This window comes from Lactuca virosa, chromosome 8 (genome assembly GCF_052849685.1).
Source record: "Lactuca virosa cultivar CGN04683 chromosome 8, Lactuca_virosa_CGN04683_v6, whole genome shotgun sequence".
Classification (NCBI taxonomy): Eukaryota; Viridiplantae; Streptophyta; class Magnoliopsida; order Asterales; family Asteraceae; genus Lactuca; species Lactuca virosa.
The window spans coordinates 96,485,030-96,545,977 of record NC_136433.1 but is presented as its reverse complement, the minus strand read 5'-3'; the positions used below and the strand labels follow the sequence as shown (position 1 = coordinate 96,545,977).

The following is a 60,948-nucleotide window of genomic DNA, read 5'->3' as shown; positions in this document are numbered from 1 at the left end:
TGAAGGGCCTCGCTAAAGTAGTCGGGAACTAGGGAGTATTAGTGTATATTGTAGATATACCTTTACCTTTGTATTTGGCATTTGGCCTTGTAGGGTTCGGCCCATTCTATTGTACTGTATCCTATATATATTGTTCAATATATTCCATATCGTTTCAAGGGAAATACTCGACTAATATGGTATCACATCCAATAGTCAATATCTAAGCTTTTTCTTCTTGATTCTTTCCTTCTCGATCCTATCTTCTTCCTTCCTTTTCTTTTCTTTTCTCACCTATGGCCGACCCTACCTTCCCTCCATGGCTGGAGACGAAGTCAATACGGATGCTAATGATAAACCTTTCGGTATCACAAACATCTAGACTTATGTTCCCATCACCCTCGACCTTGAAGAACTCGATTATGACACCTGGTGTGAGCTATTTACTGCCTGTTGCATCAGTTTTGGTGTCAAACACCACATCTCCAAACCTGCACCACAAGCTACAACCTCCAAATGGGAGCAAATTGACAATCTTGTCAAGCTTTGGATTTTCGGCACTATTCACAAATCCTTACTCTAAATGGTTTTGAAACCCGGAATGACAACATATGATTTGTGGAAAGGTCTTGAAAATCTCTTCCGAGACAACAAAGACTCTCGTGCAATGCAACTCGACCAAGACCTCCGGTCAATCGAGATCGGAGACATGTCCATTCACTACTACTGCCACAAAATCAAAGTATTGTCCGCCCTTCTTGCCAATATTGATCAGCCTATGCCCGAGAAGAATCTAGTCATTTACATGATTAATGGCTTTGGAGATAAGTTTGACAATCTCTCAAGCATCATTCTCCATCAACGACCCATTCTGTCTTTCCTACAAGCTCGTTCCATGCTGATGGTTGAAGAAACACGCCTCCAGCGTCCCCGTTCATCTACAACAGCTCATCGTGTTCATAACTCTTCTCCGGCTACTCTTCTTGCCGGAATTGATGCTCAACATCTGTCACATCAGCCTCGCCCTGGAGACCGAGACCGGCGGCAAAACGACGGTGGTGACCGGCGACAACACTTCGAACGCCGACAACAAAATATGCGTGGCAGCGACAGGTGACAGCAAGATCGTCGCTCCAACTCAGGTGGGAATTCTGCGTGGGGCTCCTGGAACGCGTATTATCCCCCCTCCTTGGGCTGCCCTAAATTGGCAGCAGATGTGGGCCTTGACCCTTGGGTCAACAAGCATATCGACAACCCTATCCACCATGGGCCGCTGGCTCTTCTTCTGGACCAAGTCTTCAACAACAACAGCAGGCCTAACAACCTGTTAGTGATTTTTATATCACTAGTGTTATTTAAGTGTAATGGGGTTAATTTGTTGATCAATGTCACTTTGACAATTATTGAACAAATCGGTATGGTGAGGAGTGCACATTTGTTTAATATTGTCTTTGTTGAAAGTACACTGTTATTTAGGGGCGAAGCCCCTGAACCGACGGGAGTCCGGGGGCAGCGCCCCTGGGAGCGGGGTCCAAGGGGCAGAGCCCGTGGCTGGGGTCGAGAGCGGAAATTTTTTATATATGTTATGTTACTATATTAAAAAATGCTTCAAAAATCTGGATTTTTGGTAAATGTACCTGGTTTTGTGATCCATATTCTAGACCCGAATTTAAGTTAGTTTATGACGTTTTGACAATTTTAGGACATAAAACTGTCATGTGGCAGTTTTAAGACTGGAAGTTTTTCTGGTTATATGATCATATCTGAAATTTGTTGTTGGTACACTTCTTCTTCATAATATCTTGAACATTATCTCTTCTTTTTTTTTCTCAATTATGAGTCTTATCCGATTAAAGATTGGGAGTACCATCCTGTTGGGTTTTGAGCATTCTAACACTCCTAAGGTGTTCATGCAACCCTAGAAACCTTGGATCTATGTTTGACTAAAATACATGCAAAATAATTTTCCAAGGTTCATAACCTATCTAGCATGGCATGGGGTACTTTTAAACATAAAAGATACTAGAAGAATTACATACCTTTAGTAGTGAGTTGATTCCTTAGGAGTTTGAGAGTCTAGCACCAATAGTGTGAATGCCTCAAATGGAAATCACAAAACACCACAAACTTGGAAAACTTTATGACAGAGTATATTAGCTTCTAGAAATTGGCCACTCTTATGCACACACACATAGTGTCATTTCAAGCACCACAAACCTCTTTATATAGTGTAGATGATTAGGGTTATGAACCATGTAAACCCTAATAACCCATGTCTTTTCCTTTTCCAATGATCCATGGGTTAAATGCTCCATGGATCATCCATGGACTCCCATGCAAGCTTAGCCCATTTCCTAATGAGTATTAGCCCACACTATATAAATATAATAGCTCATATTTAATTAGTCACCTTTTGATCACTAAATTAATTCATAATTAATTTAAGATCAATACTAATTAAATAATATGATTTCATATTAATATATTATAACTTATAATATATTAATAAGTCATAAACATACTATTCTCATAATATTATCCATATAAATAGTTCGGGTGAAGTGCAACCCAAATGGACCATGTCGGGTCGGGTCAAGTATATACCAAATAAGTTATGGACTTAGACACCTTATCCAACACTTCCAAATACTTTAATCTGAAAGTGAAAACCACAATTCTCAGAATTTCCAAGCCTTTTCTATACCCCAAATCTTACACAACCTACTGCCTTTCTACCTGGCCCGCAAATAACTTTCCAGATCAGCCTACCATCCTCCCACAAGCTTTTCAGGCAATGAATTTACAAGATCCGTCCAACTCATAGTGGTTTATGGATACCGGCGCTACCAACCATCTCTCTTCGAATACAGGTAACTTACGTACTATCATTAATTCGCGTCTTTTTTCATCAATTCTTGTTGGTGACGGGTCTCCAATACCCGTCACCAACATAGGTCATGGCATTTTATCTACACTTTCTCGCACCCTACACCTAAATCATGTCCTTGTCACACCAAATATTATTAAAAACCTTATTTATGTACGAAAGTTTACTCGCGATAATAATTGTTCTATTGAGTTCGACAAAAATGGTGAATCTACGAAGGATCCTTTGACCAACCAAATCCTCATCCGTTGTGATAGCACTGGCGAGCTCTACCCTTTCCATCACCTCAAGAATTTTCCTCAAGTTTTTTTGTCACCAAGTCCGTATACGTGGCACCAAAGGCTTGGGCACCCCGACAATGAAGTGCTTCGTTTTATGATTTTTAGCCGTTTAATTTCTTGTAATAAGACTATGTCTCATTCTCTTTGCAATGCTTGTCAATCAGGAAAACACGTTTGTCTTCCCTTTTTTAGCTCTAATAAAATTGTTGGTGCTCCTTTCGATATTATCCACTATGATATTTGGACATCTCCCATTGTTAGTCTTAGTGGTCTAAAATATTACATCATTTTTCTTGACCATTTTTCTCATTATGTTTGGGTTTATCCTTTGAGACAGAAAAGTGATGCTATTTCCAAATTCTTACGCTTTCATGCTCATGTCCAAACTCAATTCAACACTGAAATTAGAGCTTTTCAATGTGATCACGGGGGGGGGGGGGGATTTGACAACAATACCATTCAAAATCTCTTCGACCAAAACGGTATACAATTCTGTTTCTCGTGTCCAAAAACGTCCCAACAAAACGGTAAATTGGAGCGCATACTCTGCACTATTAACAATCTCATCCGCTCCTTAATGTTTCAAGCTCACCTTCCACCCATATTTTGGGTTAAGGCGCTTCATATGGCATCTCATCTTCTCAATCGAATCCCCTCAGAATCCATCAACAACTCAACACCCTACTTCAAAATATATAACAAACAACCCTCATTTGCTCACCTTCGTGTTTTCGACTGCCTATGCTACCCCCACCTTCATGCTTCTCACAAGCTTGCTCCTCGATCCTTGCCTTGCATTTTCCTTGGCTCTCCCGAAAATCACCGAGGATTTTGTGACAACCCGTAATTCCAAATCTTGTAAAAGTCAATATTGGAAGCAATGGTGGGCCCTTGGGCTACCAAGAGGAAAGAAATCAAGGTTGAACAAGTTCAATCCATATGATTTTGAGTTTGTCACTAACCTTGTCTTGTGATTAAGGTTTTGACAAATTCACATGGATAGGAACACATACACCATAAAATCTAAGTGTCATAAGGTTAATTTTCGATTCATGAAAATGATGGTGAGGAAACGCTTTCACTAAGTAGATTTTAAGTAGATAGCAATTGTGATATTTGCATTCTCAAAAGTCGTTAGTGGAGCGTGTGTGGTTAACCGACACACTAACATAGACTTGTGAGAAATGGCAAACAGATCTAAACATTATGATTACGGCATCCCTCTTCATAATTGTTTAGACACACATGTGAGCTATCTAAAGAAAGATGTATGACTCTGAGAAGCTTAGATAAAGTTTTGTCGAAGCATCTCGTATCAGAAGTCTGAACTTTGGTGATGATAGTCAATAAAGTATTGATTTCTAGAAGTCGATTTTTGAGTACATGTCAGAGCTAGTGGGAGCATAATTGTTGTGCTAAATAATTATTATGCTAGTGGGAGCATAATCAATTATGATGAGTATTGTTAATTATAGAAAACAAGAATTTCACTTGGAAAAAGTTGTTTTGCTATAATTAAGGGAGAGGAGATTATACTTCATTTCAATCCTAAAAGTTTAGATTGAGATTTCAATCATCTTTAGTCAAGGATATATATATATATATATATATATATATATATATATATATATATATATGAATTTTATGTTGTAATGGTTCAACATAAGGAAATTCTATATATATTGCGTTCTCAAATTCGATTATGATTACGACATCCCTCTTCATAGTCGATTTTTTGAAAACATGGCAAATAAAAAATATTGTAGCAAAAGACTGATCTAGTATCAGGTCTTTATGTGAGACATCATGAATCGTGTCCCATATGCTTCGGGTATAGGATCGGTCACATGTGCTATAATATTCATCCTTTCTAAATTTTCCAAATGCTCAGAGCATTAAGAGGGGAAAAGTCTAGAATTGGATAAGACTAAAATGATTAAGCAATTGTCGAGGACAATCTAAGGTTCACCAAAGATTGGTTGCTCAGGGACAATTGGAAGTATAGTGTTAAATTTTGGAAGGACCATATGGATATATTCTGAAAAGAGGTAGCTCTTGTTCAGATATGATAATCAAAATGGGAATATGGAAATTTTCCATATTGGGAGTTGGATATTAAGAATCTATGAGAAAGTTAGAAACTTTTATGCAAGAAGGATGTTCAAAGCAATGTACTTTGAATATGAGACTTCGTTTCCATGGAATTGATCTCCTTTGGAATACTCTGTAATGACTGTTGACAAGTTTTTGTGATTTTTGTGCATACTCATTGCAAGAGGAACAATGCATATGAGTTTAATATCTAACAGATTACAGTAAATGACAAGAATTTGATATTCTTACATTTACGGTAAGGATTTGGGATTGTGAAATGAGCATCATTGGAATCGTGTTCAATTGATCTACTTCACAAAGTATGGATCATAGACAAACGTAGTTTGCATACTTGAAGTATGGCATGACTACTGTTTAGAAAACATAGTGTACATGCTTGGAGCATGGGACAACTATTGTTTTAATTCAAGTGTTAAGTTGATAAATCGAAACAAAATAATGTGGAATCAATATGGTGATGAATAAAAGGGTGTTTTATTTATATTCATAAGTGCTGAGACCATATTGGATTCAATTATTCTTGTGTTTCACTTTGCATGTTTTGACTTCCATAATAACTAGGTTATTGTTTCCGAATGATTAAGTTATTCAAACTTCCACAGTCGATCATACGTCGGAAGTAGGTATGAATTAAGACTGTCATGAATTGGGCTTGTAGATGACTAAAGCTGTTTAGCCATAGAAATGGTTGCTACAACATTCATGAGTGCTCAGAAGTTCTGAGTATTGGAATAAACTCACGCTCACTTGTATCACTTCATGGAATTTATATCGAGTGATCGTGAGACGGTAATATCATATAAGTCTTCAAACCTAGAGATATGAGTTGTTACCTATGAGTTGGTTGTACATTGATTGCACGAAAACACATCAATAACTTGATGTTATAAAACGTGCCTTTGTGTATAATTCAACAAGTAGTAGAAACAAGTATATGAGTCGAAGTTTATCTGTTCCTTCTAGTCCTTGGAGGATTAGAAGCGATATCTGGGCCCCTCGATGATTTTGTTTTGACCTATGTATCGGGCCCGGTCAGAACTAAATTGATGTGTTCGATTAAGTTCTTTGTCAAACAAATCGGAAATCGGGAAACAAACTGCTGGGCAATAAGTAAGACATTGTTCCATGTATTTGTCCGGCTGATATCATGAGAGCAGAGGATTATATGATCACTTATCTAAAATGGCGCTTCATAGTTCAACAGAGTTTTGAGAGCTACGATTGCCGGTTGGTTCCTGAAGTCATATCTGCAAATATGTTATTAGACTTATCCAAGTGGGAGACTGTTGGATAAGGTGTCTAAGTCCATAACATTATTTGAGATGCACTTGACCCAACCCGGCATGGTCCATTTGGGTTGCACTTCACCCGAACAATTTGTATGGATAATTTTTTGAGAATAGTATGTTCATGATTTATTAATATATTATAAGTTATAATATATTAATATGAAATCATATTATTTAATTAGTATTGATCATAAATTAATTTAGAATTAATTTGGTGATCAAAAAGGTGACTAATTAAATATGGGCTCTTGTATTTTATGTAGTGTGGGCTAATACTCATTTGGAATGGGCTTGGCATGCATGGAAATCCATGGATAGTCCATGGAGCTTTTAACCCATGGATCCTTGGAAAGGAAGAGTTATGGGTATTAGGGTTTACATGGATGTAACCCTAATCCTCCACACTATATAAAGGAGCTTATGCTGCTTGAAATGGCACTAGTTGTGTGTGAAACAAGAGTGGTGGCCAATTTCAAGAGTGTGCATTATTCTCTCAAGAGTTTTCCAAAGTTTGTGGTGATTTGTGATTCCACTTGAGGCATTTACACTATTGGTGCTAGGCTCTCAAACTCCAAGCAATCAATCACTATCAAAAGGTATGTCATTCTTCTAGTATATTATGATTCTAGTTTTGCATGCTATGCTAGTTAGGATGTAAACCTTGGAAATTCTTATTTGCATGTATTTTAGAGAAAACATAGATCCAAGGTTATTAGGGTTGCATGTACATGTTAAGAGTGTTAGAATGCTCAAAACCCAACAATATTCACTAATTTCATGCCAATATATCGCGTGAAATGCATTTTAGGACTTGTTTTGTCTCGGGATCTAACTTGGGAAACAATCATCCTATATCGAACATCCAAACGACTCACTCACTTAAGGTGAGTTCATACCCCTACAATTTACCTTTTTAAATGCTTTTAGGGGGGAGGGGGAATACAAGTAGAACACAATTTATTTGTGTTAAACATTTACATGTGAAAACAAACAAAGGATTTCTTATGCTTTTATAAGTTGTCAAAATCATTTCAAAAACTCTTTTAAACTATTTTAGATTGTTGTTTATTATCAAAATCGTATTCATTTATATATTTATGTATAAGTATGCTTTAACGGACTTAGGACTATTGCTAAACACCTTGACTCCTGTTCCTTCTTTGGTTGTGGGCTTAGGGTAGGATCACTAGTCCAACTGTCGGCTAAATCATAGTTATACTTGCTAAATATATACATGAATATTAAACCCCATTTTCAAAGTACATACTTAACTCAGTTGCATACATTGGGCAAATGAGTCTTTTCTCCAAATCATTTACACTTCAAACAAATATACTAGTAAACTATAATAGGTATAGTTTAGAGGATCAATGCATGAATCAATACACACATACTGTTACTATTCATTACAAAGTATACTATTCATTTACAAGAACAAAAAGGAACTTACATATTATACGTAAACAAGATAACTAAATGTGAGATACTATTTCATGGCATAGCAATATTCTTGTTATGTCACGTTTTGTGACCAGAGTCTCTTGGAGGGAGAGCGTGAGTTTGTGTATAGATCTATACGGGATTGACGATCCCGCACCTTGCTGCTAGCTACAGTGGGATCTGCAAGTCCACGGGTGACAAATGTCATACCTTTTTCGACGCCCGAAGAACGTTGTGTTTTATACTAGTCAATCAAGCATGTTTATAACCTAATCACATTTAACCTAAATTAATCGGTTTGGTTACAAGGTAGTTAATGCATCAGTAGTTTATTTTACACAATTCTACTATAAACCTTCATTTTCCATTACATTCTTACAGTGATATTCTCACATGAGAAATGCATACTATTTTTATAGTAAAGATGGTTCTACAAATATGGAAAACATACATTTTATACTATTTCAAGTACAAACATACATTTTACACAATTACAAGAGTTCAAACACACAAAACAGTCGGGTCTTGGGTAAAAGACTACTTTTCATTTTAGAAGAACATATAGGATTTTCTGGGAAGTATACAAACATTTTACTAAACAAACACAAACATTTTCATGAAACAAATACAAACACTTGACATTAAATACTTATGAACTCACCAACTTAAATGTTGATACTCTATTTCAAAATAACTTTTATTCTCAGGAAACCAGTAGACAGGTACACTGGATCAGGTTTTGAGAAGACGGAGCATGTTCAAGACTCGTCTTTTATTTTTATATATATATATTTTTGGTGTCTTATAACTATACAAAGAACACACATGTATTAACTATTCTATTAATGCAATGGATGTTATTGCTTGTTTTACTATTGTGCATTGTTATGATACTGTACATGACGTCCTCCGCCCCCGAATGTTTCCGCCATCTCGGTTTGGGGGTGTGACAGATTTCGATGTTTTGACCTTCACACCAAAAAGGTTATTTTCTCCCGTCATGTTACCTTTGATGAGCAAACATTCCCTTATGCTTCCGTCACACCACATAACCCTCATTCATACCTTTTCCTTGATTCCAACATCGAACCAAATACCATTGCCACTCGTCTCCTGACCTCTATCAACCCTCAACAACCTACTACTGCGGGCACTGCCTCTTCAGCAACGCCAACTCCCTCTCCCATCTCCTCTGCCGCTTTTTGACACCTCCCCCCCATCGTCATCAGTAACTCAGCCTACGCCAACCACCACCACTACACTGCCCTCGACAACTCCTCCTCTCCTCCATCCAATGCGAACTCGTTATCAATCGGGTATCATTAAACCTATTCATCATTTAAACCTTCACACTGACACTCTCTCACCTATTCCAAAAAATCACATCCATGCCCTTCAAGACTCGCATTGGAAAAATGCCATGTATGATGAATATAGTGCGCTTATTAAAAATAATACGTGGTCCTTTGTTCCTCGACTACCGGGGGTTAACATTGTTCGTTCTATGTGGCTATATAAACACAAATTCAATGCAGATGGCACTCTTAGCCGGTACAAAGCTCGTCTCATGGCAAATGGTAAAAGCCAAGAACCGGGTATTGATTGTGATGAAACTTTTAGTCCGGTTGTTAAACCTGCCACCATCCATACTATTATCAGCATTGCAATTTCCAGACAGTGGCATGTTCACCAGTTAGATGTGAAATACGCATTTCTACACGGTCACCTCACATAAACAATTTACATGTTTCAACCACCTGGATTCACCAAACCCAATGCTCTTCATCATGTATGTCGCCTTCATCGATCCTTATATGGTCTCAAGCAGGCTCCCAGAGCATGGTTTCAACGTTTTGCCCAACATGCCACCACTCTCGGTTTTCAACTGAGTAAAACTGAATCTTCTTTATTCATACTTAGACGGGGACATGATGTTGCTTATCTTCTCTTATATGTTGATGATATTGTGCTCACTGCCTCCACTACGACTCTACTCCAAAGCATCATCACCAAACTTGGACTATAGTTTTCCATGACTGATCTTGGACCACTAAATTACTTTCTCGGGATCTCTGTCACTCGCTCTTCAAAGGGTATGTTTCTTTCGTAGAAGCAGTATGCAACCAACCTTATGAAGCATGCCAATATGTCTGATTGTAATCCATCACGCACACCAGTTGACTCCACCGCCAAAATTGGTGCCACCGGATCGCCAGTTACTGACCCCACCATGTATCGTAGCCTTGCAGGGGCATTACAATACTTAATCTTTACGAGACCAGATATCTCCTTTGCCATTCAACAAATATGTTTGTATATGCACGACCCTCGAGATCAGCATCTTCAGGCTCTCAAGCACATTCTCCGTTACTTACGTGGGACTCTCGACTATGGTGTTCAGCTCTATTCCTCCCCTGTCTTTTCCATGACTGCTTACTCTGATGTTGATTGGGGGGATGTCCTGTCGCGCGACAGTCCACATCTGGCTACTATGTCTTTCTCGGGGATAATCTTATTTCTTGGTCATCTAAACGACAACACACAGTCTCTCGGTCAAGTGTTGAACCCGAGTATCGTGGCATTGCAAACGCTGTAGCTGAGACATCTTGGCTTCGCAACCTTCTTTTAGAGCTTCACTATCCCTTACGGTCTGCGACCCTCGTATATTGTGACAATATTAGCGCCATATACATGTCTTCCAATCCGGTTCAACATCAACGAACAAAACACATCGAGCTTGATCTGCATTTTGTCCGGGACAAAGTTGCTATTGGCCATATCCGCTTACTTCATGTTCCATCTCGCTACCAATACGCTGATATTTTCACTAAGGGTCTGACCTATCCTTTATTCTCTGACTTCATATCCAGTTTGAGTATTCGCTAACATCCCCCTCAAACTGCAGGGGCATATTAGTGTATATTGTAGATATACCTTTACCTTTGTATTTAGCCTTTGGCCTTGTAGGGTTCGGCCCATTCTATTGTATTGTATCCTATATATATTGTTCAATATATTCCATATCGCTCAAGGGAATACTCGACTAATAGGGAGTAGGGCACGAAAGAGTTCTAGAGGTTTCTGGGGTTGAAAGGTGTGAGAAATAAGTTGAGAACAAAGTCTATTTATTGCAAAATTTCGGAGGCGCGCCGTGTACATGGCCAGTGCACGCCGCACACCTGGTCAAGCGTGATGACGTGGCATCATCTGGGTGGTGAAACGTGGCGAAATGTTGGTGGAGCGTCAGGGTGTGCCGCGCCTGCTGTCTGTGTGCGCGGTTGCGTGCGAAAAATCCTATTTTCTTAAAAAATTCATATCTTTTTCATACGAGCTCCGTTTTCGATGCATTTTATATCCACATGTAGCTATCGACGAGATCTATAACTTTTATTTAGACTCTGTCGGCTAGTTCTCACTTTATTTTAAAGCTATAATTTTAACATGCTTAAACTGTAAAAGTTCGTATAAAAATCATAACTTGTCCATACGAATTTTGTTCTTGACTGTCTTTATATTGACAGACTCCTATTAACGAGATCTTCAACTCTCGTTTAGATTGTTTTTCTTAACAATCGACCAATTTTGATTTTGGTTTTTGTGTCACACACTACTACGCTGAAACTTTTAAAAATCATAACTTCCTCATATAAAGTTGGATTCGGTATTCTGTATATTTACGAAAATTATATTGATGTTTCCTACATGATTATGACGATTACTTTGGCTAAAAAGTAATATATCTCTACTTCAAATTTTATAAACAACAGTTTATATCAAATTCTATTGGAATGCGAAAATGAGGTGTTACACAAGGAGGCTAGGGTATTGAAGTTTAGGGTTTATGGGGATGGAGGTTGAGCAAATATGGAAACCCTAGGAGCTAGTGCCTTTAAATCGGGCTCAATGCTTGAGATTAGGGTGTGTGATGATTGCAGCCACATGTCGCGAGCCAGACATGGTCGCGTCGCGACTTATGATATGGCACATGCGACATGTCGCATGCTTCCATTAAACACGTCGCGAACTAAGGCTTTTCCAAAAACCTTCTTAATCATTTTCCTTTGAATTACCAAATAAACACATCTGAAAACATGCTTACTATATTATGAAATAATACAATAAATATGAGATATATTATTCATTATTATTATTATTATTTATTTATTTTTTATTCAGAAACTTATAAGTATGTAGTCTTCTAAATTATACGACATTTTTTACGAGGGCATTTTATTTAGCATTGTCCCACAAATGGTGATCCTAATTTAAATATGAAGAGAATGAAACCACCACATGAATATTCCAAAACCAAACCAATAATAACATTGTACTTATCTTTTTAACCATAAATACCAATGTTTTTTTAAACCAATAATAACATCATACTTATCCTTTTAACTATAAAGTTTTGTAACCCTAATCATGTTAATGGTTTTTAGCATTGTACTTTCATTTGATTATTTTAAATATCAATGTAATTTCATTTGGTTGTGAGAAGCCATATTTATGTCTTTTAAACATGTAATTTAATGTAGATCTTAAGTTGAGTATTGTATACCCACATTAATTCCGTTCAATATTGTGTATCCACATCAATTCCATTACTTTGTCAATTCCATGACTTAAAAGGGTAACATATTATTCGATTTGTACACATTTGGTCATTGAGTTTTTTTTTCGTGCACATTTACCCCTTAAACTTGTTAAATTGTACACATTCAGTCCTTATGACCTGTTACTCCAGGTTAGCCGGGAAAAATGACTTGATACGGTAATATATTTTTCATTTTGTACACATTTAGTCCTTAATATTTTTGTACATATTTAGTCCTTAACATTTTTTTTGTTTCAAAATAAGTCCTTTTTTTGTACTCATTCAGTACTTATGAATGATTTCTTTAGGTTTTTTTCCACGTCATCTTACGTGAGACAATCATTGATGAGGTGCTTGGGGTTGTTGATGCTTATGTCCAATGCGATCTCGACTGCTTGGTTGCGTAAGTCTTGTGGTTTGGCTTAGGTCTTGTATTTTAAACATCGTAACATCTTCATACGATATCAAATTTTAAGGATCTTTATCCACGTGTTCATTTTTTGAGTCTACTACAACTTTCATTAAGATTACTCTCGTTAAAATGTAATATATTTTTACTAACGATTTTATAAAAAAAACATACATACATGCATTCATAAAAAAACGTATGGACAGGGGAAGACGCAGTAATACATAGTAGGTGTTGCCGAGATGAAATAGGTGTTGCCGATACATGGAAAATAGGTATAAACGTAAAAAATAAAGCGAAAATTTTTCCAATGCGAACAGAAAAAACAGGTGTTGTCGGTGCAACACCGGGACCATACTAAATCCGCCACCGCGTATGGATATAAAAATCGTAAGTAAACATATATTATTTTTTAATGGGAGTAATCTAAATGAAAGTTGTAGTAGACTAAAATACGAACGCATGAATATAAAAATCGCTAAAATCTGAGATCATATGAAGAAGTTATGACGTTCGGAACACATGACCTAAGCAACCAAGTAGTCGATATCGTGATAGATATAAGCATCAAAAACCACATACACCTCATTAATGAATGTCCCACGTAAGATTTCGTGAGAAAAAATTAAAAAATCTTTGATAAGTACTGAATGAGTACAAAAAAATGACTTATTTTGCAAAAAAAAGGACTAAATGTGTACAAAAATATTAAGGACTAAATGTGTACAAAGTGAGAAATATATTACCCTATTAAGTCATTTTTACCGGGTAACCTGGAGTAGCCGGTCATAAGGACTGAATGTATACAGTTTAGGGAAAATGACTTATATGGGTAATTATGTTTCAAAATCATTCAAAAAATACCATTCAAGTTTGGTGTGTACAAAAAACACCATCCAAGTAAAGCATTTGTATAAAAAAACACCAACGAAGTACATTCTTTGTTCAAATTTAACCTTTAGTAACCGGCAATTACCGGTAAAAAATAAGTAAAGGAAAAAAAAACAATAGGAAATGACTCAAAGAGGTAACTACGTTTCAAAATCGTTCAAAAAACACCATCCAAGTTTGGTATGTTCAAAAAACACCATCCAAGTAAACTTTTTGTACAAAAAACACCAACAAATTATATGTTTTCTTCAAATATTACCCACCGGTAAGTGGTTCTTACAGGTTAAATGATAACTTGGCTTAACTATTATGTTATGACATGACATGATAATGATTGACAAAACAATAAATGATATATTCCTCCTTTAAAAACCGATTTAGGGTTTCTTCATGAACGAATGACTTCTTCTTCTCCTATGATTGCTCTTCTTATTCTAAAGTGATGATCTCGAACTCAAGTCCAAAACCCTAACTCTTAACTTAAGGCAAAAAGGGCTCCTTTACCCCTGCCTCAATGAACCTCCCTCCCCCTAAGGCCCAAATCCATAAAAAGCCCAAAAAGGCATCCAAGCCCAACTACAAGGCATCTAAGGCCTAATATGGCCCAAGAACCCCCAACATGGCCTTAAGCCCAAAAAATGACCTGCTACAATCAGGTGGGCCCGATGCCTAACTTAAACAAGTCCATTCATACGCCCAACTGCAAGGCATCGCAGAGGCTTCTGATTGTAGCAGGTCATTTTTTGGGCTTAAGGCCATGTTGGGGGTTCTTGGGCCATATTAGGCCTTAGATGCCTTGTAGTTGGGCTTGGATGCCTTTTTGGGCTTTTTATGGATTTGGGCCTTAGGGGGAGGGAGGCCCATTGAGGCAGGGGTAAAGGAGCCCTTTTTGCCTTAAGTTAAGAGTTAGGGTTTTGGACTTGAGTTCGAGATCATCACTTTAGAAGAAGAAGAGCAATCATAGGAGAAGAAGAAGTCATTCGTTCATGAAGAAACCCTAAATCGGTTTTTAAAGGAGGAATATATCATTTATTGTTTTGTCAATCATTATCATGTCATGTCATAACATAATAGTTAAGCCAAGTTATCATTTAACCTGTAAGAACCACTTACCGGTGGGTAATATTTGAAGAAAACATATAATTTGTTGGTGTTTTTTGTACAAAAATTTTACTTGGATGATGTTTTTTGAACGATTTTGAAACGTAGTTACCTCTTTGAGTCATTTCCTATTGTTTTTTTTTCCTTTACTTATTTTTTACCGGTAATTGCCGGTTACCAAAGGTTAAATTTGAACAAAGAATGTACTTCGTTGGTGTTTTTTATACAAATGTTTTACTTGGATGATGTTTTTTGGACACACCAAACTTGAATGGTATTTTTTGAACGATTTTGAAACATAATTACCCATATAAGTCATTTTTCCCTATGTTTAACAAGTTGAAGGGGTAAATGTGGACGAAAAAAACTCAGTGACCAAATATGTACAAATCGAAAAATATATTACTCTTTTAAGTCATTATCCCCTTTATATATTTTATTCCCTTGTCATTCCATTACGCTCTTTTAAGTCATTATCCCCTTTATATATTCTATTCCCTTGTCATTCCATTACGCTATAAACAGACCCTAAGGAAAACAAATAAAATAAAATAAGATGTTATGTAAAAATAAAATTTGTCAAATTATTTTTATATCCATCAACAGGTTAAACCGGTTGTTTCATATACGTGGCATGTAAAATAGATAGCTATTCGAAGCGGTTTTAGGAACGCCTAAACCCCGTTTCCAGTTTTCATTGCAACTCGTAAGCAAAAAATGGAAGAAAATTCTGTTCGACTCACAATCACCATACTAGACGCAATTCCATCAGCTGAAGAATTTACTTCCCTAATTGAACCTAAAAATGTCCCTGCTGTAATATTCCAATCTACGAATAACCAGTTTAGTTACTCATATTTCCTACCCGATCTTTGTCACTCAAGTTAACTCTTCTCTTTTATTGAATTTGTCTGGCTCACTAAAGGTCTTTCATGGATGCGTCAACGATTGGAAGGCTTCCAGTAAGTGGAATCCATCCACTGGGGGTCTTGATTACTTACAGGTCTGTCTTCAACACTCGTTTCGTATTTCAGCTTCATAATTTGTTGTATAGTGAACCAACGGCCATATTAGGGGTTTGGATTGAATTGATGAAGCGACAAATACGTGTGTATTGCATACTGTAACATCTAAGTATCTCATTGTTTGATAACAGCTTCGTTTAGGAGTTTATTCTCAATTCATCGACTGGTATGGTTACCTCTCCAGAGTGGGATGAATACATTTCTACATATGTCTTCCAATAACAACAATTATGCATCTATTATACATGGTTTTATGAAGTATGTTAGCATAAACTTGAATATAGATTCAGAATTTACCATTGCTTATATATATAGGGACTAGCAGGGCCATCAACCGTGGAAGTAATGCTGTCTAAATCTGCACCAGTCTTTTATGGTGACATTAGAAATCATGAGAGGGTATTTTTCTTAAGAAGTTATACATGATTTTGTTAAATATAGAGGTTATGATTCAGATGCCGCTTAATTACTGCAGTTGTTTTGTTCCTTCTGTAGGTGCAGTTGCCTTTATCTACCTTTATCGAATACTGCAAGGATGTTTCAAATCCGGCTACCATTGAAACAGTGCAAGATCAGATTTATTTGGCACAGGTTGCTATTTGCTTACACTGAGTGATAAGTATATTCTGTACTTTTTTTAAGAACTTGCACTTTTTCTCTTATTAGTTAACTTGGGGGCATTTATGTATATACATATGATGCAAAGTATGTGTATACTGATATAGGTACCAATTATGAATACCGAAAAAGAAGAGAGGGTGCAGTTAGGAAGTCTTATAGAAGACATTCAGACAGTAATCTACACCATCATCCATCATCTCTGATTTCCATAACAATCTTTCCACCTAAGAATCCTCATATCTTGACACCTGTTCCAATTATACAGCCTCGATTTTTGGAGACGAAGACCTTGGCTTCTATCAATCTATGGATGAATGGTGCTCAAACAAGATCAAGCACTCACTATGATCCACATCATAACCTTCTGTGTGTGGTCTCCGGTACCAAACAAGGTTTTATTTTTTTCAACACCTATTAAGGTTATGTTGTTTTGGATGCTTTTCTAACATCTTTTTTTGGTCAAACTTTAGTTGACCTATGGCCCCCTTCATCAACTCCTTTCTTGTATCCAATGCCTTTGTATGGGGAGGCTTCAAATCACAGGTATTACTTTATTTACATGTTAAAAAAGATGATATTTTTGTTTCTATTGAGTATTGGTGTTCATTATATAGTTTTATGTGTTGTACCAGTGGTGTCCCCATGGATGAACCTGATCTTTCTCTTCATCCAAGAGCAGAACACTTGAAAAAGTATTCACAGAGAGTGATTCTGAATTCAGGCGATGCACTTTTTATTCCTGAAGGGTGGTAAGATTTGGAATTTCATGCATTCTCATATTTTCATTCCTTGTTTCTAATCTTTTCTCTCTTTTATTGATCAGGTTTCACCAAGTTGACAGTGAAAGTTTAACAATTGCAGTTAACTTTTGGTGGAGGTCTGAAATGATGTCTGGCATGTCAGAACACATGGATTCGTATTATCTGCGCAGGATATTGAAAAGGTTTTTTTTTACATGTTTAATTAGAATATGATACAGAAACTTATGTTTATCTTTCATTCCATGTTTCATGTGTTGGTAATCTTGAAGACTGACTGATAAAGAAATGGTATAAGTAATTAAGTATAACCCTTTTCAAATATTATGTATTGTGCATTAATTTTACTTCAACATTGTATCTTCTTTTATGATTTTGGACAGAATCGAATGCTATGCAAGACTATCCCTTGTGGGAGCGATAAGCCTTCTTATGAAAAATCAGGTTAGTTATTATTTTCTTTTTTACCTATTTATATCAAATCATTAACAAAACTAATCAATTGATTTAATTACCAGATAAGAACATGAAGGTTTCTGGTGGGAATACGCTACATGATCTGGAGCCTTGTGCTCTCAAATCTCTTCATGAACTTGTTTCTTTAGTACATGATCGTGTGAGTGCTGCTGATTTGAGTAATGCAGTTGATTCAAGCTCAACATCTGATATTGAGAAAACAAAGCCCAAAAAAATTGAAATCTCAGAATTGTATTACTTGGAGGAAGATCCAGTTGCTAATATTTTATGGGGTCTTGAACCACTTAATCTTCAGAAAATGTTTCTTGCCATGATGGTGAGTCCACACTCTTATTCCACATTGTCAACATTTCTTTGAGTTTGTCATTTTTGGCAGAATTACTCATTTTCTAAAAATTTGGTAGATATTTTGTAGCAAATGCAAAATAGGGCAGATTTAAGACTTTTAAAACCATATTCGTAACAAGTTTTAAAGTTTGGACCAAATTTGTAACAAAATTTAAAACCTGGGCCAAAAGTGTAAAGTGGAATTATGACCTGCTATATAGCAGGTAGAAATACAAAAATGCAGAGTTGGTTAACCTTTTATAACATTTTTTGGGTTTGTTGGCAACTTGAAGACATTTTGAATAGTCTTTTTCCTAAAAATAGTGTTAACCCTACATTATTTATATATGAGAGTTCATATTCAAGGCTTTTTATATGGTATTTCTTCATAAGTTGATAAATTTGATAAAATTTATATTTTGTTAGCATCACTTTCCAAGAACTTTGGAGGGGTTAGTACTGCACTTGCTTTCACCAGTAGGAGCTGAAGTTCTTACTAGAAAATTTGATGAGATGGATCAGTTGACTAATGAACAAGACAGGTATATATTCTAACCATCAGCAATTTGTTTATTTTATTTTATTGAGAGAAGGTTTGATTTGATTACATTCATTTTGGTTATTAGGAATGAATTCTACACAGCATTTTATGGTGTATTTGATGATCAGTTTGCTGTAATGGATAAACTTCTTAACAGAAAGGAGTCATTTTCATGCCAAGTTCGTACAACATTACATACTTTTAATTATATTACATATGATGATAATGTAACACAGTGTAACATGTTTTATTATTTATAAACTTGCAACAGGCTTTTAAAAATGTTATGGATAGATTTTTGGGAGTTAAAGTTCAATGACCAAATACATTCTAGGAAACCAGCATCAGCTAAATTTATGACAAAGATAGTTGAAGCAGTAAGGTGTTTGTCTTCCTACTAGCGGTATTGGAGACGAAATGTACATCAAAAAGCCAATTACTTTATTCAAATCTTTTTCTTGTTTCTTCTTTAGTTCCATTCAGTCCTTGTTTTTATAACATTTTTTTTACCATAGCCTTCTAAAGAGACATTGTATCTTTGAACTATTGTGCTTGTTATTTTTACAAAACAAAATCAGTGTTGTAGAACGTTAAGAATGTGGGAATCTATAAATAAGGTTTCAGCTTGATGATTAATTTGTATTCAAAAATCAAAATCCAAATATAATGGTAGTTAGTTTTTGTCAGCACCTTGTTAATGGCATTGATTTCGGTTCATAGTTATTAAAATTATTTTCTCGTGACTTTTTTAAACAAACCTAAACAAAAACACATTCACTTCATCATTTACCCAAAAAAAAAGTTAAATTGAGAAATTTTTGTGGATCTGAACAAGAGTAAATCGATGGAGACCATCAAACTTCTAGTTCATATTTTTGCTGTTTTAGAAAGAGAACGTGGTCATAAACCGTACTTATATATATTTAAAATAATATGAACAAAAAGTGAATACGTGTTTGGCATCAAATGACCATGATTCAATATTCATATATGAATGACCCGTTACCGATTGCATTTGGGAGAAAGAATGACATCGGCTAGGGATTGTATATTTGTATTGTAAGGGGTCAAAAAACATGTCAAAATCTGAAGAGTCAACGTCTATAGAGAAACTCGTAATTACGTACCCTCCTTTATTCTCTCTCCAAACCCACAAAAATGATGAAGCTTTTGCTTTTCCATCCAATTTCCTTCAAACCCAAACCTTCAATCTTTCTGTAACGATCTTCTATTCTTGGGTTTTCATATGTTTTTCTTGGTAAATCATCATTATGGGAAGCAGAGATGGCAGACAACGGGAGGCTTCAATTCATGACAATGGTTGTGCTGATGATGACATTAATCTTCATAACTTATCCCCCTCCAATAAAAGCTCCGATTCCGGAATCTACGGCGCGGTGTTTAACTTAACCACAACCGTAATTGGCGCCGGAATCATGGCATTACCCGCCACCATGAAAGTCCTTGGCTTGGTCACCGGAATTGTTCTGATTCTGTTGATGGGGATTTTGTCAGAAATCAGTGTTGAGTTACTCATTCGTTTTTCCGTTCAATGCAAAGCCACATCCTACGGGGAGGTTGTGGAACAAGCCTTAGGTTCACCAGCAAGAATCTTGTCTGAAATTTGTATCGTTTTGAACAACGCCGGTGTTTTGGTGGTTTATCTGATCATCATGGGGGACGTGATGTCAGGCTCTCCCCGACATTCCGGGGTTTTCATTCAATGGTTTGGAGCAAATGGGTTCTGGGAGAATAGAAGACTCATCATCTTGATCGCTTTGGTCGTGCTTCTTGCACCACTATGTGCATTGGACAGAATTGAATCTTTAAGTGTAACTTCAGCCGCATCTGTAGTTCTTGCTATCATTTTCGTGATTGTTGCTTGTGTTGTTGCGTTTATTATGGTGATCGAAGGTAAAACCGACCCGCCAAGACTGATTCCGGATTTCAGTTCCGAACAAGCGATTCTTGATCTTTTAGTTGTGATCCCGATCATGTCGAATGCGTATGTTTGTCACTTCAATGTTCAACCGATTTACAATGAACTCGAAGGTCGTTCGCCTCAAAAGATGAACAAAGTTGGGAGGCTCACGACTGTGATATGTGTTTTCATCTACTGGTCGACTGCAGTAGCAGGCTACCTTCTTTTCGGGAACAACACAGAAGCAGACGTTCTTACGAATTTTGATAAGCCTCTTGCGATTCGGTTTAGCGAAGGTTTGAGTTACATTGTTCGTGTGGGATACATTTTCCATTTGATTCTGGTGTTCCCTGTGATTCATTTTTCGTTAAGGCAGACGGTTGATGCGTTGGTTTTTAAAGGAGCAAAGCCGTTGTCCAAGAGCAGGAAGAGGTGTTTGGGGTTGACTTGTGTGCTTTTGATGCTTATATACATGGCATCCACGATGATTCCGAGTATATGGACTGCTTTTAAGTTCACAGGTGCAACCACGGCTGTGTCGTTGGGGTTCACTTTTCCGGCTCTTATCGCGCTGCGATTGGGGGGTGGGTCGAATGGTCTGAGCAGCCAAGAGAGGTTGTTCTCATGGGTGATGTTGGTCCTAGCCATCATGGTTAGCATCGTTGGGGTTGTTAGCAACATTTATAGCATGCAAGAGTAGTCAAATTGTGTTATGTGTGTGGATTCTTGTCCCTTAGCATCCATACAACAACCTCGTTAGATTTATGTACATTTGTATATTGACAACTTATTTGTATTCAAAATCCAAATACAACGGTAGTTCGTTCAGCTAATGTCATTGATTTTTTTATTTTATTTTCCCATGTCTTTTTAAAGTAATCTAAACGAAAGCACCATAATAAGTTGATGGAGACCATCAATCGATTTTTTAGTTGATCTTTTTTCTGTTTTCAAAGAGACAATGTGGTCGGTTTCCATCTTTAAACCGACTGTAGATTTAAGAAAGCTTTATAAAAAAAACATTGGAGATAATGGAGTAATAAAAGAAGCAAGCACCTGAAAGGCCTACTACAATAATCTCATATATCTACTCAATAACCCTCCTAACAGGCTAACACTATGTCCACTTGAAATATACATGCACTTACCTTCTCCTATTCTGATTTCCTTCCTGTAATAAATAAATAAACAAGGCACTTGACTTGTAAGGGATGATAGACTCCTAAATCCTAATGTGGTAAAAATATGTGTTAACTTACCTGGGAAAACACGTTAAAATTCCCATTTAGCTGAAACCGGTTGGTTAGGGGTGTCAGGTGGTGAAGTCGTAGTTGACAATGACTGGTCGTTTAAGTAAACATGATGGAAGCTGCTGCTACCACATTCACTTGCTTTTAGTTTGTTTTGCCTCTTAAACCTTCAACTAACACTCAACAACATCAGAAACAACTCACCACACAAACATTCACTTGTTACCTACCTATCTTTCCGCTTCTCAAGATACCTCTGCACTGATGCTTTTCTGCTTCCTCTTCCTGAAACTTCTTCACCTGTCTCACCATATCATATCATTCCCATTAACACAACAACAAACAGATGCTAATAATCAATTCAAAATTAAAAGTTACAATCAATATGATTCCTCAAAACTTATGGATCAACTCCCCAGATGTTTCATCGTTTGCATGGGTGGTCTCTACTGTAAACCATGGTTTCCTTGCTTCCACTTTTCTCCCTGGCTTCGAATGGAACGTTAACTCCATGTAAAATGACAATTTTGCCCCCCAATTTAAATATATTCCGCATATAAACCAAATCAAAGAGACATGAAACAGGATAAGGGCACAAATAGTCTTTTACTTGGGACTTAGAGTCCATCTTTTAAATGTCATTCCAAGCCAGGGACAAAAATGTAGCAGACCTATGCAAAAAAAAAAAACATCTGGATTGAATTCTTAACTTTTCTGAAAGAACAGAGATGAAATTTGTAATTTACCCTATAATCTATTTAGATTGTTACTTATGCATAAAGAGGAAGAAAAAAGACTTGTGAAATATGATATTTACCAGAGTTGTCCTCACGATATATGCTGATTTCTTCTCTATGCATCCTAGAGTTATCTGTCTTTTTTACTGTAGAGCATACCATACAGTGAGCAAGGTCTTTACACTATCATAATTCATAATTCTTATCTTCACCAAAAAATTAAATTTTCTACTTAATAAAATAAGCTGTCAATCTTCTACCACCAACATATCAAAAGCTTTAATGTTTGGTTGTTATCAATTATAAGTTGGAAAATTCAACTAGTGAAGAAACTATCCACCATACAATTACAAACATTTTTGCAATCATTAAGCCAGCTACACAAGAAATTCACCAGACTATTGGTTGGTTGGATGGAATGGAATATGATGAAAGAAATGGAATGGAGGATCTAGTCAATTCTAACAAAATAAAACACCAAATTAATTAAAAGCATGAAATTTTCTAAAATTTAGTCATTAGAAATTCATAGATAAAGTGGATTACATTGCAATTTTTCATTTCATTCCATTCCACACTGGAATGAAAGCAAAAAAAAAAAACACTTACTGGCTAAGAGAAGAAGATTAACAATATAAATGAATAACATTCCTTCAAAAATGGTTCATTCCATTCCATCAGACAAAACAAACAACTTTTTTTCATTCCAAAGGAATCAACCATTCCATTCCTTCGTCAACTCCATCATACCAAACACTATCTTAGAAAAGCTAAAAATATACAGGGCTTCACAACATATGACACATTCAGCATTAAAGAATCAAAACAACACAAATGGTACCTGTTTGCAATGTGGGCAAGTGCATGACAGATGATTCTGTGGTTGTTAATATAGTTGGAGCTTGCAAATGGCATGGAAGTGGAAATGTGGTCATATTTCCATCATCCTGATGAAACTGTAGTGGGTTTGCAGCAAGCTTGAATAGAGTTTGTGCCTAAAATCACTCAGTCAGTGATATTAAAAAAATTGGAAAATAAAATGGTGCAAAATATTAATATTGTGTACCTTGTCAGCTGGGACATCATCATAGACATTCACCTTGCCACTATAGAAAATTGTCATCTGTACTTTTCCTTCATCTGTCACACCAGTAATCCTGAAAATGCATGCAAAAAAATTGATCTCAAAGAAGAACAAAAGAAACCAAGCTTTCATATGAAAGACATGTTGATCGAGACACAATGTAAAGAAAGATAACACTTTTTTCTTGAAGACAGTTACGTGAACATTCTCATTATTCATTGAACTGAAATTAATCTTCATAGTTAAGTGCAGATATCCAGCTAAATTTTCAACACATGTATCATTTGAAAAAAAACACTTGGCAGAGATTTTATGCTAATTAATTAATCATTATTTGTATTGCTTAATATTGTTCATGTTGATTGAAAGGTACATAATTTTCAAGATCATACAGCAACACTGCTTGAAGTCACGGTTTTCAAGAGGTTCACTCTGCTCAAAAAGGCTACAATATCTCCATGAAATGATGTTTCTAATGGCACAAAAAATTACTATAACAATGGCAATTATGGCATAGGCATATCTATTGGAGTATGCCAAATCCATGGGGGAATTAGTATGAGAAGCTATATCAACTGATATGCAAAAATAAACATAAATAGAGATATTCTATATGCATCCGTTACGTATTGCTCCTAATTTCCTATTGCCACATAAGCTAGCTCTAATGTCGGAAATATAATAATTGGAATTTTGAAAAACAAAGACACCTTAGTTCAACTATTCATTTGTACAATAACTATTTAGTCAGCCAAAAACCAAATTTTAAAGTCTTTATGAGGCATAAAATGCGGGGACTTTAAATCTGATAGATTTAATGATGTTTTGGTATCACTCATTTCAAACTGGTGGCAGATAGCTCATAAAGTTTAAAGCACATTTCTTACTATTATCATTCTCTAAGACACGTAAAACCATACTGAATACATTTGAAAATGTGAATGACAATGTAGTGTGGACACATAATTTATTGGATTCAGGAATATATATATATATATATATATATATATATATATATATATATATATATATATATATATATATATATATATATATCACCTCGAATAAGAAGATGCTTCAGAAAACTTTCTAATTCCCACTAATTGAGATAAGGGTTTATGTGACCTTTGACCATTCAGATTTTTGAAGTGGCTCCAGACATGTGTAATAAACTAATATCTAGCAATGTAACCTTGATCAAATTAATACGAATGATTCACATGCACAAAAGGAAATAATAGAACTCCATGATCATGTTTAACTGCTAAGACCACATATTAATGCCTGAAGCTATAAAGAACATTGAATGTAAGTACAGGGGATACAATATATATTAAGTTGTAAGATAACAAGGCCAACCGTTGTGACTCAGTTGTAAGAAGATGTTTAGAGAAATGTTTCAACCAACCCCAAACTAGTTTCAGATAAATTACTTGTTGAGTTGAGGCGAGAATACTTGCATGAGCCCTACCTTTTGATGATTAGAGTCCCTCAACATTTGGTTGCACAAAGCTTTGTATCATCATGAACTACAAGAAACTAACTTTAAGGTTGCTAATATACCTAAAGAAGAAATTCAATAGCACCAGCTTGCAGTCTTCCTAATGACAATACAGGAGTGTAATTGAATACAACTTAGAAGAGATCTTCTTTTTGGATAGTCGCATCAATAAATAAATAACAAAACCATAAAGTAAAGCAATCTTTCTGTGAATATTTAGCATCACACGCCTCATTCATGCATTGTGCATCATCAACCAAATGCAGTAAGTATACAATGAGAGAAAGACAACATGACACAACTCACAAGTCAAGATGAAGTGATTTGAAGATAGAATGGGCAAGAAGAAAATAGATCTTGGTTAATACATCAAGGCATTGGCCTCAAACATCTATGGTTATTACATTGATAGGGTAAAATGACACAAGAAGTTACCCAGGAAGAACAAAATCATTATCACCAAAAAGATCCGATTGATCCATGTCATGGCGCTGACCAGGTACTGATTCATCAGCTGAAACAGAGACCTCCGTATCACCACTTGTTCCTTTCTGAGTCTACATTTTGTATATTAAATTGATCAAAATTAGAACCAAAAGCAAACTAATCGAGGATCAGATAATAATATAATATGCAAAAGCACAAAACGACAAGCATGCTGCTAACTTTGTTAACAGTTTAATAATACTACTGCCATACATTATATTAAAAATTAGGGAAACGAGTAGAGATGATTAATTAATCCAAACGTACACGCGTGTTTGGGGTTTCCTGTTGCAGATGGGTAATGTGGAGCTTCCGGCGGCATCCGTCCGAGTCCGGCGTAGGTTCAAGTAACGCCTTGAGCATAACTACTTGCTGGATCGCCTGAGATTTATTCCACGACGGACGTCTCATTCCTGCAGCGGCATCAAACAATCCATCTAAAAATACAAACACACCAGAACACCAATAAAATAGACCAAACAACCACCGGAAGGATGTAAACCTTTCTGTTTGAGGTACCGGCGGCAGTCTTCGCGAGTGAGTTGGGAAATGTCGTCTTCTGTGAGTTGGTGAAGAGGTTTATCTAGAAGTGACGTTGTTGATGCGGAGAGCGGTGGTTCCTCCGTCGTCATGGCGGTCGTCAGAGGTCTCGGAAAGTCAAGAGAGATCAAAAAGAGGTTTTCAATTTTCCCCCAATTTCGAATTACTATTTGGTTGAATAATTTCGTGAAAAAAATGGGGAGCTGGAGTCGAGAGCGTGTGTGGGACAGGTTAGCCGCCGTGTCACCTGATCGGCTTTAGCGGCTCCTTTTTCCTCATCGTCACAGGAGGTCACAACTAGCCACCCATGGTGTCATGTAGGGATGTTATTCGGGTCGGAACCAAACCGAACCGACCCGAACCCGAATAAACCGAAAACCGAATAAGGGTAATTGTATGAACCGAAAACCGAACCGAATAAGCAATACGGGTTCGGTTCGGTTCGGTTCCGGCCCGAATAACCCAAATAACATGTACAAGATGATTAAGGAGCCGAATAACCCAAATAACATTTAGAATGTGATTATAAATATTGTATTTTGTATGACTTTTGTAGCTTATGATTTCATAACAAATCTTTGAAAGAAACAAATTAAAAGATTGAATAGTAGATTAACACATTCAAATTTTAATGAGTAACATACATAATAACACATTGAAAGATTGAGTAGTAGATTAAGATACAAATACTTACTTGAGTTTCTTGATTTGGAACCCAATTTTCCATGACTTGAATGGAGTTTGATCACACTAGAAACTAGAAAAACAAGGATGAGGAGACGATTATTTTTTCCAGACGCAAGGGCCGACTTTTTTTCTTATCGTGAATGGACTTTGAAGTTTGAACTTTGAACTAGTGATGATCGATCAATGAGTCCAGCTTATCGCAAGTCGCAAGGGCAGCAACCGCAACCGTCGATCAAAGAGTAATGTCGCAAGGATGAGAAAAACCTTAATGATCAAAGAGTAATGTCGTCGACTCGTCGATTTGGTGTAATACGCTACTGTCGATTTGGTGTAATACGGATGATCGAATTCGATTTCGTTGATTTTTTTTGGTGTATTACGTGGTTTTTGTTGGGTAACGATCGATAGAAAAGAAGACCGAATAAGCAATCGTGTTAGGAAAAAAATGTGACTTTTCATATTTGGTTCGGTCCTTTTGGACCGATTAAGCCCTTATTCGGGTAACCCGGACCGAATAACTCGAAAACCGAATAAGCCTTATATAGATACCCGAAAACCGAATCGAATTGCTTATTCGGTTCGGTTCGGCTTTTCGGGCCAAATTCTCATCCCTAGTGCCATGTATTATATCGGTCTTATTAGTATGAGTAAATTACACGGATCGTACCTGTGGTTAGAGTTACTTTCTCGTATCTAAAATGTTTTTTTTAACTAAGATCGTCCCTAAAACCTAAATTTATTACTACCCGTTTAGTCCCTAACTTAACTTTTCGTCTATTTTAATGTTAGAACCCCCCCCCCCCCCACACACACACACACACACACGAGTATCATATTGGGGGCATTGTTGTCCTTTCATGTTTACAAGGACTTTAAGGTGCATTTTGTTTTTTCTGAGGCAAAATGTCTGCAGTCTGCGGACCACATCTGTAGACCTCTGCAGTAAAAGAGGTGGACCAAACGTCTGCAGTCTGAAAAAAGAAGACTGTTTGTTTTTTTAACATCTGCGGGCTACTAAAATAAACTGAAATTTAAATAAACTGGTTTTTTTAAACTTCAAAGTGATTTTTTAATATTTTTATGACTTTGTTATAAATAATTAACGAATCTAGATCAACTTTTATGTATTATTGTATAAAAAATAAAAATAAAAATGGTATGAATTAACGTATATATTTGATAAAAACCAACAACCTTGGTTGTAAGTTATAACTAAACATTATAATTAGTGATCAAAGAATTTGATACATAAATGAATGGAAATAAACTTTGATTTTTTCAATTAAATCTATTAAAAATGTACCATAAATATTTTCTCGAGAAATTGATGATACTGTATTAAATAATGTTTTACAAAATTTGGCAAAAAAATATAAGAATATATTATGATTTTTTTTTCATATTTATATAAACAACTTCAACGACTATTATTGTAATAAATCTTTATTTATAAATTTGTCAAAAATATCATGTTTGTATCGTCGAACGTTTTTTTTTTAAGTTTTGTAATTTTTTTTTCAAATTGTTTATCATTAATAAAGTTGGAAAAAATATAAATTAAAAAAAACTTAAAAGAAATAAAGAAATAAATGTTTTTTTTAGGCTAGAAGATGTTTGAAGATGTTAGAAGACTCTGGTCCACATCTGCGCCAAGAAGAGGGGCACATACATTTTTAGGTCTGCAGTCTTCAAAAAAACAAACAGTCTGCGAAGACTAATGTTTGCGCGTGGTCTGCGCGGCGCAGACAGAAGAGGCCATGCATATCTGCAGACAAAAAACAAACACTACCTAAAACTCACCCAACCTTCTTTTTATCAATTTCTTCTTCTCGTTCTAAAAAATGATTTTATTTTTCCTTATGAAAATGGCATGGCACTGCACACGTCTTCTCCTTAACCTAAATAAGATGTGATCTTTCATCATCTTTTTTATCAATTTCTTCTTCTCGTTCAACTACCAACAAAGATTCTTTTTTAAGATAATTAAGACGTAAATTGCAAGGTCCCTGTTTCAGAGATCTCCCTCGTTAAATCTTAGGTTGATGGAGAAATTGGTATTCGTTAAAGAGCTTCACGCTCAGTTGATTACAACCCATCTTCACTTTAACTCGTCATCATATTTCACGTCATCCAATTATATTCTCTTCAGCCAAGTAATTTGCAGAGAACTCTTTGCATATTTGACCAAATTAAAAAAACCCACTTGATATATTTGGAACATTGTGATTCGATGATTGAAGAGGGATCGTCCTGTTTTTGTACTTTATTTGTTTGATAAATTGAGCAACCAAGGATTGATAGGAAATAACTTGACCTCAAATATTTGTTTTAAACGCTTGTGGTCGTGCTCAAGATGCTAGTTAGGGAGGGAATATCCACGCACATTCCTTTGTAATTGTCTTCTCTAGTGAGGGAACGAGAAAATGTGAACGGGAGAAATGAGAGGGAGGAGGAGGAGATTAGGGCGTTTCTAGAATTGAGAAGGAAGAAGAGGGTGACGAGAGTGGGAATGGGGTGGTGGGAGTGAGTTTTGGTGGTGATGATACGACCAGTTACAGAGAGTCCGGAGAGAGACCAGTTGCGGTAGGTTGTGTCTGTGGCGACCAGTAACAATGGACGAAAGGAAGGTTTTCAGAGGGGGATGCAGTGCTAGGATTTGGTTGGTTTTAGCTTACAGAGTGTGGGATATATTTTGGGATGGGATAGATTTTATTTTATATTTATCCTTTCAAGAATAATTATATATATTAAATATAAAAGTAAGGATATATATGTCTTTTCACCATGGTTTAACAACAAAAATAGACGGCAAGTTATTTTAAGGACTAGGTGGGTAACAAATTTAAGTTTTAGGGACGATCCGAGTTAAAAAAAAACTTTTTAGGGACCATGCGTGCAAGTAACCCCTAACCATAGGGACCATCCGTGTAATGTACTCTATTAGTATACTTTTTTCCTCATCATCACAAGAGCTCACAACTAGCCACCCTATGGTGCGTAGAATACAATAATATATTTGAAATCTTTATAAATATATGTTTTTTTAAATATATTAATGACGTTGTTATCTCTTATATAATAAATCTTATAATAAGTTGGTATAAACTTTATTTGTTTTGAATTATATGATAATATATAGATCTTTTAAAATTTTATAATCCCAATTGTCTTAACGGTTTTACCTGCGAATCAGAGATCGAGAAACAGAATGCTAGACACTAATCTTAAAACCTAGAGATATGGTTGTTGTTTGCTAGTTGATTATATATTGATAATACGAAAACACATCAGTAACTTGATGTTATAAAACGTATTATTGTGTGTAACTTAGCTAGTAGATAATAAGAGCATATAAGTCGAAGTTTATCTGTTCCTTTTATTCTAAGAGGATAAAAGCGATATCTTGGCCACTCGATGATTTGGTTTGACTTATGTGCCGGGCCCGGTCAGGATAATGTTGATGTGTTCAACTAAATTCTATGTCGAACGAATCGGAGATCGAGAAACAGAATGCTAGACACTAAGTATTGTCTGCATGATATCTAGAACAGAGGATTATAGGATCCCTTATCTGAAGGACAGGATTTTGATCAGAGTGACAGAAGTGTATAAGAGCTACGATTGCTAATCGGATTCTGAAGACGTATGTGAGATATAGTTACTAGACTTATTCAAGTGGGAGACTGTTGGATTAGTGTCTAAGCCCGTAACTATATTTGGTATGTACTTGACCCGGTTGTGCATGGTCCTTCTGGGTTGCCTTCACCAAAGCAACTTGACAAGGTAATTTGATATGAGAGAGAGGATATTATGGTTTATTAGTATATTATAAGAATAATATATTAAAGGAGAAATCATATTTATTTAATTAGTATTAGTCATAAATTAATTAGGAATTAATTTGGTGACTAAAAGAGATTAATTAAATAAAGGGGTATAAACTATCAAATGTGTGATAGTTGGATTTTGGGCTAGGAAACCTAATGGACAAGAAGGGGAACGAAAATATGATGAAAGGATCATCATATTTCGTCCAAGGCCCTATTCCAGAAGGTTCTTTGGGCTGCTTGGTGGCTAAGCTGTCCATTAGGGTTTAGACTGAAACCCTAGTAGCCTGCAAGTATAAATATGACCCCTAGGCTATGGAAATCGGCTAGACATTATTCCAAGAAAAACCCTAGGCCGATTTCTAGCATCCTCCCTCCTCTCTCTTATTGCCTTCTTGCTACTTGGTGTTTGTGATCCATTAGAGGAATTACAATTGTGATTCTAAGCTCAAGCAAAGAAGATTCAAGCTATTTGAAGAGGTAAACATCTAGATCTGATGTTGGTTGTTATTTTGATAATATGTATGCTAGTTTAGGGTTTGCAAGACTTGGATTCAAAGCATGTACAATAGAGAAATCTAGATCCAAGCATTAGGGTTTGTATGAGCACATAGGATTGTTTCTTATGCATAAAACCCATCAGTGGTATCAGAGCCTTGATTGGTTTCAATTGTATGTGATGCTTAACTGTTTTGCTTGCTGAAAATCGAGTTTTTTTTGCCTCTGCCCGACTCAACTCGGCGAGTTGGCCCCTACTCGGCGAGTTCAGAGCTGACTCGGCGAGTACGAGCGTCAGACAGAGGATATTTCGGGATTTAGTTGCTGTTTTGACTTGGATACAATGCCTAAATCGTTTTTGAAGTTAAAATCCGAATTTTATCTTAATTAAATGATTATCCTTGCCAAAACAATAGATAATTTCAAATCTTTTGAATATTGGTTGTTTATATGATAAATATGGATTATTTAAAATTATTTGGTAATTATCTTATGACTAAATAAAGTTAGATCAAATATAGATAATTATGAAATTAATTGTTTAATTTGAATTATGTGTTATTTGATCCCTTATGTTTTGAATAAATTCAAAACTTGCCCTCAAGTTTTGAAATTTGAATTTTGTGATTAAAAGTTTAATTTGAATGATTTAAATTTCAAACCCTTAGAATTTTACAAGTTTAAAATTCAACCCTATGCTATTATATTATTACAAGATTAATTAATATATATGTATAAGCATAATCTAGTCTTATCGCTAGTAGGCCTCATTCACGAAGCTAGTCTATAAGGTGGGTATAAGGTTGCTGCCTATAAAATGGCGCTTAATGGGTGTACACTCACACCTACCGCTTGCTTGACTGGTGGAGGGTCGTTAGCCGAACGGATAGGATAGGGCGTTTAATTCCTCATTATAAGTATAATGGAAATATTAAAGTAACTACATTGTTTTATAAATTCCCAATCTTAGTTACTTTAGGGTAAAATGTGAAAATGATGCTATTCCATGGAATTACACTTTGTACCCCTGTCAAACGTTAGTGGAGCGTGCGTGGTTAACCGGCACACTAATTTGGGATTGACATTGGTGACAAAGGGTGGCTCGATGTTTTATCATAGATCAATGGAGCGTGCGTGGATAACCAGCACATTGATTAGGTGGTGAAGACATTGAGTGCACCATGTTGATTCGTATGGTTATTCACAAACTTGTTTGCGATCCTCGGCATCCCAGTCGCAAATTTGAAGTGCATATCGAGATTTAAACATGTCATTGAATTGTTCAATGAATCTCAAAAGAAATCTAGGAATTTTCAAACACATCTAAAACTTAATTTCCTTTCGTTTTTATGGTGAAAATTAGTGAATCGTCATTCACTTACCTTCAAATTATTTACTTTTAGATTACGGCATCCCTTTTCTAAGTTGTAAATAATGTTGATGGATCCTAGCCCTAATTTCTCATTTGGGTGTTTAATTGGGGATTCATTTCTAATCAAACTTTGTTCCTTTCTATTTCAGATGTCTAACGCAAACGCAAACAACAACACTTCTGGGTCATTCTCGTTGATAAACCTGTGTCAAAAGGTGACATTTGATGGCTCGAACTTCAATGAGTGGATGAGATACATTCGCATGATAACTCGCTACGAGGACAAAGAATATGTCCTCGACGAGAAGCTAGAGAAGATTAACCCAGAAGAAGCTACTCCTGAAGAGCTGGCTGCCTTTGAGGCCCACGAGCGTGATGCAACGAAAGTTCATTGCATCATGTTGGCCACCATGAACCTCAAACTCCAGAAGTCCTATGAGGACATGTATCCATATGAAATGCATCAAGATTTGCTGGACAGGTACCACCAGAGCGCGAGGCAAGAGCGCTATGAGATCATCACCAACATGATCACCGCTAAGATGGGAAGTGGAGAATCCCTAACATCTCATTTGCAAAGAATGCAAAGGTATGTTGATCGTCTTCTCAAACTTAATGTTAAGTTTGATGAGGATTTGGCTATCGACATCATCCTCCACTCCTTGCCCCCTTGCTACAACCAAGTCAGGATGACCTACCACATGAACAAGGAAGAGGTCACCCTGAGTAAACTCCAAGGGCTCCTGAGGACAGCTGAGAGCAACCTCAAGGACAAATCTGTTGCATCATCCTCTACTGTAGCTGCTCCTGTGTTGGCAATTGGCCAAGGAAAGGGTAAGAAGAGGAAGGCTCCTTCCAAGAGCCACCATAAGGGTAAGACCCAAGATGGTTCCTCTTCTAGTGGGACCAAAGCAGGTTCTATTAAACCCTCTTCTGACCCAAAGGAAGCAGAGTGCTTCTACTGCCACCAGAAGGGCCACTAGAAACGAAGCTGCCCCAAGTATCTGCAGGATATCAACGATGGGAAGATAAAGCCCACCTTCGCAGGTATGTATTTAATTAAATCTAATAACTCATCACTTGCTACTTCATGGGTCCTTGATATAGGATGTGTTTACCACATTTGTTCTGATTTGCAGGGGCTAAGAAAAAGTAGGGAAGTGGAGCATGGAAGAATAAGCTTGATCATGGGAAACAAGAAGTCTTCACCAGTAACCAAGATCGGAGTTTATTCCTTAGTGTTGAGTAATGGGTTAGGACTAGATTTGAGTAATTGTTGCTATTCGCCAGATATGGCAAGGAACATCATTTCTTTTCATGGATTGTTTAGACAAGGTTTCAGATATTCGTTTGATAATAGTAATGGTTCTATTAATGCTTATTTGAATGGTGTCTTTTATTTCAATGCATTACCTTGTAATGGGATTTATGAATCTGTTAGTTATTGATAATTTAGGACATGATGTTTTGAATATTGATTCGTCCATAAGTTTGGACAAAGCATGCTTGTGGCATTGTCGCCTTGGCCATGTTAACAAGAAATGCATAGCCCAACTCCAAAAGGATGGAGTCTTGGAGTCATTCGACCTAAGGGACGATGACGTGTGTGAGTCTTGTTTACTTGGGAAGATGACCAAGTCACCCTTTACTGGCATATGTGAAAGGGGTGAGGGTGTATTGGATCTCATACATACAGATGTATGTGGACCCTTTAGATCCACCACAAGGGACGCTTGTCGCTTCTACGTGACTTTTACAGACGATTATAGCAGATATGGATATATCTACTTGATTAAGCAAAAGTCAGAAACCTTTGAGAAATTCAAAGAGTTTAAGAATGAAGTGGAAAATCAGCTGGGCAGGAAAATCAAGATGCTTCGATCTGATCGAGGAGGAGAGTACCTAAGTCTTGAGTTTCACGACTATCTAAAAGAGTGTGGAATAGTTTCACAATTGATGCCTCCCAGAACGCCACAATTGAATGGTGTGGCTGAGAGACGTAATCGAACCTTGTTGGACATGGTTCGCTCTATGATGAGCCGTGCTTCGTTACCAATCTCATTCTGGGGGTATGCCTTAGAGACTGCCGCCCATATCCTTAACTTAGTTCCCACCAAGAAAGTTACCAAGACACCTCACGAGATGTGGACAGGGAAAGCTCCCTCGTTAGCACATATCAAGGTTTGGGGTTGCGAAGCTTTCGTAAGACGAGAGACTCACGACAAGCTAGAACCTCGTAGTGAGAAGTGTTATTTCATCGGCTACCCACAGAAGTCTTTTGGCTATCTCTTCTATAGACCAAGTGACAATGTTGTCTTTGTTGCTAGGAGAGGGGTTTTTAGAGAGAGAGAACTCATAAGTCAAAGAGACAGTGGGAGTCAGATTGACCTTGAAGAGCTTCAAGAGTCAGGAGATGAAGGAACCTCTGACACTGGCATGCAACCTGAGGAGGAAACTCCGGTTGAACCAATTGACCAGTCCTTACCTCTTAGACGTTCAAGTAGAGTTATTGTTCCACCCCAGTTTTATGGTTTCCATATTACTACTGACGGGGACACATTTATTAGTGATAGTACACTAGTAAATCTGGACGAACCTAGCAGCTACAAGGAAGCCATGGCAGGCCCAGAGTCTGATAAATGGAAAGAGGCAATGGACAGCGAGATTCAGTCCATGTATGACAACCAAGTTTGGAATTTGGTTGATAATGTACCAGGTCGTAAGACGGTCGGGTGCAAGTGGATCTTCAAGAAGAAGACAGACATGGATGGGAAAGTGCACACTTACAAAGCGCGATTGGTCGCAAAGAGCTTTACTCAAACTCCTGGAGTTGACTATGATGAGACCTTTTCGCCAGTTGCCAAAATAAAGTCTATTAGGGTAATGCTCGCAATAGCTGCGTTTCATGATTATGAAATCTGGCAGATGGACGTAAAAACCGCTTTCCTAAATGGGAAGTTAGCTGAGGATGTTTAACATGAATCAGCCAGAGGGCTTCGTCGATGTGAAGCATCCAAATAGAGTGTGCAAGCTTGAGAAATCCATTTATGGATTAAAGCAAGCATCTCGCAGATGGAATCTTTGTTTTGACGAGAAAGTCAAAGAGTTTGGTTTTCTGCGAAACGAGGATGAGTCATGTGTGTATGTCAAGGCCAGTGGGAGTATAGTGAGCTTCCTCGTATTGTATGTCGATGACATACTACTCATAGGAAACGACATCCCAACCTTGCAGGAGGTAAAGTCCTGGCTTGGGAAGTGTTTTGCTATGAATGACCTCGGAGAAGCTGCATATATTCTGGGAATAAGGATAGTGAGAGACAGAAGTAAGAGACTGATAGGACTCAGTCAGGATACATACTTGGAAAAGGTACTAAAACGTTTTAGTATGGAAAATTCCAAGAAAGGGGAGTTACCAATCCAATGCAATACCAAACTGAGTAAGACTCAGAGCCCAAGTACAGAGGCAGAGATAGCAGATATGAGCCGAGTACCTTACGCTTCCGCAGTTGGCTCGATTATGTACGCTATGACCTGTACTCGCCCTGATGTGGCCTTCGCTTTGAGCATGGTCAGCAGATATCAAGGGAACCCTGGTAGAGCACATTGGATTGCTGTCAAGAATATTCTTAAGTACCTACGAAGGACCAAGGAATGGTTTCTAGTCCTCGGTGGGAGTGATGACTTAAGGGTGCGAGGGTACAGTGACGCTAGTTTCCAGACGGATCGGGATAATTACCGACCACAGTCGGGCTGGGTCTTTACCCTGAATGGAGGAGCAGTGACTTGGAAGAGTTCCAAGCAAGAGACCGTAGCTGATTCAACGTGCGAATCGGAGTACATTGCGGCAAGCGAAGCGTCAAAGGAGGCTATATGGTTAAAGAACTTCATAGGAGACCTTGGAGTTGTGCCAACTATAAAGGAGCCCATGGAAATTTTCTGTGATAATGAAGGAGCGGTTGCCTTGACCAAGGAACCAAGGGATCATGGCAGATCTCGACATATCGACAGGAAATATCATTTTATTAGACATCGGGTAGAAGAGGGACTCCTCGTTGTGAAGAGGGTATCGTCAGAAGATAACTCAGCAGATCCCCTTACGAAGGGACTGAGTAGGGTCAAGCATTTGAAGCACGCTAGGAGCATTGGGCTAAAGGACGATATTAGTTTAGATTAGATAGGTAGGAAACTTGTAATAGATAATTTTATATTCAACATTTGATGATTAAATAAAGGTGTTTTATTTATAAGAAAGTTATTATCCTATGTTGATTATTTATCTATTGTTTCAATTTTGCATGTTTTGACTTCCTGAATAATAAGATTATTCAAACAGTCCACAATCGATCATATGTTGGAAGTAGATATGAAAGAAGATTGTCATAAATTAGTTTGTAGATAGTCTAAAAGGTTTTAGACATAGCAAAGGTTTGCTGCAAAGTTTATGAGTGCTTATGAAATATGTTTTGAGCATTGGAATAAACCCGCACTTGCTAGTATCACTTCTTGAATGTTATCATAAGTGATTGCAAGATGATAATATCATATAATCTTAAAACCTAGAGATATGGTTGTTGTTTGCTAGTTGATTATATATTGATAATACGAAAACACATCAGTAACTTGATGTTATAAAACGTATTATTGTGTGTAACTTAGCTAGTAGATAATAAGAGCATATAAGTCGAAGTTTATCTGTTCCTTTTATTCTAAGAGGATAAAAGCGATATCTTGGCCACTCGATGATTTGGTTTGACTTATGTGCCGGGCCCGGTCAGGATAATGTTGATGTGTTCAACTAAATTCTATGTCGAACGAATCGGAGATCGAGAAACAGAATGCTAGACACTAAGTATTGTCTGCATGATATCTAGAACAGAGGATTATAGGATCCCTTATCTGAAGGACAGGATTTTGATCAGAGTGACAGAAGTGTATAAGAGCTACGATTGCTAATCGGATTCTGAAGACGTATGTGAGATATAGTTACTAGACTTATTCAAGTGGGAGACTGTTGGATTAGTGTCTAAGCCCGTAACTATATTTGGTATGTACTTGACCCGGTTGTGCATGGTCCTTCTGGGTTGCCTTCACCAAAGCAACTTGACAAGGTAATTTGATATGAGAGAGAGGATATTATGGTTTATTAGTATATTATAAGAATAATATATTAAAGGAGAAATCATATTTATTTAATTAGTATTAGTCATAAATTAATTAGGAATTAATTTGGTGACTAAAAGAGATTAATTAAATAAAGGGGTATAAACTATCAAATGTGTGATAGTTGGATTTTGGGCTAGGAAACCTAATGGACAAGAAGGGGAACGAAAATATGATGAAAGGATCATCATATTTCGTCCAAGGCCCTATTCCAGAAGGTTCTTTGGGCTGCTTGGTGGCTAAGCTGTCCATTAGGGTTTAGACTGAAACCCTAGTAGCCTGCAAGTATAAATATGACCCCTAGGCTATGGAAATCGGCTAGACATTATTCCAAGAAAAACCCTAGGCCGATTTCTAGCATCCTCCCTCCTCTCTCTTATTGCCTTCTTGCTACTTGGTGTTTGTGATCCATTAGAGGAATTACAATTGTGATTCTAAGCTCAAGCAAAGAAGATTCAAGCTATTTGAAGAGGTAAACATCTAGATCTGATGTTGGTTGTTATTTTGATAATATGTATGCTAGTTTAGGGTTTGCAAGACTTGGATTCAAAGCATGTACAATAGAGAAATCTAGATCCAAGCATTAGGGTTTGTATGAGCACATAGGATTGTTTCTTATGCATAAAACCCATCAGTGGTATCAGAGCCTTGATTGGTTTCAATTGTATGTGATGCTTAACTGTTTTGCTTGCTGAAAATCGAGTTTTTTTTTGCCTCTGCCCGACTCAACTCGGCGAGTTGGCCCCTACTCGGCGAGTTCAGAGCTGACTCGGCGAGTACGAGCGTCAGACAGAGGATATTTCGGGATTTAGTTGCTGTTTTGACTTGGATACAATGCCTAAATCGTTTTTGAAGTTAAAATCCGAATTTTATCTTAATTAAATGATTATCCTTGCCAAAACAATAGATAATTTCAAATCTTTTGAATATTGGTTGTTTATATGATAAATATGGATTATTTAAAATTATTTGGTAATTATCTTATGACTAAATAAAGTTAGATCAAATATAGATAATTATGAAATTAATTGTTTAATTTGAATTATGTGTTATTTGATCCCTTATGTTTTGAATAAATTCAAAACTTGCCCTCAAGTTTTGAAATTTGAATTTTGTGATTAAAAGTTTAATTTGAATGATTTAAATTTCAAACCCTTAGAATTTTACAAGTTTAAAATTCAACCCTATGCTATTATATTATTACAAGATTAATTAATATATATGTATAAGCATAATCTAGTCTTATCGCTAGTAGGCCTCATTCACGAAGCTAGTCTATAAGGTGGGTATAAGGTTGCTGCCTATAAAATGGCGCTTAATGGGTGTACACTCACACCTACCGCTTGCTTGACTGGTGGAGGGTCGTTAGCCGAACGGATAGGATAGGGCGTTTAATTCCTCATTATAAGTATAATGGAAATATTAAAGTAACTACATTGTTTTATAAATTCCCAATCTTAGTTACTTTAGGGTAAAATGTGAAAATGATGTTATTCCATGGAATTACACTTTGTACCCCTGTCAAACGTTAGTGGAGCGTGCGTGGTTAACCGGCACACTAATTTGGGATTGACATTGGTGACAAAGGGTGGCTCGATGTTTTATCATAGATCAATGGAGCGTGCGTGGATAACCAGCACATTGATTAGGTGGTGAAGACATTGAGTGCACCATGTTGATTCGTATGGTTATTCACAAACTTGTTTGCGATCCTCGGCATCCCAGTCGCAAATTTGAAGTGCATATCGAGATTTAAACATGTCATTGAATTGTTCAATGAATCTCAAAAGAAATCTAGGAATTTTCAAACACATCTAAAACTTAATTTCCTTTCGTTTTTATGGTGAAAATTAGTGAATCGTCATTCACTTACCTTCAAATTATTTACTTTTAGATTACGGCATCCCTTTTCTAAGTTGTAAATAATGTTGATGGATCCTAGCCCTAATTTCTCATTTGGGTGTTTAATTGGGGATTCATTTCTAATCAAACTTTGTTCCTTTCTATTTCAGATGTCTAACGCAAACGCAAACAACAACACTTCTGGGTCATTCTCGTTGATAAACCTGTGTCAAAAGGTGACATTTGATGGCTCGAACTTCAATGAGTGGATGAGATACATTCGCATGATAACTCGCTACGAGGACAAAGAATATGAGGACATGTATCCATATGAAGTGCATCAAGATTTGCTGGACAGGTACCACCAGAGCGCGAGGCAAGAGCGCTATGAGATCATCACCAACATGATCACCGCTAAGATGGGAAGTGGAGAATCCCTAACATCTCATTTGCAAAGAATGCAAAGGTATGTTGATCGTCTTCTCAAACTTAATGTTAAGTTTGATGAGGATTTGGCTATCGACATCATCCTCCACTCCTTGCCCCCTTGCTACAACCAAGTCAGGATGACCTACCACATGAACAAGGAAGAGGTCACCCTGAGTAAACTCCAAGGGCTCCTGAGGACAGCTGAGAGCAACCTCAAGGACAAATTTGTTGCATCATCCTCTACTGTAGCTGCTCCTGTGTTGGCAATTGGCCAAGGAAAGGGTAAGAAGAGGAAGGCTCCTTCCAAGAGCCACCATAAGGGTAAGACCCAAGATGGTTCCTCTTCTAGTGGGACCAAAGCAGGTTCTATTAAACCCTCTTCTGACCCAAAGGAAGCAGAGTGCTTCTACTGCCACCAGAAGGGCCACTAGAAACGAAGCTGCCCCAAGTATCTGCAGGATATCAACGATGGGAAGATAAAGCCCACCTTCGCAGGTATGTATTTAATTAAATCTAATAACTCATCACTTGCTACTTCATGGGTCCTTGATATAGGATGTGGTTACCACATTTGTTCTGATTTGCAGGGGCTAAGAAAAAGTAGGGAAGTGGAGCATGGAAGAATAAGCTTGATCATGGGAAACAAGAAGTCTTCACCAGTAACCAAGATCGGAGTTTATTCCTTAGTGTTGAGTAATGGGTTAGGACTAGATTTGAGTAATTGTTGCTATTCGCCAGATATGGCAAGGAACATCATTTCTTTTCATGGATTGTTTAGACAAGGTTTCAGATATTCGTTTGATAATAGTAATGGTTCTATTAATGCTTATTTGAATGGTGTCTTTTATTTCAATGCATTACCTTGTAATGGGATTTATGAATCTGTTAGTTATTGATAATTTAGGAAATGATGTTTTGAATATTGATTCGTCCATAAGTTTGGACAAAGCATGTTTGTGGCATTGTCGCCTTGGCCATGTTAACAAGAAATGCATAGCCCAACTCCAAAAGGATGGAGTCTTGGAGTCATTCGACCTAAGGGACGATGACGTGTGTGAGTCTTGTTTACTTGGGAAGATGACCAAGTCACCCTTTACTGGCATATGTGAAAGGGGTGAGGGTGTATTGGATCTCATACATACAGATGTATGTGGACCCTTTAGATCCACCACAAGGGACGCTTGTCGCTTCTACGTGACTTTTACAGACGATTATATCAGATATGGATATATCTACTTGATTAAGCAAAAGTCAGAAACCTTTGAGAAATTCAAAGAGTTTAAGAATGAAGTGGAAAATTAGTTGGGCAGGAAAATCAAGATGCTTCGATCTGATCGAGGAGGAGAGTACCTAAGTCTTGAGTTTCACGACTATCTAAAAGAGTGTGGAATAGTTTCATAATTGATGCCTCCCAGAACGCCACAATTGAATGGTGTGGCTGAGAGACGTAATCGAACCTTGTTGGACATGGTTCGCTCTATGATGGGTCGTGCTTCGTTACCAATCTCATTCTGGGGGTATGCCTTAGAGACTGCCGCCCATATCCTTAACTTAGTTCCCACCAAGAAAGTTACCAAGACACCTCACGAGATGTGGACAGGGAAAGCTCCCTCGTTAGCACATATCAAGGTTTGGGGTTGCGAAGCTTTCGTAAGACGAGAGACTCACGACAAGCTAGAACCTCGTAGTGAGAAGTGTTATTTCATCGGCTACCCACAGAAGTCTTTTGGCTATCTCTTCTATAGACCAAGTGACAATGTTGTCTTTGTTGCTAGGAGAGGGGTTTTTAGAGAGAGAGAACTCATAAGTCAAAGAGACAGTGGGAGTCAGATTGACCTTGAAGAGCTTCAAGAGTCAGGAGATGAAGGAACCTCTGACACTGGCATGCAATGTCACACCCCCAAACCAAGGATGGCGGAAACGTCCGGGGGTGGAGGACTTTATGTATAGTATCATAACAGCAATTGTAATAGTAATTCAAGCAAACACAACCAACATATATATAATTGAGAAAAATTACATCATTGTATGAATTACATGTTTACGAATCAATTACAATATGTTGATAAAATATGAAATAGTAGACGCCTTAGCGTCCCATCCTCAAAAGCACTTGATTACCTGTTTAATGATTTCCTGAGAATACAAGTTGTTTGAAAAAGTGTCAACACAAAGGTTGGTGAGTTCATAAGCTTTTCATTTGTAAAAGTAGTATTTGTGTTAGAAAAATCCAATATTTTCCTTAATGTGTAAATGTAGTCTTAAAACCCAAAGACCGAAATGTACAAGTAATTTATCATATTTATAGTAAAACAATGCAAGTTTAAATCGACATAAACTCGTTAAATTTTAATGAAGTCCCCGTAAATTCCAATGTTTGTTAATACTTTATGTGAGTTTATTATAACCATACTATGACCAAGGTTGCCTAAAACGACGTTCTTCAGGCGTCGGAAATGTTATGACATTTGTCACCCCAGACCTATCGGTCTAACTGTTGCATGCAGTTTAGGTGTGGGTTTGTCAAACCCAATATAGATCTATACACAAGTATCACGCTCTCCCTCAAGGAGACTCTGGTTACAATACAGGACTTAATGGTAATTTGAAGTAAATGTCTCACAAAGTCATTAACGGAATTACGTGTTATGAAAACTTGGTACCGTATGGCCGTACCTTGCTTAATGAAAATATCCTTTGTATAAATGTACCCTTTTTAAATGTATGTGTTATGTAATGTATCATAAACTATACCTATTATAGTTTATCAACCAAGGGTAGTACGTGGTAATGTATGCAAACTATATTCAAAATAGTTTATTTAATGTTTGAATGTATCGATTGTACTTTGATTATAATCACTTGTTATTCTTTATATTTTATATGACCAAATCCATTTGTAAACTGATGTGTGTCTAAATATTAAGATAAAATGTCATATATTGCAGTAACATATAATCACATAAAGATATACACCTTGCTCAACATGTTACAAGGTGAAATGAAATTAACAGCAACTTTTCGTTAAAAACAGTTTCTGTTACCGTTCTTAGAAAATTTATAGAAAAATCATCAAAGCTCTAAATCCAAATCCGCAAATTTTGAGAGTTTGGAATATGAGTCTAGTTTGTTCGTAAATTTTATCATGATTTTTAGTGATCTCTAACAGAGGTGAAAAGGTTCATAATCACAGACTGGTCCGGGTTTGCCTCTGAAATGACAGGCAGTTTTGTAAAAATCACCATAAATTGTAGAAAAATCATATGGAGATGTGCAAGTAGTCATTTTAAAGCTAAGAGTTTGAACTACTTGCACCTGAAACAGTTTTGAAAACTAAAATATTTAAGTTGACCAAAACAGTCCGTGATTAACGTCCATCTTTTCTGATGTAATCTGTTAGAAAAAGTTTAATTGTGTTCTTGATGATTTTACTTGTATCCCCCCCTTAAAACTTAAGAAAAACATGTAAATGTATGGGTATGAACTCACCTTATGTGGTTTCAGTAGATGAAAGTGAGAGAGAGGAAGTGTTCAACTCAAGAACACTAAGAAGATGTCTTGATGATTCGAGAATCTAACACCGAATAAGATGGAACTTGTGTAAGATATCAATGATTTGAGTAGAATGGAGTTTAATAATTATGTGAATGATGAAGATACTTACTAATTGAAGAAATAAATCCCTGCAGAAAGCCTTGAAGTTCTTGAAGTTAAGAGAAAAGATGAGAGAATTTTGGAGAGTGTTCTAGGTTGCTAAGTGTAGAATGAAAGAGTTTTATGGAGAATGAGGAGAGAGGATCAATCCTCCAGCTCTTAGAACGTGGGAAGAGCTGGAGATTGGCTGTAAAGGTCCACTAAAGAGACAAGGGGTAGTGGGAAAGAGTGGCTAATCATAGAGTGAGGTGGTAGTGGTTTGCTTTTGCCATAAATTAAGGAAAAACAAATATTCCCTCAATAATTAGTTCAATCACCAATTCTTTTAATATATTTTATAAAAACCCTGGAGATTTATATATTTTGGGGCCTTAGTTTATAAAATAAAGTTTTGGGTGAAAATCCCACGTTAAAATAATGAAAAACGGAGTTAAAACGAAGTCGTAGTCGAAAAACCGGTAAAAAGGAGCTGTCTGCGGACCTTCGGACCCTCGGACCCTCGCTTCGGATCTTCGGACCTTCGGACCCTCGGACCCTCGCTTCGGATCTTCGGACCCTCGCTTCGGATCAGAGGCCTCGGATGCGAGGCTTCGGATGCGAGGCTTCGGTCCAGAAGCTTCGGTTTCGGATCCTTAAAGTTATTTTACTCGTTTTTACCCCGTTTCAAGCGATTTTTGACCCGGTCAAGGGTCGAGATGACCCAAATGATTACAAAAAGTTAAAGTAACTTTTGAGAGAGATTTGGGAGAGATTTGGGAGAGATTTCAAATAGAAAGAGATAGAGTGAAAACGATTTAGAGAGGTTTCGTTTGTGATTAATTTGAGTGTCTGGCTTCACAACGCAAGGTTCGTAAACCCCATTAAACCGTGTTTTAGTGTCTTACACAATCCCGATGATTGTGTAATAGTGTTTTATCGCTTTGGTTCGTTGTTTAGCACTTGTTAAGGCTAAGGAAAATCAAACACATGAACTTTCCAAATGATGATTTCTCATTAAAATAGCGAATTGTATAGTGATTTCATAACGTAAACCCTAGCATACAAGGGTTATTGGAGTTGACCGGTTTGACTTGTTGACTTTGAATTGACCGAAATTTGACGGTTGTCACATCATCCCCCCGTTAGAAGGAATTTCGTCCCGAAATTTTCATTTTGACTGGGATTTCAAGAGTTTGGGAAGAGATGTGGATACTTTTGTTTCATCTGATCCTCGCGTTCCCAGGTGAATTCGGGTCCTCGTTTAGCGTTCCAACGTACCTTCACGATGGGAATACGACTTTGTTTCGTTCGTTTGATTTCCCGATCCATGATTTCGACTGGTTCCTCCACGAAGTGGAGATTTTCGTTAACTTTGATTTCGTCGAGTGGTATTACGAGTGTCTCATCAGACAAACACTTCTTTAGGTTCGACACGTGAAATGTGGGATGTACTTTGTCGAGTTCCTGAGGTAATCGAAGTTTGTATGCTACTGGCCCAATCCTAGCAAGGATTTCGAATGGCCCGATGTACCTTGGATTTAGTTTCCCGCGTTTGCCGAATCGTATCATTCCTTTCCAAGGGGAAACTTTTAGTAGTACTCGATCACCCACCTGGAATTCCAAGGGTTTGCGTCGTTTGTCTGCGTAACTCTTTTGCCGATCGCGAGACGCTTTCAGTCTCTCTCGAATTTGAACGATCTTTTCTGTGGTTTCCCTTATGATTTCAGGGCCAGTGAGGGTGCTATTAGAGACTTGCCCTCTAGCTAGCTGTGTATCCCCCACCTCAGCCCAACACAGGGGTGATCTGCATTTGCGACCGTAAAGAGCTTCGAATGGAGCGACTTTGATGCTAGTATGATAGTTGTTATTGTAGGAGAATTCGATAAGCGGTAGATGGGTATCCCATGCTTTACCGAAGTCTATCACACAAGCTCTTAACATGTCTTCCAACGTTTGAATGGTTCGTTCGCTCTATCCGTCGGTTTGTGGGTGGTAGGCCGTACTCATGTCAAGCCTAGTTCCCAATGATTTTTGTAGAGACTGCCAAAACCGTGAGGTAAATCTACTATCTCTATCGGAGATAATGGATATCGGCACACCATGGAGTCGTACAATCTCTCTGATGTACGTTCTAGTCAGCTTCTCCATCTTGTCGGTTTCTTTCATTGGTAGGAAGTGTGCTGATTTGGTCAATCTGTCTACAATTACCCATATTGTGTCAAGCCCGCCCGATGTCTTAGGCAGCTTGGTTATGAAGTCCATGGTTATTCGTTCCCACTTCCACTCAGGTATATCCGGCTGTTGTAATAGCCCGGATGGTTTCTGGTATTCGATTTTGACCTTAGCGCAAGTCAGGCACTTGCTCACATAGGTAGCAATCTCAGCTTTCATGTTCGGCCACCAGTATAATCTCTTGAGGTCCAGATACATCTTATCCGACCCGGGATGGATGGAGTATCGAGTCTTGTGTGCTTCATTCATGACGACATCTCGGAGTCCACCGAACTTCGGTGTCCAAATCCGGTTCATGATATAACGTGCTCCATCATCCTTGACTTTTAAGTTTTTATCCATTCCCCTTAATGTCTCTCCTGCCACCTTTTCTGGTTTCAAAGCTTCCAGTTGAGCTTCCTTGATTTGTATGGTCAGGTGGGAATGGATTGTCATTGTTAAGGATTTTACTCGGCGGCCCGAGTACTCCTTCCTGCTTAGAGCATCGGCCACTACATTGGCCTTGCCCGGATGATAACGAATTTCGCACTCGTAGTCATTCAGCAACTCTACCCATCTCCTCTGTCGCATGTTGAGCTCTTTCTGATTGAGGATATGCTGAAGACTTTTGTGATCAGTGAAGATAGTGCATTTCGTGCCGTAGAGGTAGTGTCTCCAGATCTTCAAAGCGAATACCACTGCTCCTAATTCCAGGTCATGCGTAGTATAATTAACCTCGTACGTCTTAAGCTGTCTTGATGCATACGCGATAACCTTCCCTCTCTGCATGAGCACACATCCGATGCCTTGATTCGAAGCATCACAGTACACTACGAAGTCCTCGGTTCCCTCTGGAGAGACAAGATCGGTGCGCTGCATAGGGCTTGTTTTAACGTTTGGAAAGCAGTTTCTTGTTTATTTTCCCACTTGAATATCACACCTTTCTGCGTCAAGGTGGTGAGTGGTTTCGCAATCTTGGAGAAGTTTTGTATAAATCTTCGGTAGTAGCCAGCAAACCCAAGGAATTGTCGAATTTCGGTTGGCGTCTTGGGTGCTGACCAATTCTCGATTGCCTTGATCTTGGAGGGATCCACATGTATGCCTTTCTCACTTACCACATGTCCAAGAAAATCCACTTCTCTAATCCAGAATTCACACTTAGAGAACTTAGCATAAAGCTTCTCCACTCTTAGTGTCTCTAGCACTTGGCGTAGATGTAGGCGATGCTCTTCTTCGCTTCGCGAGTAGATCAAGATATCGTCGATGAATACGATTACAAACTTGTCTAGGTAGGGTCGACACACTCTATTCATTAGGTCCATGAATACCGCAGGTGCGTTTGTTAAACCGAAGGACATCACCACAAACTCGTAGTGCCCATAGCGAGTTCTGAATGCAGTTTTGGGAATATCTTCTTCTTGAACTCGTAGCTGATGGTAGCCTGACCTTAGGTCGATTTTTGAGAAGAAATTTGCTCCTTGGAGTTGGTCGAAAAGGTCGTCGATTTGGGGTAGAGGATATCGGTTTTTGATGGTGAGTTTGTTTAGTTCCCGATAGTCGATGCACATGCGAAAGGATCCGTCCTTCTTCTTTACAAAAAGGACTGGTGCTCCCCAAGGTGAGAAGCTTGGTCTGATGAACCCTTTGCTCAAAAGCTCGGTCAACTGACTGGACAACTCCTGCATTTCTGATGGTGCGAGGCGGTATGGAGCTCTGGCTACGGGGGTAGCTCCGGGTATTAAGTCAATTCTGAAATCGACTTGTCGTGCGAGTGGTACACCAGGAAGATCCTCTGGGAACACATCCGGGAAGTTACACACTTCGGGGATGTCTTTGATGTCTTTCACGTCTTGTTTCTTGTCTACTACATGGGCTAAGAAGGCGTGGTACTCCTTCCGGAGATACTTTTGGGCTTTGATGCATGAGATGATTTGTAAATTCGCACTAGGTTTGTCACCATAGATGAGAAGGGTTTCGTCATTTGGTAGATTGAGGCGAACGGCCCTTTCGTAACATAGAATGTCGGCACGGTGAGGAACTAACCAATCCATCCCGATGATTACGTCGAAGCTTTTTATGGTGACTGACATCAGGTCAATTTTAAATGTATGGTCGTCTAGAGTGAGAGTACATTCTGAGTATATATCGCTAGTGTGTTCTACTTTCCCATTTGCCATTTCTACTACATAAGTATCCTTTAGTGATTGGGGATTTTGTTCAAGTAAATGTTTATATTGGTGGCTCACGAAACTCCTCTCCGCTCCACTATCGAATAGTACGCATGCATAAGAGTTATTGAGGAGAAACGTACCGGTAACCACCGTGGGATCCTCGACTGCTTCCCCATGTCCTATTGCCAGGACTCTTCCTACTCCACCAGCATTAGGGGCTTGTGCTTTGGGGCAGTCTCTTTTGAAGTGACCTGCGTCTCCACAGTTGTAGCAGGTCCGGGTTGCCCCCGTACTGGCGACTTGGTTGATTGGTTGAGCCGGCGCTTTACAGAAACGAGCAGTGTGCCCCTTCCTGTCGCAGTTGTTACAGTGCATCTCCCTACAAGCACCATTGTGGTGAAAGTTGCACTTGTTGCACTTAGGTAGTTTTCCCGCATATGGCTTCGGTGGTGCTGGAGTGGTAGCAGTAGTGACAGTATTAGTGGCAGCATGGACAGCAACAATTTGTTGCTTCTTAGCGGGGTCCTGTGCTGGTTGGCTCTTCTTTTCGTTCCAGAACTTCCTTTTGTTGTTTCCTCCTTTTGATTTATCAGTGGTGGTGGTTGTAGTATTATGACCGGCTCGGTGGTCAACAAGTTGTTGTGCCAGCTCCCTGGCACTGTCAAAAGTAGTTGGCCTTGAAGCCAGGACACTACTTTGCACGTGGAGAGACAGTCCCCAAAGGTATCGCTCCACCTTTTTCTCCTCCGGAGTAACCATTGTTGGGCAGAGGAGAGCCAATTCATTGAATCGGGTGGTGTAGGTTTCAAGGTCAGAGCCCGTCATCCTGAGGTTCCAAAGTTCTTGTTCCAGCTTTTGAATTTCACCTCTCGGGCAGTACTCCTTCATCATCAACGCTTTTAGTTCTGCCCAGGTTATGGAGCTAGCCACTTCGAGAGTAAGTGACTTAATCCGGCAGTTCCACCAAGTAAGGGCCCGGCCGGTGAAGGTGAAGGCTGCGAACTTAACTTTGCTCGCTTCGGGGCAAGAGCACACCTGAAAGACTACTTCGGTCTTTTCAAACCATTGCATCAAAGCGCTGACTCCCCCGCTTCCATTGAAGTTGTCGGGTTTGCCATTTGTGAAGTCTTTGTATGAACACTCTTTTGCACGCCACGTACTGTCTCCGTGGTTAGAGTGTGTAGCTCCCGATCCCGAACCACCAGCTCCGTTGGTCCCTATCTGCGACATTGCGGCCGCTACGGCTGCTGTTACTGCAACCTGGAACATCGCGGGATCAAACTGTGGAGGCGGCGGCGGAGGAGGTGTTGCTGTGTTGCTGGAAGGTCTTGGTCTTCTCCTTGGCGGCATGGTTCTGGCATAAGTCGTAAACCAATGTACTTTTAGTAAAAGTGTATTTATAGGGAGAGAAATCTTTTATACATAAAGTATATTATTACGTTGTTTTCCGGTATGTTTACGATACATACAATTTTATACTTTTTATTGACCCAATACATTGGGTTATGAGGTAAAATGAAAGTATAAAATATTTTTATTATAGTAACACAAAATACTCCTATAGTATTTGTAAATGTTTAGTTTTGAGTTCTTAAAGTATCCTTTGTAGTATGTTATTAGGTTTGTTAGATTTGTTGTCCATCCTGACCATCCCCCGGTATATGCAAGTCAATTCCCGGACAGATATAGTTGATCAGGCTATATCCTTCCCAGACTTGATTTACATATACCAAGGCATACCCATAATGTACAACTCCTCTTCTTTTATTTTATGTTTTTTCTAGTTATGACACTATGTGAGCATGTATGCATGTATTTATACTTTTAATAAAAAAAAAATCATTTATTTTCTAAAAGTATATTTATTTGAAAAATGCACAAATCAGAGACTATTAGTCCCAATTGTGTTTATAGTTTGTATATCTTATGTGGTTTGATATACTTAATTCACTATAAACTGCGCTCTGATACCAATCTGTCACACCCCCAAACCAAGGATGGCGGAAACGTCCGGGGGTGGAGGACTTCATGTATAGTATCATAACAGCAATTGTAATAGTAATTCAAGCAAACACAACCAACATATATATAATTGAGAAAAATTACATCATTGTATGAATTACATGTTTACGAATCAATTACAATATGTTGATAAAATATGAAATAGTAGACGCCTTAGCGTCCCATCCTCAAAAGCACTTGATTACCTGTTTAATGATTTCCTGAGAATACAAGTTGTTTGAAAAAGTGTCAACACAAAGGTTGGTGAGTTCATAAGCTTTTCGTTTGTAAAAGTAGTATTTGTGTTAGAAAAATCCAATATTTTCCTTAATGTGTAAATGTAGTCTTAAAACCCAAAGACCGAAATGTACAAGTAATTTATCATATTTATAGTAAAACAATGCAAGTTTAAATCGACATAAACTCGTTAAATTTTAATGAAGTCCCCGTAAATTCCAATGTTTGTTAATACTTTATGTGAGTTTATTATAACCATACTATGACCAAGGTTGCCTAAAACGACGTTCTTCAGGCGTCGGAAATGTTATGACATTTGTCACCCCAGACCTATCGGTCTAACTGTTGCATGCAGTTTAGGTGTGGGTTTGTCAAACCCAATATAGATCTATACACAAGTATCACGCTCTCCCTCAAGGAGACTCTGGTTACAATACAGGACTTAATGGTAATTTGAAGTAAATGTCTCACAAAGTCATTAACGGAATTACGTGTTATGAAAACTTGGTACCGTATGGCCGTACCTTGCTTAATGAAAATATCCTTTGTATAAATGTACCCTTTTTAAATGTATGTGTTATGTAATGTATCATAAACTATACCTATTATAGTTTATCAACCAAGGGTAGTACGTGGTAATGTATGCAAACTATATTCAAAATAGTTTATTTAATGTTTGAATGTATCGATTGTACTTTGATTATAATCACTTGTTATTCTTTATATTTTATATGACCAAATCCATTTGTAAACTGATGTGTGTCTAAATATTAAGATAAAATGTCATATATTGCAGTAACATATAATCACATAAAGATATACACCTTGCTCAACATGTTACAAGGTGAAATGAAATTAACAGCAACTTTTCGTTAAAAACAGTTTCTGTTACCGTTCTTAGAAAATTTATAGAAAAATCATCAAAGCTCTAAATCCAAATCCGCAAATTTTGAGAGTTTGGAATATGAGTCTAGTTTGTTCGTAAATTTTATCATGATTTTTAGTGATCTCTAACAGAGGTGAAAAGGTTCATAATCACAGACTGGTCCGGGTTTGCCTCTGAAATGACAGGCAGTTTTGTAAAAATCACCATAAATTGTAGAAAAATCATATGGAGATGTGCAAGTAGTCATTTTAAAGCTAAGAGTTTGAACTACTTGCACCTGAAACAGTTTTGAAAACTAAAATATTTAAGTTGACCAAAACAGTCCGTGATTAACGTCCATCTTTTCTGATGTAATCTGTTAGAAAAAGTTTAATTGTGTTCTTGATGATTTTACTTGTATTCCCCCCTTAAAACTTAAGAAAAACATGTAAATGTATGGGTATGAACTCACCTTATGTGGTTTCAGTAGATGAAAGTGAGAGAGAGGAAGTGTTCAACTCAAGAACACTAAGAAGATGTCTTGATGATTCGAGAATCTAACACCGAATAAGATGGAACTTGTGTAAGATATCAATGATTTGAGTAGAATGGAGTTTAATAATTATGTGAATGATGAAGATACTTACTAATTGAAGAAAGAAATCCCTGGAGAAAGCCTTGAAGTTCTTGAAGTTAAGAGAAAAGATGAGAGAATTTTGGAGAGTGTTCTAGGTTGCTAAGTGTAGAATGAAAGAGTTTTATGGAGAATGAGGAGAGAGGATCAATCCTCCAGCTCTTAGAACGTGGGAAGAGCTGGAGATTGGCTGTAAAGGTCCACTAAGGAGACAAGGGGTAGTGGGAAAGAGTGGCTAATCATAGAGTGAGGTGGTAGTGGTTTGCTTTTGCCATAAATTAAGGAAAAGCAAATATTCCCTCAATAATTAGTTCAATCACCAATTCTTTTAATATATTTTATAAAAACCCTGGAGATTTATATATTTTAGTTTATAAAATAAAGTTTTGGGTGAAAATCCCACGTTAAAATAATGAAAAACGGAGTTAAAACGAAGTCGTAGTCGAAAAACCGGTAAAAAGGAGCTGTCTGCGGACCTTCGGACCTTCGGACCCTCGGACCCTCGCTTCGGATCTTCGGACCTTCGGACCCTCGGACCCTCGCTTCGGATCTTCGGACCCTCGCTTCGGATCAGAGGCCTCGGATGCGAGGCTTCGGATGCGAGGCTTCGGTCCAGAAGCTTCGGTTTCGGATCCTTAAAGTTATTTTACTCGTTTTTACCCCGTTTCAAGCGATTTTTGACCCGGTCAAGGGTCGATTTGACCCAAATGATTACAAAAAGTTAAAGTAACTTTTGAGAGAGATTTGGGAGAGATTTCAAATAGAAAGAGATAGAGTGAAAACGATTTAGAGAGGTTTCGTTTGTGATTAATTTGAGTGTCCGGCTTCACAACGCAAGGTTCGTAAACCCCATTAAACCGTGTTTTAGTGTCTTACACAATCCCGATGATTGTGTAATAGTGTTTTATCGCTTTGGTTCGTTGTTTAGCACTTGTTAAGGCTAAGGAAAATCAAACACATGAACTTTCCAAATGATGATTTCTCATTAAAATAGCGAATTATATAGTGATTTCATAACGTAAACCCTAGCATACAAGGGTTATTGGAGTTGACCGGTTTGACTTGTTGACTTTGAATTGACCGAAATTTGACGGTTGTCACATGCAACCTGAGGAGGAAACTCTGGTTGAACCAATTGACCAGTCCTTACCTCTTAGACGTTCAAGTAGAGTTATTGTTCCACCCCAGTTTTATGGTTTCCATATTACTACTGACGGGGACACATTTATTAGTGATAGTACACTAGTAAATCTGGACGAACCTAGCAGCTACAAGGAAGCCATGGCAGGCCCAGAGTCTGATAAATGGAAAGAGGCAATGGACAGCGAGATTCAGTCCATGTATGACAACCAAGTTTGGAATTTGGTTGATAATGTACCAGGTCGTAAGACGGTCGGGTGCAAGTGGATCTTCAAGAAGAAGACAGACATGGATGGGAAAGTGCACACTTACAAAGTGCGACTGGTCGCAAAGGGCTTTACTCAAACTCCTGGAGTTGACTATGATGAGACCTTTTCGCCAGTTGCCAAAATAAAGTCTATTAGGGTAATGCTCGCAATAGCTACGTTTCATGATTATGAAATCTGGCAGATGGACGTAAAAACCGCTTTCCTAAATGGGAAGTTAGCTGAGGATGTTTAACATGAATCAGCCAGAGGGCTTCGTCGATGTGAAGCATCCAAATAGAGTGTGCAAGCTTGAGAAATCCATTTATGGATTAAAGCAAGCATCTCGCAGATGGAATCTTTGTTTTGACGAGAAAGTCAAAGAGTTTGGTTTTCTGCGAAACGAGGATGAGTCATGTGTGTATGTCAAGGCCAGTGGGTGTATAGTGAGCTTCCTCGTATTGTATGTCGATGACATACTACTCATAGGAAACGACATCCCAACCTTGCAGGAGGTAAAGTCCTGGCTTGGGAAGTGTTTTGCTATGAATGACCTCGGAGAAGCTGCATATATTCTGGGAATAAGGATAGTGAGAGACAGAAGTAAGAGACTGATAGGACTCAGTCAGGATACATACTTGGAAAAGGTACTAAAACGTTTTAGTATGGAAAATTCCAAGAAAGGGGAGTTACCAATCCAATGCAATACCAAACTGAGTAAGACTCAGAGCCCAAGTACAGAGGCAGAGATAGCAGATATGAGCCGAGTACCTTACGCTTCCGCAGTTGGCTCGATTATGTACGCTATGACCTGTACTCGCCCTGATGTGGCCTTCGCTTTGAGCATGGTCAACAGATATCAAGGGAACCCTGGTAGAGCACATTGGATTGCTGTCAAGAATATTCTTAAGTACCTACGAAGGACCAAGGAATGGTTTCTAGTCCTCGGTGGGAGTGATGACTTAAGGGTGCGAGGGTACAGTGACGCTAGTTTCCAGACGGATCGGGATAATTACCGATCACAGTCGGGCTGGGTCTTTACCCTGAATGGAGGAGCAGTGACTTGGAAGAGTTCCAAGCAAGAGACCGTAGCTGATTCAACGTGCGAATCGGAGTACATTGCGGCAAGCGAAGCGTCAAAGGAGGCTATATGGTTAAAGAACTTCATAGGAGACCTTGGAGTTGTGCCAACTATAAAGGAGCCCATGGAAATTTTCTGTGATAATGAAGGAGCGGTTGCCTTGACCAAGGAACCAAGGGATCATGGCAGATCTCGACATATCGACATGAAATATCATTTTATTAGACATCGGGTAGAAGAGGGACTCCTCGTTGTGAAGAGGGTATCGTCAGAAGATAACTCAGCAGATCCCCTTACGAAGGGACTGAGTAGGGTCAAGCATTTGAAGCACGCTAGGAGCATTGGGCTAAAGGACGATATTAGTTTAGATTAGATAGGTAGGAAACTTGTAATAGATAATTTTATATTCAACATTTGATGATTAAATAAAGGTGTTTTATTTATAAGAAAGTTATTATCCTATGTTGATTATTTATCTATTGTTTCAATTTTGCATGTTTTGACTTCCTGAATAATAAGATTATTCAAACAGTCCACAATCGATCATATGTTGGAAGTAGATATGAAAGAAGATTGTCATAAATTAGTTTGTAGATTGTCTAAAAGGTTTTAGACATAGCAAAGGTTTGCTGCAAAGTTTATGAGTGCTTATGAAATATGTTTTGAGCATTGGAATAAACCCGCACTTGCTAGTATCACTTCTTGAATGTTATCATAAGTGATTGCAAGATGATAATATCATATAATCTTAAAACCTAGAGATATGGTTGTTGTTTGCTAGTTGATTATATATTGATAATACGAAAACACATCAGTAACTTGATGTTATAAAACGTATTATTGTGTGTAACTTAGCTAGTAGATAATAAGAGCATATAAGTCGAAGTTTATCTCTTCCTTTTATTCTGAGAGGATAAAAGCGATATCTTGGCCACTCGATGATTTGGTTTGACTTATGTGCCGGGCCCGGTCAGGATAATGTTGATGTGTTCAACTAAATTCTATGTCGAACGAATCGGAGATCGAGAAACAGAATGCTAGACACTAAGTATTGTCTGCATGATATCTAGAACAGAGGATTATAGGATCCCCTATCTGAAGGACAGGATTTTGATCAGAGTGACAGAAGTGTATAAGAGCTACGATTGCTAATCGGATTCTGAAGACGTATGTGAGATATAGTTACTAGACTTATTCAAGTGGGAGACTGTTGGATTAGTGTCTAAGCCCGTAACTATATTTGGTATGTACTTGACCCGGTTGTGCATGGTCCTTCTGGGTTGCCTTCACCAAAGCAACTTGACAAGGTAATTTGATATGAGAGAGAGGATATTATGGTTTATTAGTATATTATAAGAATAATATATTAAAGGAGAAATCATATTTATTTAATTAGTATTAGTCATAAATTAATTAGGAATTAATTTGGTGACTAAAAGAGATTAATTAAATAAAGGGGTATAAACTATCAAATGTGTGATAGTTGGATTTTGGGCTAGGAAACCTAATGGACAAGAAGGGGAACGAAAATATGATGAAAGGATCATCATATTTCGTCCAAGGCCCTATTCCAGAAGGTTCCTTGGGCTGCTTGGTGGCTAAGCTGTCCATTAGGGTTTAGACTGAAACCCTAGTAGCCTGCAAGTATAAATATGACCCCTAGGCTATGGAAATCGGCTAGACATTATTCCAAGAAAAACCCTAGGCCGATTTCTAGCATCCTCCCTCCTCTCTCTTATTGCCTTCTTGCTACTTGGTGTTTGTGATCCATTAGAGGAATTACAATTGTGATTCTAAGCTCAAGCAAAGAAGATTCAAGCTATTTGAAGAGGTAAACATCTAGATCTGATGTTGGTTGTTATTTTGATAATATGTATGCTAGTTTAGGGTTTGCAAGACTTGGATTCAAAGCATGTACAATAGAGAAATCTAGATCCAAGCATTAGGGTTTGTATGAGCACATAGGATTGTTTCTTATGCATAAAACCCATCAGAATATTGTTAGATTCCTTGATTGTAATTATTTAAAACAACAAACATTGTTTTTGTTTTTAAAGATAACATTATAACTTTTTACATAATATTACTTTTAACTGTTCTTATTTTAAGTTATTTTTAATTACTTATTTGAAATTTCTTAATGATTATAAAAAATAGTTTCATGTTTTTTTGTTAATTAGGGATTACAATTTAGGTTTAACACTATAACTTATAACTTTTAACTATTTATAAAATAGTCTATCGAGATTTTTCAAAATTAACTGAAATTTTGATTTAAGTTAACCGTTTAACATTATATTGAAATTAATAATTTAACTATATTGCATAAAATCATAAATTATACAAAAGCTATGACTTTAAAATTATAATTGTTCACGTACGACAACATATTTAAACTAATAAGTAACTATAATATGTTAAACAGTTAAAGCATAATTTTATAAATAGAAATAAAATATTATATTTTAATATTGTAGTTTAGTTAATTTATGATTAGAATTTAGTTTTTACATTAATTTAACGTTATTAACCAATATATAATAATTATTAGAAAGAAATTGAATAGTCATGCAGGTTTCAAATGCATGTGGTGCAAGTAAAAATGTCTCTTTTATAAGTATACTAGACGAATTCCTGCGCGTTGCGTAACACAAGTTAAAAATATATTGTTAAAATATTGAAAAATATATGTTTAAATTGGTTATGTTATTGACATTAACTTTGAGATAATATTTTTACATTAATTCATGATATTCATTGACATCAACCCACATTCCTCTTTAATATAATTATCTATTTAGTATTATTTTTAACAATTATTATGATTGATTAATTATATTTTTACTTATGTGATCATTTTCTAATTTCAATAATGATGTTCATTTAAAATACAATTTATTTGTAGCTAAATGTAATTTATAATTTGATGCTATTATTATTTAAAATTATTATTCATTAATTTTAAACCACTTATTATTAATAATAATTTAAAGAAGACTTTTACGAAACACTTAATATTATTATTAAAATGTGAAACATACACTAAATAATAAAGTGATAAGATAGACAATTTGCATTTCAAAAGAGACTTGCATGGATAATATGACATATCCATGATTTTTATAATTTGATTTTATTATTTATAATTATTGTTCATGTAACGCCCCATTCCTGGTACGAAAGTAATTCTCTAAATGTTCATTTTATAAGAGCTACTCGACGAGTTGGTAGCCCTAACTCGTCAAGTAGATGCGAGCTGGACCGCGGGGGGTTTAAGTGGACTACTCGACGAGTCAGGAATGGACTCGGCGAGTAGGTCCATCAGGAGGGAAACCCTAATCCTTAGGGTTTGCACCCTATTTAAGCAACATTATGGACCTCCACCCCAGCCTCCATCACCTCCACAGTCCATCCTCGAAACCCTAGCAACCATTGAGTGTCTTAAAGTCTTTCTTGCCATTTTTATGTGATTTGTAGTTAGGAGAAGGAAGAGATCTATTAGTGATTCAAGAAGAGGCAGGAGATCCAGAGTTTTTGTTGCATTTCAGAGCTCTTGAAGGTATAAAGTGTATACCTTGGCTTATTTTTCACTTAGATATTCATGAAAGCTTGTTTGTTGCCACTTTTAGGTCCTTTCCAAGCTAATTTCGGGTAGAGAGCTTTTGGGACTGTAAGGACTTTAGATCTAGGTACTCTTGAGCTCCAGAAGCTCAAAGTTGCCATCTTTATTAAGCCAAGATCCCATTCTATGCCCTAGACTCTCATTTCTAGCTTGTTTTGGGTGATTTAGCTTCATAGCATCATGCATGCACGTAAAGTTAGCAACTTTACGTGTTATCCTAGCCTAAGGAGTCCAGATCTATGAATTAGAGGCAGTGGAATCACCTAGGATCAACTGTATAATCTAAGCATGCAATGGACTCGCCGAGTTGTTCTTGGGGCTCGACGAGTCAGATCGATGTCCCCAAACCCTTCTTCGATTATGAGTGAAACCACTGAGTTAAGGAGATGACTCGGCGAGTTGGACATGAGTGAGACTGGGAAGTAAAAGAGCTCGACGAGTCCAAGGAGAGACTCGACGAGTAGAATCGAGATGTCCCGATGTTATGACCGTTTGAACTCGACGAGTCGGTAGAGGGACTCGGCGAGTTAGGTTGACTGAGAGTTGACTTTGACTTTAGCGTTGACTTTGACCAGAAGGGTAAAATGGTCATTTTACCCTAAGAAGGATTATCAGTTTTTAATTAAGTGTTGTTATGGAATTATAGTCGGAGAGTCGCCGGAGCAGCAGATAGGGATCCCTCACCCAGTTTTTCAGCAGTCAGCCATACGAGGTGAGTTTCCTTCCAATAGGAACGGGTCTACGGCCACAATGTCGGCCCGTTTAAGTTGTAGAATATGTCGGGGTAAGCCCGATGTCGGGGTTAGCCCGATGCAATTTATATGTTTCCGGACCTCGGTTCGACGCCGGGGCGGTCCCGAGAGTAGTTATGTATGCCTGATGCCTTTGTGGTTCATGCATGTTTATGTGTTAGGTGTTATGTGTTCCGGGGTAAGCCCGATGTCGGGGAAAGCCCGATTTATGTTAATTATTATGCCATGAGTTATATATTTCGGGGCAATCCCGATGTATGATAGTTATATGTTATGATTATGTGTTCCGGGCTTCGGTCCGATGCCGGGGCAATCCCGATGCAGGTTATATGTTTATGATATATGTTATGCTGTGTATGTGTCGGGGTAAGCCCGATGCCGGGGCAAGCCCGATGTCGGGGTGAGCCCGATGCCCGATGCGGTAGGATGCCGGGGTGAGCCCGATGCCGAGCAGGAGTCCGATGCCGGGTAAGCCGATGTCGGGCTTCGTCCCGATGCAGCTGGGAGTAGTCCCAGAGTTATGTGATTGTTATATGTTATGTGTATGGTATGTGGTAGTTTGGGGGAGCTCACTAAGCTTCGTGCTTACAGTTTCAGTTTCGGTTTCAGGTACTTCAGCTAGCAGGGGAAAGGGCTCGGAATGATGGCATGGCACACACCACAATTTTCTTAGCCTGCGAGTTACTCTGATATGTTATATGAGATTGTGATATGTTGACAGATTTTATGAGATTTTGAGATACATGTTTTATGATTTTACACTATGGCGATAATACTTATGTTTGCTAAATGATTTTGAAAACGAAATTTTTGGCTTGTATTTTTGGGATGTTTCAGTTCATTAGTTTTAAAACCACTTATTATTATTAATAAGGGAAAGAAACTTTTAAAAAACACTTATTATTATAATTAAAATGTTAAACATATACTAAAATATAAAGTGATAAGATAGACAATTTGCATTTTAAAAGAGACTTACATGGATAATATGGACAATATGACATATCCATGATTTTTAATTAATTATTGCTTTGAAGCAACACAAACATACAAACATGTATACAATAATTAATTAAATATTATATATATCACCTTCCATAACATATGATCGATAATATGAATATAATCTTATTTACATTAAAATTTCAACCACAACATACAATGATATTCTTAAAAGAATACTTAAACCAAAAAATATAAAAAAGAATTAGTATATAACAAACTTACAAATTAAAAACTTCAACATAATAACATGGTTCGAAAAATGGTCCAAAGCCCTCAAACAAACACAACCTTTAAACTTGTTTTATTTGTGAATTTTGTATGTGATTTGTATTTGTCTGTCTACTTAAAGAGATTGACCTTTTTATAGTAAACTATCAATTAATTGTTTATTAAACATATTATATAAGTTATAAAACCTTTGAATTGTTAATCATTATTAAGAGACTTTTGAGTAGTATTTATTAAAATAGGATGTTTCAAATGCATGAGGTGTTTGCAATTTTTTGTGGGGGTTTCAAATGCATGAGGTTCAAGGAAAATGCATCCTTTATAATTATAGTATGATACTAGACGAATTCTCGCGTGTTGCGCAGTGTAGGTTAAAAATATATTGTTAAAATGTTGAAAAATATATGTTTAAAATGGTTATGTTATTGACATTAACTTTGACATATTATTTTGAACAATATTATTCCTTGACATCAACCCACATTCATCATTATAAAATTAAATACAATTATCTATTTAATATTATTTTTAACAATTGTTATGATTGATTAATTTAAATTTGTACTTAGGCGATTATTTTCTAATTTCAATAATGATGTTCATTTAAAATACAATTTATTTGTTGTTAACGTTATATAATTTATAAATTGATGTTATTATCATTTAAAATTATTGTTCTTTAGTTTTAAACCACTTATTATTATTAATAAGTTAAAAGAAAACTTTTAAGAAACACTTAATATTAGTATTAAAATGTGAAACATATACTAAATAATAAACTGATAAGATAGACAATTTGCATTTCAAAAGAGACCTGCATGGATAATATGATATATCCATGATTTTTATAATTTGATTTTATTATTTATAATTATGGTTCATTAGTTTTAAAACCACTTATTATTATTAATAAACGAAAAAAAACTTTCAAAAGACACTTACTATTATAATTAAATGTTAAACATATATTAAAGTATAAAGTGATAAGATAGACAATTTGCATTTTAAAGAGACTTACATTGATAGTATGGATAATATTGCATATCCATGATTT

General features: G+C 37.3%; 3 protein-coding genes and 1 pseudogene across 5 annotated transcripts; 3 read left to right on the top strand and 1 right to left on the bottom strand.

Moving 5' to 3' along the window:
* Positions 1–562: 562 nt before the first annotated feature.
* On the top strand, positions 563–1,096 carry LOC145130661 (uncharacterized). The gene has a single exon (XM_079065432.1). The coding sequence runs from the start codon at positions 563–565 to the stop codon at positions 1,094–1,096; it is 534 nt and encodes a 177-aa protein (XP_078921558.1).
* Positions 1,097–15,617: 14,521 nt separating this feature from the next.
* Positions 15,618–19,281, top strand: LOC145129084 (2-oxoglutarate (2OG) and Fe(II)-dependent oxygenase superfamily protein). The gene is made up of 15 exons (XM_079063835.1): positions 15,618–15,802; positions 15,912–15,989; positions 16,327–16,410; positions 16,507–16,602; positions 16,737–16,805; positions 16,898–17,024; positions 17,103–17,175; positions 17,265–17,381; positions 17,456–17,575; positions 17,663–17,681; positions 17,774–17,834; positions 17,909–18,183; positions 18,621–18,736; positions 18,821–18,914; positions 19,007–19,281. The coding sequence occupies exons 1-15, from the start codon at positions 15,704–15,706 to the stop codon at positions 19,052–19,054; spliced, it is 1,476 nt and encodes a 491-aa protein (XP_078919961.1). The 5' UTR covers positions 15,618–15,703; the 3' UTR covers positions 19,055–19,281.
* Positions 19,282–19,787: 506 nt separating this feature from the next.
* Positions 19,788–21,467, top strand: LOC145129085 (amino acid transporter AVT6E pseudogene; annotated as a pseudogene).
* A 181-nt stretch (positions 21,468–21,648) lies between these two features.
* Positions 21,649–26,495, bottom strand: LOC145129086 (protein TIFY 4A-like). Of its 3 annotated transcripts, none has more exons than XM_079063837.1 (9): positions 26,217–26,495; positions 25,982–26,127; positions 25,664–25,785; positions 23,710–23,800; positions 23,485–23,620; positions 22,724–22,789; positions 22,137–22,206; positions 21,916–22,073; positions 21,649–21,827 (listed from the first exon to the last, which is right to left on the bottom strand). In XM_079063837.1, exons 1-8 carry the CDS (start codon positions 26,344–26,346, stop codon positions 21,929–21,931), a joined length of 906 nt encoding a protein of 301 aa, XP_078919963.1. In that variant the 5' UTR covers positions 26,347–26,495; the 3' UTR covers positions 21,649–21,827; positions 21,916–21,928. The 3 variants fall into 3 exon arrangements, with proteins under 3 accessions (XP_078919963.1, XP_078919962.1, XP_078919964.1); XM_079063836.1 differs by having other exon boundaries at positions 23,485–23,638; positions 26,217–26,492; XM_079063838.1 differs by lacking the exon at positions 21,649–21,827 and having other exon boundaries at positions 21,942–22,079; positions 23,485–23,638; positions 26,217–26,488.
* Positions 26,496–60,948: the final 34,453 nt, after the last annotated feature.

Excerpts from the sequence above, each read along its gene's own strand:
- LOC145130661 (XM_079065432.1), top strand. The coding sequence starts at position 563 with ATGGTTTTGAAACCCGGAATGACAACATATGATTTGTGGAAAGGTCTT.
- LOC145129084 (XM_079063835.1), top strand. The coding sequence starts at position 15,704 with ATGGAAGAAAATTCTGTTCGACTCACAATCACCATACTAGACGCAATT. Across the intron at positions 15,990-16,326 it reads GGGGTCTTGATTACTTACAG|GGACTAGCAGGGCCATCAAC; the intron begins GTCTGTCTTCAA and ends TTATATATATAG. Across the intron at positions 16,411-16,506 it reads ACATTAGAAATCATGAGAGG|GTGCAGTTGCCTTTATCTAC; the intron begins GTATTTTTCTTA and ends TTCCTTCTGTAG.
- LOC145129086 (XM_079063836.1), bottom strand. The coding sequence starts at position 26,346 with ATGACGACGGAGGAACCACCGCTCTCCGCATCAACAACGTCACTTCTA. Across the intron at positions 26,128-26,216 it reads CCGGTACCTCAAACAGAAAG|GAATGAGACGTCCGTCGTGG; the intron begins GTTTACATCCTT and ends ATGCCGCTGCAG. Across the intron at positions 25,786-25,981 it reads AGGAAACCCCAAACACGCGT|ACTCAGAAAGGAACAAGTGG; the intron begins GTACGTTTGGAT and ends TACAAAATGTAG.